We start from the raw sequence: 72,089 nt of genomic DNA on the forward strand, positions 1-72,089 counted from the left end.
TTCTTCCTGTGTTGGGAGCCTACATGAGATGTTTATGTAACAGATACTTCTCTGGCCTTCCACAGGTTGGGTTAAATTTTTAGAAAATACAGTCCATTCCAGATTTAAACCCTTGATATATTATCTCATGGTATGTCCACTGAGCTCTTCATTAAAAATCATGACATTCACTTCGATGAAACCAGAAAAACATGTTCCAGGAGCAAATGACATTTTAATTTCTAAACAAGCTGGCAAAATGTGACTCATTGAATTCTGAGTGTGTTTTTAACTGAAGTGCTTCATTTGAAGGATAACAGCATTTGATTAATTGGACATGGTAGAAGAATTGAAGTGCTCCATGGAAGAAATTTTTCGAATACTGAAACAATGCTCAAGTATCAACATTTTGTCTTTTAACTATTTAAAAAATATTTTCTTCTGAATGCATTCATACTTGTCTGCCATTTTTATAGATGAAGGACAACTTGATCCCTTCAACAGTGTCACGCCCAGTATTACAAATGTAGGACAAACTGAACATCTAGTGAAAGTATTCAGTTATCACCTTATTCTGATGACACATATATTATTGTCCCAACTTTTAAAAATATGATTTTTATTGATTTCTTTTTTAGGGAGAAAGGAAGGGAGAGGGAGAGAAAGATAGAAACATAGATGCGAGAGAAACATTGATTGGCTGCTTCTCGCACTCCCGATTGGGGATTCAGCCCACAACCTGGGCATGTGCCATGACCTGGAATCAAACTGGTGACTGCGTGGTACATGGGTTGATGCTCAACCACTGAACCACACTGTCTGGGCACTGTCCCAACTTTTAGAGGAAGATAGAAAATGGAGATTCAGGAAGATCAGCTGTACCTGATTGGCTCTAAGACCTATACTCACTCCTCTAGTCTAGACATTCTTCTTTTTAGTGCTAAGAAATAAATATGTGAAATAGGTTACAATAACTCAATCTGAGTTTTTCCTTTGTGCCTTAAGCTAAAAGCCAAATGATTTTTGCCCATTTTTTGAATAGGGTGGCTCATTAAGAACAAAGAAAATATTTATTTTCCTATCCAGGCAGGGAAAACAGAATTTATGTTTCTAAGAGTTGGGGCTCCATTGGGATAAGACATCAAATTCTTCTTGATGGTCATTAAGTATAATTTGAATGACATTATCTTGTTTAAGATCTTCTCTCTTCAAATTCCAAAGAGGGAAAGCAGGTTAGAGAGAAGGGCAGAGATTAGGGCACTACAGGGTAAAATGAACAATGGTGGTTGCTGGCTTGGGAGCTTGTGTTCATCTGCTTGGGCTCCCAAACAGAAGACCACAGACAGGGTGACTTAAACAACCGAATTTTAGCGTCTCACAGTTCTGGAGTCTGGAAGTCCTCGATCTAGGTGCCAGCAGGCTTGGTTTCTGGTGGCCATCTTCTCACCGTGTCTTCACATGGCCCTCTCTCTGCATGCAAGCACTCTTGCACTCTTGCTATTTCTTCTCTTCTTATAAGGTCATTAGTCCTTTTGGATTAGGGCCCCACCCTCATTACCTCATTTTACCGTGATTTCCTCCTTAAAACTCCTATCTCCAAATATATTCCCATTGGTGGCTAGGGCTTCAATAAGGGATTTTGTGGGGCGAGGGGGATACAATTCCATGCATAACAGAATACTTTAGGAAGTCTGGGACTCCAAGGAGGAAATGGTCTGATAGCCTTTCTCTAACAGAGAAAGTGGGGGAGGCATAGGGCCACCATGTTGGGCAAGGTTTAAATGCCCAGCAGTAGTAGTAGATGTAAAAGGCACAGTCAACAATAAAGTCCAGGCATTACTGAAATGGGCAGTTGTTAGCTGAATGAAAGGTGCAACCCGCATAGCTTTCAACAGCCTGGGCATTGCATGGGAGGGGTCAGGGAGCTTATCACCTTTTGAATCTCTATGTGCCAAACCATCCAGCCACCTTGGGCTTTCAGCACGTCAGGGGGACTATGGTAGAGATTTACTGTATCCTTGAGCCATATGACACACTATACTCCATCTTCAGCGGGGACATGGGGAGTGGCTTTCCAGAGGTTATACTACTAGTAACTTTAGCCATATATTAGTAGAAGTCAGTGAAAATCCAGTATTGCATTGGAATGTGGTGGTGCTTCTAGGGGCTATTGAAGAGTTTAGAATTGATTACCTCTGAGGTACATGTCCACAAAAGACTGTTGTTTAAAATCTGCTGGAAGCTGTTACTGCATTTTCCTACCTCTGTCATGCTGCCTTGTTCTACACAAAATTGCTTCCATTTAGTTGAGATAGTTCATGTTTTTGTGGAGTAAAGCAGGTGGATTTATATATTGAAAAATATTTTATTCAGATTTTTTTAATGTAACATTTAATGCTGAATAGCAACAGTTTTTAGACGGTCCAGTTGCTCTCTAGCAATTTAAAAGTTTGTGAGAATTTTCTTTTTGTAAGTTTTAAAGCATACGTATACATTTTAAATATAGGTTACAATAGCTGTTTGGGTTAAAAATGTATCATAGTTGCATATATATTGCTCTACTGCCAATTCAGTTCTCATGCTGGCCAATCATAAGTTTGTCTGCCAAGGTGGAAGGGAGCAGTGGAGACTGGGAGGTGGAGGTAAGTCTACACTCTGTCTTGAGGTGCCTACCACCTCTATTGAAGTGGAATGGATTCAGACTTCATTGTCTAACACTGTATCATTGATTCCAATGCCTGTTTTGTTTTCCTTTTAATGAAACCTCTGAAGCTCTTTTTATTTAAAAAATTATTTTTCTAGATCTATTTCACAGAAATTATGTAAAAGAGTGGGGTAGAGAGAATCTGGAAATGTAAAAGTGAATAAAAGTGATATACATATTTTTGCAGTGGTAGCTCTCTTAACAGATCATCACATAATTTTCTTGCCAGATTCAACATGTCTCTTTTCTCTGTAAAACCCACTGACAGTCATTGTTGGCGTGCCAATATCCACTCAATGGGAGTGAGTCTCTCTATCGTGGGCTTCACTCATCCCAGTTTATCTAGTACTGAGAATCAGTTGTCTGCCCCTCCCCCAAACTTGGTAAAGCTTGTATGTGGTATGTGGTTACATGTACTTAAACAGGACATGAAATGATGAAAAAACAAGTGCAGAAAAGAAAGGTGTTGTTATAAATACTGCACTGAATGCTTTGCAATGCCTCAGTAAAATCTCATCACTAAAAATAATTGTTGCAATGAATTGTAGGCAAGTCAACTGACAAAGAAATGTCATAAAAATCTAGAGAGACTCTGCACTCAGATGTGTTCACAGCTATGTTTGTGATCTTACTTCCCTTTAAAGAAATGGAAACCTGGAAATCACAAGTGATGTGTCAAAGAGAGTGAGAAAGATGACATTGAACTCTAACTAGAGGACCCATTTTTTTAGAGTGAGTCTTGGCACTACATTTATTCACTGGTAAAGAATATTCATTTGCATGTTTTCAGTTAAAATGTCTAGAAAAGGCATGTGTCACTTTCATCTTACTCTCCTTTAATAAACATTTTCACCAAGTATAGGTGCCAATCTTATCACCTCAAAGTGTTTTCTTCTGTATAAAGCAGACACGTGTTTTTTAATCAAGAGGTATGACGTTTGTGTTAGAGGGCAGGAGGAACATTCAAAACGATATTGCTAGTCTGCAGTTATTGGCTAAATTTTAATAAGGTTGCAAAAGACAATTGTATGCTTATAGGATGAGAAAAACTGGCCTCTGATCACTGCAAGTGCGTATTTGCCAGGGAAATGGGACACCGGGCAAAGGAGAGGTTATAAGCAAAGAGGTTGGAAGTGTATAATAGCTTTGGGGAACAAGGATGTTTAATCCACCGGGTAGATTGTATGGACTATAGGTGAGGTAATATTTAGGTTATTCTGTAGGAAATGGGAAGTCATTAAAGATGTCACTGGTGACTTAACAAAAAGGCCTACTTCAATTTAACTTAAGGGTGCTATGGCCAATCAAAGTTGTTTGAGAACGCACATAGGCTTTCTTATGAGATAGTAAGTCAAGATGAGAGTCCAGGTCAGGAGTTCTCTTAAATAATTTTGTTAAAATTGCACCCTGTTTTGGCAAACCTTTTTCAAAATAAAATTTAAAATGTAGGATTTCAAAAAAAATATTATATTTAAAATAATCTATCTATATGTAAAAAGCCAGCGACTGTAATGGTCATAATGACCATAACGACCAGTCGCTCTGATGCCCACTGTGGCCAGCGAACTGGCCAGATCAGGGGGGTGGGGCCAGACAGCCAACCTCATGGCCCCTCCCCCCTGTGGGCCTTCGGCTGATCGGACTCTCCCACCTCAATCAAGAGCGGGCCACTGGTCAAACACCCCCTCTCTTCCCCCTGGCCAGCCTGCCCCCAATCAGCCTGCCCCACCACTATAGGCCTGCCCCTGATCGCACCCCCCCACCCCAATAAGAGTCAGGGATGGCCGGCCAACCTCCTGTGGCCCCTCCCCCATCTGGCCATGCCCCCAAAGGGCCCCCACTACCCTGATCAGCCCGCAGCCCCTCTCCCAGGCTGGCCCCACTCCGGATCAACACCCCATAGGGGGTGAGGCCAGCCTGCCAACCTCCTAAAGCCCCTCCCCCAGCCCAGCCCCACCCAAGATTGGCCCCCCCACCCCATCAGGGGCAGGGCTGGCCGGCCAACCACCCATGGCCCCTCCCCCAGGCTGCTGGCCCCCAATCGGCACCCCCCACCCCATTTGGGGGTGGGGCTGCCAGCCCATCACCCACAGCCCGTCCCCATGGCTGGCCCCATCCCCAATTGGGGGCTGGGCCCACTGGCCAATCACCCATGGCCGCCTCCCCCAGCCAGCTGGCCCTGATCATCCAGATCAGGGCGGGCAGGTTGGCTAACCTCCCTCCAACTCCTCCTCCTGACAGGCCCAGCCCTGATTCACCCCGATTGGGGCTAGGCAGGCCGGGCACCACCCGTGCACAAATTCGTGCACTGGGCCTCTAGTTATAAAAATAATGATAAAAGCACCTAGTAGTCTGTGTGTTTCACTATGAATCCATGAAGTAACATGATCTAATATTGGGTCCATTTAATGAACACAGTGAATACTTAGCGACATCTGATATGAAAATATGGGTAATCTCATTAGTGACTCAGTAGCAGTGACTGCTAATGCTGTAATGGTTTGCTGCTGCATTCATTGAAGAAAATGAAAAGGAAGGTGCAATTTAATTTTTTTCCTCCCCCAAATTCATGGATTTTTCTGAATTCCATCCTTTAAATAGAAGGCATTCCATAATTCTATGAAGTATCATGAAAATTTTTGAGTGACAAAGACTAATTAGAAACATTCAAAATATTCAATGATGTACAGAGAGTGTCTAGTATACACTTTATTCTCTGAAGTTTTCAAAGCATTTCAGGAGAGACGATTTATGAGAGACTTTCTTTTCCTGAACTATACATTTCAAAATGTTAAAATTTTATAATAAGAATGTGTGCCTATTAAAAGAAGAAAAATAATGTGAAAAAGAAATTGTTTTTAAAATCCTGTTTAGTAATTGCAAGCAAGAAAGAAAAACAAAAGCAAAAAAAAAAAACCCAAAAACAAACAAACAAACAAAATACAGCCTGTCTTTCTGTCAATTGGGAAATAACTAGATTAAGGTGATTCCTACTTGTCAAATGCTAGAGGTGTTTGTTAAGATTCTGCTTTTATGAGCTTAGAAAACCAAACATTAAAGATGTATACATATTCGTTGAGTCTACATTTGAGATGTTTATACCTCATTGTATGCAGTTTATACCTCAGTAAAAAAAGTTAAAAACAAACAATCCAACTTTGAAGGAAACAATCAGAGGAGAATAACCAGGATGCCAGGAGGTCTGGGAATTGCTGCCACTAATGAAATAATAGGAAGAACTGAAGATTTAATTAGAACGGGAGAAAAATTAGGAGCTCCAAGGTAATTTACGGGAATTGTTGAAAGGTTGTTATGCAAAATTGATTGAAAAAATTAATGTCAAAGGACCAGGCAAACATATTGCCATGCAAGGATGACAATTTATGCTAAGCTGGCTTTCTCCCAAAATAACCAATTGTCTCAGTGAAAGTACTGATGGGAAAACTAGAAGCTTGGAGTTACAGGTTTTTGATGATCCCCTGAGATGACAGGAGTCACTGAGATCCTTTCCAGTTTCAGCAACCTCTGGTTCTTGGGTGATTTGGTGTGGGAGCTAAAGTATTAAGATTATTGGGAGCTCCGTTGCTTGAAAAGCACCATGGTACTCTCTGTATCTGAACCTCGGATTCATCTGTGTGAACAAATGCCATACTAACACTCTCCCTGACTCCCAGGGTTGTGAAGAAAGTCAATAATAGTTCAAACCGTCAAACCTCAGAGGGAAGGTAGGGGAGGGTGAGGGTAAGGGGGAGAGATCAACCAAAGGACTTGTATGCATGCATATAAGCCTAACCAATGGACACAGACACCAGGAGGGTGAGGGTATGAGTGGAGGGTGGGGGAGGACTGGAGGGGGGGATAAAGAACATGTATGTAATACCTCAATCGATAAAGAAAAAAAATGCAAAAAAATAAAAAAATAGTTGACTAGATGTTACAAGGCTTGTTCATAGCAACCTCTAAATAGATATGTGTTAAAGAGTGCATAAAAAAATAAGACTTTAAAATCTGAGGAAATTCAATAAACAGCTTTATAGTCATTATCTTGGGTTTAGGAATTGCCAAACATTTGTACATAATATTTTAATAATTAATAAAAATCCAGTGTTGCAGACCAGTTTATCATAAAACAAAGTGTAGTTGCAGGCTGAAAACTTTACTTGGATATTAATGTCAGCACTGCACTTGCATAATTTTAAGCTGGATATGCATAATGTGTTCATTTAATTATTGTATGCAGTATTTAGGTTGGTTAGACTGATTTAAATTATCTAGTATTGGCTGTGTTGCATGAGTAATTTATATAATAACTAGAGGCCTGGTCGGGCAGGGGGTCTCCTTAGCCCAGTCTGCACCCTCTCCAATATGGGACCCCACAGATATCCCTCTCACAATCTGGGATCGCTGGCTCTTAAGTGCTTACCTGCCTGCCTGCCTGATCACCCCCAACTGCCCCCTCCCTGCCAGCCTGATCACCCCTAACTGCCTTTGCCTGCCGGCCTGATTGACCCTAACTGCCCCCCCTTCTTCTCCACCTCCCCACCGCTGGCCCCACACAGACTGCTGTTCAGTTGTTTGGTCGTCCCTCACTAACCCCCCTGCCAGCCTTGTCTCCCCAGGCAGCCTGCTGGTGCTGGTCATTACTGTTACTGTGACGGCATCCCAGACAATTTCCATATTCCTCTATTATTAGTATAGATTACTCAGCAAACATTGAATTTATCTCCTAAGATTGAACAAGTTCAAGTTTTTGATGCTTTGAGTACAGATCTAGGCATAATTGTGTTTTAGTTTGGCTAGACACTAAGATAAAATAATGTAAAAATTTGAAATTCTACTAATGTCAGTATTATTTGCTTATCCATTCAGCTCCATAAGAATAACTTAATATTATTTCAATAGCAGTGTTTGACTATATCAAATGCAGGCTGAATAAGGTCACAATGCTGAGATTCAAATGTGTCAGATGTAAAACCATCAGGGATTTGGACAAGATGAAAAGATGAGACTTCTGAAGTGACCTGATGTAGCTGAGTAACTCTCGAAGTCACAAGTCAGTTTCTGACTATAAAAGAGACATCTGATCAGATTGTCATGCTCTATGTTTAATGGAGTGTGGCAAGAACTTTGACACAAACCATTACCCACTATTTACTTATTCAAGGCAGAAACCTACTGGAAAATTGAGTGAAATTATCCATAGTCTAACAGCTTTGAGCAGATTGCATTATGATCAAAATTTCTAAAACACACCTTTCTGAAGACATAGATATTAATACTACTGAGTTCTATTGTAGTACTTTCTTCACCATGTAGTACAAGATTGTTTCTATCCTCAGAATATGAAGTAACATTGTATAATTGTGGGAGAATTTAATACTTACAGTTGGGTCTGTGATTTGTCAGTAGCTGTGTTATTTGGAAGGATACTGTTAGCTCAGAAGGCTGGTTAATTTCCACACTATTCTTTTCTCATCAGTCCTGTTTTATTTCCAAATTTCCAGCACTTGTTCTTAACTTGGGGCCTTGGACAGAGTTACAGAGCAAACCAAACATGAGCTTTCTTGTGTTTTAGGTTAATTGAAAGAAAGCTTTTAAAATAAGACAAAACAAAATTCTGAAACTCAGTGAAAAGTTCAGGTACTATTTTTTTTAAAAAAAATTTGTTGTTAATATTATATGAGAATGTGATTTTCCAGTGGCTATTAGTGCCATTGAAAATAAAATTAGAGAAATGTTTGTTATCATAATTTCAGACCTTCCAATGTCATAATGAACAACTGTAATGAAATAAATTATCAACAAATACCAATGTGGAATTGTAAGAGGGAATTTTTTACATTAAATAAATGTTTTCCAAAGACTCTTTTAGCCAACAGAATTAAATAAACTGGTTTACTGACAAATGTCATATGTGTACTATATTATATTATCCTTTAGTTGATAAACATAAAATAAAACAACAGATTTTTGATGCTTTTCCTGTCTTTTTACTAAGTATTTTAAACTTGATGCATCTTTTTATTTGCTTTAAATTGTTTTCAAAGAAGATTTTTTCAAAAAGAAACCAATTGAACAACAAAGACTTGCCCATAGTATAAAATTTAATCACTAATATGATGATCTTTGACCTAGTATAATCCTTTGTTTCCAATTTTCTTATCAGTTGAAAGTCTGGCACACATTGTAAGATAAAATTAATTTTTTCATCATACAGTCTAATAGCACCAAGATAGGGCCTAAGGTTTATCATATCAGTCAAATACCCAACTTGAAAAAAATTTCACTGGAAAGCTCTTCAAATATCAGCAATGACATTTGAAGTAATTGCAAAGCTCAAGCACCAATTTAAATGAAAGGCTAACCCCCCCTGCTATGTTCTCTTTTCACTAGTTGAATATTATAATGTTAAAAGCATCAAAGTACCATAAGGTGAATTAATAATGTGGCATTTTATTGATTGCCTATATATTCATTGAAGAATTCTATTTTCAGCCTTAGAGACTTTATGGAAAGACCATTTTTAAAGCACACAGTGTGCAAAGTTCTGAAAGCTATTGCTTTAAAAAAATACTGTTTAAAGGGCAGTAAATTCTGAAGAGCCTCTAAGTCTTGTTTGAGGCATATATTCTGTTTCTTAAAATGCTAGTCCTAACAACATTCCTCAGACAATGCCTCCTAATGAGCCTTCAAATGGTCATTAAAGCTATATTGTGATTTCATTATCAATCCAGGAGATTAGATATAGACCCTCTTTTACTCAGTATATGATAGTACGCTGAATGGGAGTGGATGGGAAGAAACTAACTAAACTATGATTTATATTGGTAACAAGTTAAGGCTTTTCATAGTAAACAACCCTTGATAGGTGCGTAATAGATAAGCCTTTACAAAATAAACTATTTTTATCCTTTGAGTATGTTAATAGGTTTCAGTAGGGATTATATAGAATTTTGTGCATTGACCAATGAGAATAAGATGTACTAGTAGATGAAGAAAGGAAGAGTAAAACAGAGAATCCAGGATCCAGATATTTAACAACAAAAAAGGAAGGAATTAGAGTGAGAGGTATTGCTTTTAAGCTGTGGTGGGGAATGTGCTGGGTAAATATATACCTGTCACCAGTGGCTCTATCTTGCGTTCCTATGGTAACCAGAGGCTGGAAAAACATCCTCCCAAATTAAGGTTTGTTGACTGGCCCCACCTTATTTTTGGTTCTTGATTGGTTTGAAATGGCAAGTGTTAAAATGATAATGTGGGGAAAATACCTTTATTTAATAAACTAGAGGCTTGGTGCACAAATTCGTGCACCAGTGGGGTCCCTCAGCCTGGCCTGCGGGATGGGGCCGAATTGGTTCTCTGACATCCCCTGAGGGTTCCCAGATTGCGAGAGGGTGCAGGCCAGGCCGAGGGACCCCACTGAAACATGATCGGGGCTGGGAGAGACCCAAGAGGTTGGCCAGCTGGGGAGGGACCACGGAAGGGCTCTGTTTCGCTCAGTCCTGATCAGCAGGACCCCAGCAGCAAGCAAACCTACCAGCTGGAGCGTCTGCCCCATGGTGGTCAGTGCAAGTCATAGCAAGCGGTTGAGCAGCCTTAACATATCATTAGCATATCACGCTTTGATTGGTTGAACAGACGACCAGACACGTAGCATATTAGGCTTTTATTATATAGGATAATATTTGTTTTCTTTTTATTATTAAAGTAGTATACAATGAGAATACAAAAAATTAAAAAAACAGAAAGGGCAAAAAAAGTAATGAATCATAAGTCTATAACAAGGATTATGTATTGCTGCAAGTCATATATATAGTTATTTCATATAAAATAACTCTTAAGAATATATTTTGATTTTAGTTGTCTCAAAACATGTTGCTTCCATAGGACAATAATGAGGACAGTGAGGAGACTTTAGGACAGCAGTTCTCAACCTGTGGGTCGCGACCCCTTTGGGGGCCGAAGGACCCTTTCAGAGGGGTCGCCTAAATACATCCTGCATATCAGATAGTTACATTACAATTCATAACAGTAGCAAAATTACAGTTATGAAGTAGCAACGAAAATAATTTTATGGTTGGGGGTCACCACAACATGAGGAACTGTATTAAAGGGCCGCGGCATTAGGAAGGTTGAGAACCACTGCTTTAGGAGATGTCATTCTGTTTTCTCACTGTTCTCACTAAGGAGACCAGCTGCAGGATGAATCTCTTAGGAAACCCTCAGCCAGAATGCTTGTGCATCGGTGAAGATGCTTTCAGGTACCAGTGATAATACCCGATTAAGGGAAGTGTAGACAAAGAGGGTTTCCTGGAGAGGGATGGATTCAGGGTTCTGGGTTCAAGTCTCTTCGTCTTCCGCATGGTGTCAAAAAATGAGAGTTACTACCAACATCATGAACTTTTCTACAGTCTATCTAAAGGCAGGAAGACAATGCAGCTGGGAGGGAGGGATATTTCTTGGCTGAAACAGCAAGCCCCTCCCCTTACAGGTCTCTTTTTATCAAGGAGGAACATCTTCCTAGTAAGGTGCCCAGATAGCATCTCCTTAATGGGTTAGAATGGGGTCTTGTTCTGGGTTGTAAACCAATCACTGGCTGAGCATAAAGAATTACCATAAGTGGCTTAGATTACTTAGACCACTTTTCCTTTATGCCTTGGGAATGGGAGAAGATCCACTTCCATCCCTCTCAACATTTGGTATCTGTAAACTGAGAAAGGGCAAGGGGAGGTTTATAAAAAAAATGGATAGCTGCCACAGCTCACCATTTCAGCTTAGCAAATGGCCATTAAAATCATGCCATAATCTTGTTCCCATCACTTTACCTAACCATAAGGCTCACATATCTGTTTGAAGTTTGATATTTTGTTAAATAAGAAAGATCTTCTGGAACTCAAAACAATAAAAATAACTCATCTGAGTTTTTTTCATGGCTCCTCATTTTGCACTGTTCTACTATTTATTTATTTATTTTTTCAAAAAAGAATGAATGAATGAAAGACTGAATGAAACTTCTAGTTCCAGAAAGGATTTAAGGTATTTTACAAATCTATGTGTATTTCATAAAATAAGCAATATAAATGTAAGGGTTGAAAAGTAAAGTGATAAGGTCAGAACACAAAAGGCATGCCATAGACTGTTACAAAAGATGAGATACACAGTACACATATTTAAATAATTAATAGCTTGATACCAAGATTGGTAAGATTTCTCCCAGAAATCCCCACTGAGAACACACTGAATATAATAAATCTCATCCGTGGTGACATTCTTAGAATTACCATTATTGTATATCTTTTTAGAGACATTTCCTAATATTAGGACTATGATAACCTCCAAGCAGGGACCCTTTTGAAAGAGAAACAATGACACCAACATCGTAAGTTTCTATTGGGACCACCCTTGGCAACCATAATGTATGGCTGCCCTTTGAGTCAGAGGGTGTCATCACTTTAACAGAAGCGTCAGTTCTTTTTCCTAATCCACACAATAAAGATTTTAAGTCTTTAGTATTCTCTTTAAATTCCCTAGCTCCTCATCTACCTCATCCTTCCTGGCAATTAGCCTCATCTCTGACTTCAAGTGTACGAGTAAAATTGCATGGCAGTAACTTCTTGCCCATTCATCCCCCTTCCTCTCCAGCTGCTCCATCCAATCTTTCTTATGTCCTTCTCTCCGGCTCTAAAGTGAATGGTCCTTAGATCCCCCTTTACCACGGTCACTTCTTTAAAGACGTTTGGCTAGGAAGAAAAGGACAGAGTTTTGTATGCTTGTTATCTTTAATTCTTCACCTCCTGTTCTCTGCTCTGTGTATTATCTCATGGTTTTTGCCTCTAACTTCCCACTCATCACAGTTCAGTGACCTCTTCTTAGCCCTTGATATTCAATATTCTTCTCTGTCATTTAGCATTCCTGGTCACTTCCTCCTAAAAAAACCCATCCCTTCTTCATCTTCTGTGACTCCATACCCTCTCCTTTCCCTCTTCCTTCCTTAATCATGTCTTCTGGTTTTTCTCCCTTGGATTTCTTATGCCTGTCCCTTATGTGTGGTATTCAACTCAGTAAGGGGCAGTACGCTTAGTGGTTAGAGTTCAGACTGAGTCCAGATCATGTGGGTTGGGTTCCTGACTATGCCATTTACTATTGGTGTTGCTTTGGGCAGAATACTTCACCTATCTGGGCCTCAGTTTCTTTAACTATAAAAAATGATAACAATGTGTTATTTCTCTCATAAGCTTATTATGAAGATTCAGCAAATTAAAATACAGATGCTCCTTGACTTACAATGGGGTTGTCTTGACAAACTCATCAAAAGTTGAAAATATCTTAAGTCAAAAATGCATTTAACACATCTAACTTACTGAATAGCATAGCTTAGCTTAGTCTACCTTAAACGTGCTCAAAACACAATACCCCCAAACCACTGGCAACACAGTACCCTGCAGAGTATCAGTTGTTTGCTCTCATGATTGCGTGGCTGACTGTTGCTGCCTAGCATCACTAGAGTATTGCACCACATGTCGCTAGCCCGGGAAAAGATCACAATTCTAAATTCTAAATACAGTTTCTACTAAATTTCTTATAGCTTTGCAATAGTGTGAAAAAATTATAAGTTGAATCATCATAAGTTGGGGAATATCTATACATAATGCACACAGGGCTCCACAACCTATTAGTTTAAGAACAAAACATATAAACCCAGGTTTCCTCTCTTAATTCTATTTTCTTTCTAGATGAACTAATTTCTTCCAATGGCTTCTTCTATCAACTATAAGCTGATATATTGGACCAGCTCACTCAAGCCTACATATCTCTCTTGAGCATAGAATCAAGCTGATGAATGGACATTTCCACTCACCTCAGACTCAATCACCCAAAATGAACTCATTACCTCCTTCACCAGAACATCACTCTTCCTTTATTTTCTTTCCTGGAAAAAAATGTCCAAGTTCACAAGCTGGTATCCTGGGAGTAATTTTTTATTTTCCCTCTTTCCCTTCATCCAATTAGTTATTGACTCCGGTCAAACTCACTGACATAATATCTCTTGACTCTTGCCTTTCCTCCATTCCCTGGGCCCCTCCCTAGATGGGGACACTCACTGAGTCATGCCTGGATTACTGGATCAGTTCCTCATTAGTCTTCTGGCTTCCCAACTTATTCCTCTGCAGTTCACTCTCCACGGGGCTACTGGAGGGATTTGACTTGACTGAGAGCTGATCAGGTTACTTCTCTGTTTAAAATGATTCATAGATTCCTGATAGTCTTCAGGATAGAGTCCAAAGCCCTTAGCATCACAGCCCTGATCCTTCATAATCTGTATCCTCCTACTCCTACAGCTTCATTTTTGACACCTTTTCCCTTGAAATGTATGTACACTTCAATCAAATGGATGTACATATGGAATCATTAGGATCTAATCCTACTGAATTAACTTCAGGGTGGATTTATTGATAGAATGGTTTCTCTAGCTGATACAGTAGACCAAATTATTGCTTGTCTAAATGTTTATGTAGCACAATTGAATTTAATACCATTTATTTTGCTTTTCTTTATTTAATTAAAATAATCTCATTGGGAAAATTATGTTGTGTGTTAGTTTTATGCATGACATTTGATTTATTAATCAAGCATCTCTGTATCAGAGTACTTACACTATTTGACAAAATTAAAATTTCTACTTCAGTTTTCTTCTACTGTAAGATTTACATTGTACCTGTCACTTCTACCAAGTCTATTGTGGGTTTTTTTTGGAAATGAAAATTTTACCATGTCTAGATTTAGTTCTTATTACAGTTTTTATTTTTATCATGATTTTTAATATTATTTATTATAAATTGGATGAAAAATTTATTCCATGCATATTTATGTAGTTTAGGAGACTATAATAAACCATTCTCTCAGGTATTTCAAGACTGCTCAGATGATCTATTATGTTGATAATCTATTTCTTTTATACGTCTCCTACCATTTTGTCCACTACATGCTTGTAATCTATGTTTTGGCAGGATACAGAGCAAACAACAGGGTTAAAATGGCATCAAAATATCAAAATAATATGGTCAGAATGGTGGGTTGAAATGGTTGGGTACAAATGTCTTTTTTCCTGTATTTGCTGTGTCATGGACGTGCCATGCTCTTGCCATCACAAGTTGTTCTAGTCCTACTGCCTCTGTACTAGTCAGGACTCATTCATTTGTGAATGAACAAAACCCAATTCAAATAAACTTAAATAAAAATGTACATTTGTTTGCTAACATAGAACTTTCCTCTCCGAGTATCTGTTGAGAAAATCTCAAGAAATGTTTCTATTTTCTCACCTTGGATCATGTGCTAACCCTGGACTAATCACTGTGACCAGGAAGATGGAACATTGTGCTGGGCCTTTCCTTCATTACATGCTCACCTCTGTGGGGGAGAGGGCCGGATGTGGGAGGGATGGCTGCAGGGGATGATAGAGCAGCTCAAGGAAAGGTGTTGATTCCAGAAAAAGAGGAATGGATGCTAGAGATATAGCAAGAATTTGCTGCACCTTCTGCTTGACTCTAATATTGGACCCCCAAACCATTATATGTCTTCTTGTAGCTACTATAAAACATATTGTAATTCTTTGAAATTTGATTGTCTCTTCCACTGGATGGGAACATCTTTAAGGTGGGAAAATTCCTTGTTCACTTTTCTGCATCCCATTTTTTTTTATGCAAAGTGATAAATAACAAATAAATAGTAAAGTGATAAAGAGCAAGTAATACATAATATCTGTGGAGAGAGTGAATAACACAGCGATAGTTTGGGAATTGGCCATTTCAGAATAAATTATATCTAACCCACAAAACACTGCTTTTAACCAACCAACTCCACTTTGGAGATTTTTTTCAACTCAAACTCACCTGGCCTATTTGCATTTAATTTTAAAGATGAGGATCACAATCATGAAGTGACTTAAGATAATAGAGAGAGTAATTAAAAATTAAAGAAAAGCATCTTTGTTATTTTTGATCCTTAGAGAGAAGCAACAACAGCAACGACAAAAAGATGCTGCAAAGTAGAGAACAGAATAGAAATTATTTTTCTTTGAAATATTATGTACCATGGAGACACAATCTTTTTGAAAGATAGTCTGGTAAAATGTTAAATTTGGGGAATGAATGGGGATAAGTTATCACTAGGGTTGATAAAATGCAATAACTATCAGCCATTTTAGACAGAGATAACATTTCTGCAACCGTTTTAAGTCATCGCCACACATAAGGTGAAGCTGCCTATGGAAATCACGAACAAAGGAATAAATCTGCCACCGCACAAGATTTACAACACTGCCAGGCAATGAACTCAAAGGTCACTCCTGAATTAAGTTACCTTTGTATGACTTTCTGTTCTGGGTGTGAAAATACACAGGATGGTAAAATCCATTAAACCACAGCTGACAGCAAGAGGGGTTCATTAATTCAGTAGTGGGAGTAGGTTTGCCTTTCTGCAAAAACCCCATGGGAATTCAATGGGCAGAGTTTGGTTCTAGGAGCCAAATGGAGCATTAAAATAGAATACAGCTGTGGGAATAAAACCAGGGACGAGACCCTCTGCCTAAAAATAGTCATTGCCTGAACAGGCGATGTGGTAGCCAGGGAGAAATCACATTTGTCACAGCGCATGAAGGCTTTGTGATAATTACATGGCGACGGGAATTGGCAGACCACTCCCAGTGTACATTGGAGAGAGACCCAGAGTAAATACAATGTACTGGCAGCTGGTGCCATTGCCTCAGGCAGCAAATGAGCAACCAGTAGAAGCTGGCATGGCCTTGCTGTGAGGCTGCAGGCTGATAGGGCAGAGGTCAGGGTTCCTTAGACCAAGGAGAAATTTATTACTCCTTGAAGCCAGAGCTTGATCACAGTGGAAATACTCCAATTTCTCCCCAGAGTAGGCCTAGATGATGCTGCCTCCATGGTGTAATGCTTTAAGAGATGTGTTTAATAGATTACTGAATTAGGGACGCAAGGGGCTCCAAGCTGTCACTGGTGAGACAAACCCTCCAGAATGGTAGCACCCAATCCTCCCCGGCTCACGGGCAGACCTCAGTCTGCACAGGATGCCACTGACACTGCTCGGTGAGAGACTTCATTTAAGTCATTTCCATCAATTTTGCCTCCCTTGGCATCTCTCTCTGTGTTCTTCAGCTCAACATTCAGACTGTTTAATGGTCTCTCACTTGCAAAATTCTCTCCTTGATTCTACAGTAGGGCCTTGACTTACGAGTTTAATTCGTTCCGTGACCGAGCTCGTAACTCAAATTACTCGTATGTCAAATCAATTTTCACCATTGCAATGAATTGAATGCTGGGCTGATGTTGTGGCGCTCACTGTGACGTTCACTGAGCCAACAAGCGGTGGGGTATCTGAAGCTGGCTCATAACCCGAATTTTAGCTCGCAACTCAAAGCAAAAAATTGGCCGAGAGACGGCTCGTATCTCTAAAAACTCGTTAGTTGGGACACTCGTAAGTCAAGGTCCCACTGTATTTTCCCTTTAAACTACTGCTTATATGTTGTAGACACTTCTCCTGACAATCGGCCTTTGTGTGTGTGTTTTGGTGGCGGTATTGGGACATTTTAATATCTCAGTGATGACCCTCAATTATCTGCTCATTGTAAAGATACTCACCATGTAGGAGCATATGCACTCTACATCTTCCATGATATTCTATATCCATTACTGGCAATATTTTGTATTATTAATCAGTCATTTGACTGATTGATTTTAGATTTATCAGCCATTTTAATTTTTGCCAATTACTTGGAAGAAAACAGATGTCTCATTGTTGTTTTTTAATTTGTGTTTCTCTGATAGCTGTGAACATCTTTTTATGGGTTGATTATTTCTTGTACTTTTCTGTAAATTGGCTCTTTATATTCCTTGCCCATTATTTATATTGAGTTCATTTTTTACAAGTTGACTTACAGCAGCTCTCTACATATTACAGATGTGAATTCTTTGTGTTTTCATATACATGCATTTCCACCTATCTTTTGCTGGGTAACAAACTACCTTCAACATTAGAGGCTTAAATCAACAACATATTATTACCTCATATAGTTCTGTGAGTTGACTGGGCACAACTCGGAGGTTTTCTTGCTTAGTGTCTTTCATGTCGTTACATAAAATTAGCAGCTAGGACTAGAGTCAACTAGGTTTGACTTGGTTGATCGTCCAGGAGGGCTCCCACATGTGGTAGCAGTTGGTGTTATCTGTCTTTGAAAGCTCTGCTGGGGGCACAATTGTGGCTGTTGGCTGGAGTGTCTATGTGTGGCCTTTCCATGTGTTTGTGCTCTCACAGAGTGGTAGCATATTTCTAAATGCATGTGTTCTAAGAGAGAGAATGCAGAATTGCCACTCTCTTAAATCCTTTATGTAGAAAGTGGTACAGCATTTCTTCTGCTATGATCTCTTGTTGAAGGTAGTCAGAGGACCCTCCAGATTCAAGGGAGGAGACAGAAAAAGTATTTTAAAGATTGTGATGCTCTTTAACCCATCACAGTCCGTTCTCTTACTACAAATTACTTACATATTTACATATTTCTCTCATGCAAATTTACACTGGTTCCCTTCCTTCAAACCTCAACACCCCTTCTGCACCGAAAATATCACTTATACTGTGACAGGTTCAAGTTCAAGGTTCAGGATTTTATCATCTGAATTAGGTCCAGATGTGGATAAGACTCCTTGGGTGTGAGTCTTCTTTATTTAAAAATCTGTGAATCCAAAAGACAAGTTATCTACACACACACACACACACACACACACACTAGTCAGACATAGAAAAAACACAAATGCTATTTTAATTTAAAAAATAAGAAAAATGGGAGACACGTGGCAGTCATTGGTCCATAGCAATTATGAAATCCAACTGATCACAAATTCCCAATTCTCTGGGGATTATTCTCCATGGTTCTTGGCTTTGGGCCTTGGTTTCTTGTTTCTTCCTTCAAGTAATCTTTCTTTTTCCATAAAATATAGACTGCTCACATCAGAATGTTTCCTCTGCCTTTTTTTCCCTGCTCATTGCAATTTGGGGAGAGAGTATTCAAAGGCCCTTTCTATTTTGCACAGTCTCTCACTCTTTCAGTCCAAGTTGATATATTGTTTTAAAAAGTTCATGGAGTCTTATATATCACATTATAATATACTTCATTAGGCAAAAGCCATACTCACATTTTTCTAATACAGGCTCCTTTTTTGAGCCAAAGGTATTGTTCCAGGATGCTCTGAGATAATATAGAAGCTTTTTTTCTTTCTTCTTAGTTGGAAGGGTCTTTGGGGCATGCAGTTAAGATTCTTAGAGTACCTACTGTCTAATTGAGAAGATCTAAAAGTAAAGACCTTAAGATTATTTGAGGCCCTGCTATGCACACACATAAAACATTCTGAGAGCTTATCAAAATGTTGTATAGCCACATTATTAAAGTCATTACCCTAAGGCCATGCTTTATGGATAGTGCTCTGGATTTAATATTTTTTTTTCTGAAACTATTTCTTCTTTTTTTGTGTGTCTTTTGACATCTGGAGCAACTCAGGCTGAGAAATAGTTTACTTTTCTATCTCAGAAGTATTGCCTTTAATTTATTTTTTTGAAATTCAACTTGAAAACTGAAGAGTTTTCTAAATATCTTAGCTATCTATCATTTTCATACATGATTAATACAAAAGTTGGCACAGTCACCCTTCTGAGAAGAAATATCCTTAGACAAATCTATCAGTGCATTAGATATATATTTCTATTTTCCGCAATACCACTGGTGACAGTGTTATTAAAATTTCTTGTTTCTTACCTTTTCCCCCGACTCCAATAGAATTTTTCTCACTTTCATTCAAGCCCTCACTAACAATCTTCAACAGGATTTTATACCTTTCTGTAAAGTCTCCTCAAAACTCTTTCATCTTCTGTCCACTGTTGGGTCCCAGAACCAGTGTCACGTGTTTTAGAATTTGTTATGGAAATACCCCATATGTAGTACCAGGTTATGTTCCAGTTGTCTACTCCTGCTAACAAACAAACAAAAAAACCCTGCTAGCATTTAGTGGCTTAAGACCAAAAATTATTTTTTCTCACAATTCTGTGGGTTTCATTGGCTCAGATGGGCAGTTCTGACTTGGGATTATTGTGGTCACTGGCTGGAATTGGAGTTGTCTGAAGACTTCACTAGGCTGGATATCCAGGATGGCATAATGCTTGACTGACTGTTGATATTGGCTGTTGGCTGTGAACTCTTTTCAGGCTGTTGGCTAAGGTATAAATAAGTGGCTTCTCTATGTGACTTAGATTTTCATATAATACTCACTTGGCATCTGTCCTAAAATATAGAAATTGGAAGCTACCATTTTCTGAGGCCCTACTACAAAACCTGGCTTCGAATCACTTCCAGAATATTCATTATTTTTTAAAGTAGTAACAGAGCCCAACTAGGTTCAAAAGGTAAAAAATTATAGAACTTGTCTTTCAATGGGAGAAGTGCATGAATTATGGTCCTCTTCAATCTGCCACATATATAAGTATAATATTTAATCTCAGAGAACACATTCTATTCTTTGTTTTAATGGTTTCAAGATTTTGTGTTTTGCAAGGGACACCATACATACTCTGAGATTCAAAAGAAAAAGACTCCTCTATCTTTTATTACCACATCAAATCTATATTTTACTCCTTACTTCTATAATCTATTTGAAATTTATTCTTATGTATGGTCTGAGGTGGACATCTAACTTTAATTTTTCCAAATAACTAATAAAATATATATACTTTTTAAATCCTACCAGTACACTAGAGGCCCGATGCATGAACATTCGTGCAAGAGTAGGCCTTCCTTTCCCCGGCTGCCAGCACCGGCTTCCCTCTGGCACCCAGGACGGGGGCTTCTCTCCTCTGGCTGCCGGCAGGCACCTGGGGCCCAGGCTGGCTTCCCTCTGGCCCTGGCTTTGTCAGGAAGGACATCTGGAATGATGTCCAGAAAATGTCTGGTCTAATTAGCATATTACCCTTTTATTATTATAGATCAGCGGTTCTCAACCTGTCTCTTTGCTCTGTGTTTTTCCTCCTTCCTCTAGAGCAGCGGTTCTCAACCTGTGGTTCGCGAATCCTTTGGGGGTTGAATGACCCTTTCACAGGGGTTGCCTAAGACCATCGGAAAACACACATATAATTACATATTGTTTTTGTGATTAATCACTATGCTTTAATTATGTTTAATTTGTAACAATGAAATTGGGGGTCACCACAACATGAGGAACTATATTAAAGGGTCATGGCATTAGGAAAGTTGAGAACCACTGTATAATTGATCAATGTTTCTCTCTCTTTCACCCTCTCCCTTCCTCTCTAAAATCAATTAATGCACCCTGACTGTGAATTGAACCTGCAACCTGGGTATGTGCCCTGATCAGGAATCCAACACATGACTTTTAGTGTATGGGATGATGCTCTAACCAACTGGGCCACACTGGCCAGGACAGTTGTGAAATTTTTAGACTACTTATAAGCAATCAGTTTTAAAATGTAAAATGTTCTGATTTTCACATTATAAAATCCTTTGCATCTATAAGTCAGTTTTTCATTCATCTATTATATTATGTTGATTTTTTATTCCTACACAACTAATACATTGTTTTAACTTATGTTAATGAATATTTTATTTAATTTTAAATTAATTATTTTTTCCCATAGTTTTAACCAAAAGGTATTTGTCTAGAGTAATAAAAACAAAATGATAAAAGTTTTAAAAATTGTGATTATTAGATTTATAATAACTTTTATAAATTAATTTATGGAGACAATTTCTTTTGCTTGCCTTTGTAATATTTTATTCAGAAATTTCTTCCTCTCTGATTATAAGTTCAGAGAATTTTTTTCAATTTTTTCTTTTCTTTTTTACTGAATTTATTGTGGTGACTGGTTAATAAAATTATATAGGTTGCAGGTGTGCAATTCTATAATACATCTTGTATTGTGTATTTACCACCCCAAGTCAAGTCTCCTTCCATCACCATTTACCTTCCCCCCATACCTTCTTCTACCTCCCCCTAATCCCCTTTCCCTCTGGTAATCACCATACAGTTATTTGTGTCTATGGATTTTTCCCCCTTAATCCCTTATTCTTTTTAACCCATCTCCACAACCCTACTTTCCTCTCACAGCTATCAGTCTGTTCTCTATCTATGAGTCTGTTTTAATTTTGTTTGTTAGTTTATTTTGTTCATCAGATTCCACATATGAGTGAAATCACATGGCACTTTATTTTTCCCCCTGCTGACTGGCTTCTTTCACTTATCATAATGCTCTCCAGGTCCACCCTTGCTGTCACAAAGGGCAAAATTTCATTGTTTTTTTTATGGCTGAGCAGTATTCCACTGTGTAAATGTACCACAGGTTTTCTAATCACTCATTCACTGACAGACACTTGGGCTGCTTCCAAATCTTAGCTGCAACCAACATAGGGGTGCATATATTCTTTTGTATTCCAAAAAGTGGAATCACTGGGTCATAAGACAGCTCCATTGAGGATACTCCATACTGCTTTCTACACTAGCTGCACCAATCTGTATTTCCACCAACAATGTGCAAGGGTTTTCCTTTCTCCACACTTTCACCAACACTTGTTGTTTATTGATTGATTGATTTTTATTTTTTTTGTTAATCCTCACCGGAGGACATTTTTCCATTGATTTTTTAAAAAATTCTTTATTGATTTCAGAGAGGAAGGGAGAGGGAGAGAGAGATAGAAACATCAATGATAACAGCGAATCATCGATCGGCTACCTCCTGCACGCCCCCCACTGGGGATCGAGCCCACAACCCGGGCATGTGCCCTTGGCTGGAATCTAACCTGGGACCCCTCAGTCTGCAGGACAACGCTCTATCCACTGAGCCAAACCAGCCAGGGCTCCATTGATTTTTAGAGAGATTAGAAAGGAGAAAGGGAAGAGAGATGAAAGAGAGAGAGAAAGAGAGAGAGAGAGATCCCTGTGAGAGAGACACATCGATTGATTGCCTCCCAAATGCACTCTGACTGGGGCCAGGGATGGAACCTGCAATCCAGGCATATGCCCTTGACCAGGAATCAAACCTGTGGCCCTTTGGTGCTCAGGCAGATGTTCTATCCACCATGCCACACTGGTCAGGGCATGATTTATTGATGATAGACATTCTGACAGGTATGAGGTGACATCTCATTGTGGTTTTATTTTGTATTTTTTGATGATTAGTAACATTATGCATCTTTTCATGTCTATTAGCCATCTGTAAGTCCTTTTTGGAGAAGTGTTCACTCAGGCTAAATGTATTTTAGTCTATTCATTTTAAAAAAGACAAAATAAAGCAACATATTTTGACCTGGAAAGGTGTGTATGATATTTTGTCACAATGCTGGTGATAATTTCCTTTAAAAAATATATTTCTACATGAATAAAAATGTGGATTGCTTTAAAGCATATTGATTATGGTGGTAATTTCTGAGAGTTAAGATTAAGGAGACTTTTTTTATTCTCTATTTTAACCACTTCTGTTTAATCCTATTTGAATTATTTGCCAATAGACTTTTATTTTATAAGCCACAAAATAATCTATTTCCATTATAAAGTCAACACATGCTTACTGCAAACATATTCAGAAAATACATGAAAGTATAAAAAGAAGTAGAAAAAACTGTAGAAAAATGACCTACAGTTCTATGCACTGACATATTCTGTCCTTCCAACCTCACACTTGCCTCATTTATTATGATGCATATACACACGCACACATGCACACATTTACTAGAAAAGACACACATCAACACGACCCTCTTACATTTTTTTAACCTGTGTTTTACTTAGCAATATTGGCTATACATATTCTCACGTCAATAAAGGTATATTTTTTTTATCTATAAACATAAACACATTCTTTCATCATCATCCTGATATCTTATTGTGTATCAAACAATGTCTACTAGGTTGTGTGAGCACTTCTCATCTTCTTTTCATATTATATTGTGTTTGCCTCTGCTAGTCTCCTTGCCTCAGTGAGAGTGGTTGCTTCATTTATCCCTGTCTCCTCCTCATGTCCTGCGTTCAGTGCCTGACATAATGGATTCTCCACATTTCCTGTTGTGTGAATGAGTGAATAAGCAAATGAATGAGTGACTACTCCATCAATCAAAGCCCATTTTACTGAGCACACTGAGACTCAGTCGTCATGTGCCTTTGGGAAGATCATGCATTTCTCTGCGGTTAGTTGTCCATCTGGAAGCTGAGAGTAATAAATGCCACATCACAGGAAGTTTAAAAGGATGAAAGAGATAATATTTATAAAATACTTAACTTCTTTAGAAGGAAAATCTCCGCCAAGCCCAATGTGTATACTATTATCATTGATTCTTCCCAAACCCATCAATCACACAGAGGATTCTCTGGCTCACATTTTCTCTCAGCAGCTGTGTTTCTAACAGTTCTTTCCATTAAAGTATTCCAGGAAGTTAAGACGGATACTATTCTGTGTGAACGTCACACCTTCTTTAAAATCGCAGAGTGTTCTGCACTAATTAAAAAGGTGATATTTTTTAATCCTCCCAACATCTCGCTGAGATAAGGGAGGGAAGCTATTATTATCCTAATTCTGCAGCTAGGGAAGCCGGCAGAGACACTCACTCACTCAGCATTAGATGGAAGGTGATAATAGAGGCAGAACTTGAATTGAAATTAATTGTTTTATCCCTTTAAGCGGATGAGCTCAAAATAAAATCACAACTTAGAGTGTAATGAACTTTTTCGAGTATGTGGAAGAAGAAAACTTTTTTCTTTAAAATGATAATGGTTTAGAGATAAAATATTGAGTATGAAGCTGTTCTGACAGTAATTTGCATCAATTAAATGGCCAGATTATATGCCTTGTAGAGAGCATGCGGAGGAAGGTGAAGGGGGCTGGCAATCCCCTTACGTTTGGGGTTTTAAGTTTGCAGCGAAATCTCAAAACGAGCATGGTGTTTGTGACCCGTATGGAAGACTACAATCACATGCGTTTGAAATGCTGAAATCAAAGCACTCTTCTATTACATGAACAAATAATTTTGCCTTATTTTTCCTCAGTGATGAAAACAAATTGCCTGTTAAAACAGACTAATAAAGTATGGCCTGTTTCTCTATTAGTTATATAAATATTTATTAAGTACTGACAATGGACCAGACACTCTGGATGTTGGAGATACTGAGGTGAATCAGAAGAGTACAATTCCTGCGCTCATGGAAATACATTGCAGTAGGGGTAACAATGTACCAACAAATAGGATAATTAAAAGTCATCTAACATTCCTACAGTGATGCGTCCATCAAGAAAATAAGCAGGGTGAAGTTTAGAGAGTGATGGGAGAAGGGCTGGTTCTCTGAGCAAAGACCTGAATCCTAAGGACTAGAAGCTACTATCCAAGATCTGGGAAGAATATTCCAAGCCGAGGGGACAAAAATATAAGGGCCCTGTTGAACCTGCCTGGAGGGCTTTCCTTTCCTTTTTCTCATGCATCTTTCAACATCTTTCATCTTTCAACCCCACATGGAATTGTTAATCTTCTCCCCCTTCTTGGTGCTCCTTAGGCACATCTGTTTTTTCCTTCATTTCTGCTATTCTTAGGTTACTCAATGTGCTAACAGGGTCTGCACTGCTCTGCGCTGGGAGCTCCTCCAGCACTGGGCCTCCGAGCATGTCCCTTGTGTCCACGACACCTAGCAGAGAGCCTGACACAGGAGCCTGGCACAGTATTTGATGCTCAGTAAAGCCTGCATCAGACGCTCAGAACACAGACTTAGATTTGGGCCCAAGCCTTCTACATCCTTGCTGATTCTGAAAGCATTATGTGCTGCATAAAAGGCTTGGTAAGCAATTAGCCGTCTGGCTGCTGGAGTCAAGCATTCCGGTGCTTCAATCGTTCTTCTTATCTTGTTTGATTTGCCCAGTTTCTATTTGGCACTAACTTGAGGACGGGACACAGGCAACACCTTACCAAAACAATGATTTCTTCCTGAAACGTCACTGATTTCTGGAACACGCTCTTGGCACCATGTGGAGACATTCAACCCGGGAGGTAGATAAATTATGTTTTATGCTCTCAGGACACATCCCTCCCCTTCTGGGTCCCAGACACCTAAAGAATACGGGAACTAAACCACAGTTTTCTCTTTATGTGCCAAACACCAGTTGTTGAACCACAAAGTCAGCCAATTCTCTTGTAAGGCTGTTTCCAATTTCTGCATCTCTCTTTACCATTCTGGTTTTGTTTGGAGAGTAAAGAACATTTCTAAATATTTTGAACCCCAGGGTCCTTTGTGGCATTCTTGGGTCTTCTCTCCTTTCACTGAAACATAAAACAACCCACAATTGTTTGCTTGTATAACCCTTTCTCTTTTATATACAAGCGGTAGGATGGGGTATAACTCAACAAATCAGTCCTTCCCCAGCTTCTGTCACATTCTTTCTGATGTGAAAGGTTTCGAATCGCCGGAAGAAACATGTCTTTAGAAAACGAAGTCAATGCAGATGCGTTATCTCAAAGACAGAGCATGTGAGAAAAGGGGCTGGCCTCATGTTCAAGTTAGACAAGGTGCAATTAGGAGCGCACCCATTTGCCTCCTACGTCCCTAATCAGGTATTTCTGGGACATGATAATTAAGGCATGGCTCTGAGGCACTACGGTGTGACTCTCACAAATGGGCCCACTCGTTTGGCCTACATCATATCCAAACGGCTCTTTGATCCCACCTGCAGCCTACACCTGTTTTTGCTCTGGCCTGGCAGCCTGCTGGGTGGCGTGGAGCCTTTTCTCCCCGCCCCGCCCCCTCCTTGTGCCCGGGGAACACACACACCTGCTGCCCTAGCCCATGTCCCCGGCTTTGATCTCCAGGCATCGTGGAAACCATCGGCTGTGACAGAGTTCTTGTTAGGCCTCATTGCCTTGGAATGCAAGTCTCAAGGGTTCTGCCCCTGGAAATTTGATAAGGAGGCCGTGCACGTTCCAGGAGGGTAGGCTGGCATGTCGAGATGTTCCAAAGATGCCATTCCAAAACACAGTGAGCTTTCTCTGCTCCCCGCTCCCCCCATCAAAACATTTCATAGATCAGGGCTGTACTTAGGGGGTGGGGGTGGGCACGGTGGTAACATAAAAGCCCTTGTGCAATTCATTCTCTAGGAGATTAGCCAGTAGTGATAGGTAGCCCATAACTCTAGGGGTGGAAGAATTTTCCAGAAGAGTGTGAAGTCATTCTCACTCCCCCATTCATCGCTACCCGGATGCCATGGCACTTTGCAAAGACAGGCCCTGTGCGAGTCCCCTCAGGGTTCTGAATCAGTAGCTTACTTTTCTCTCTACAAGCAGGTGGGGAATCTATATAAAAGTGTGGCTTCAGGTGCTGCAAGAGTCTAGGAACATTTTCACAGGAAGAAAGACAACACAGCCGACCCTTATTTAAACTGAGTCTCTCACAGCCTAGAAGGCAAAGGCTTAAAAAAAAATTTTTTTTCAAACGGGCCACCTAAACTGTAAGAGCCGTTTGCCAAAAGCCACATCTGACTCGAATAAGCAAATCTGTTGTATATAGCCTGTGCATGTAAAACAAAATCCAAATGCAAGTATGCATGCTTTCATGTTATTCAACTGTAGCAATCCGTATCTTATGTGTGTGTGTGTGTGTGTTTTATGTCTATTATGTTATGTCGTCTGAAATGATTACATTGCTTTTATTTAATAAAGTGTTTTAAAGTTGTTTTAAGTCTCTGAATGGAGAAGGGGGGAAAAAGGCTAAATTCTTATTTGCTGCATCTCAACTTTTATGTTGGGAGCAGTGCATGTTGAAGTTCTTAGCCTAAACAATTTATAGTTTTCCGGATTAAGATCATGTGGGAGAAAGATGAAAATCTTAAAAGCAACATTACATAAACGCTCCTGCTACTCACAAGTAAATTAGACATTTGTGGACTCTAACTGCTGGGTACAATGGGAATTTTCTGAAGTGGGAAGAAGGTGAGAATCTTCTGGAGAGTTACTGGAGGCAGGAAGATTAAATCTGCTCCCTAAACCTGAACGCCCATGAAGGCAAATGTGCCCTGAACTGAAGCAAGAAGTGAGCACAGCACTTTTAAGTTGTTGGAGGGAAAAACAAACTCATTTACTGTCCATCTGCTGATAGGAATGGTAGGAAGAGAATGGGTTGCTGACAGAGCAGTTCCCCATGAATTTGACTATTATTTCAGGTTTCTATCTTTTCCTCTTTGGTAGGAAGATATTAAAAATAAGTCTCTGGCAAAAAGTACAGAAAAACACAGAGTCTCTGAAATTGCAACGAGTACAAATTCCTGGCCAACAATCTTCATTTCTGGTGTGTGTCATCAATGAAAGGTTTGCAGAATTTGCTCCCTTCAAGCATCAGAAAACACCGGGCTGTTGTAAAAGCTTTGGGGGAGTATCTTAGAACCCTAGTAACCTACAAACCCTTAAGAGGTGTATTGTGTGTTCTATGCTGTAAGAACTCCACATAAATCTTGAATACTGGGGATTTTTCACACATAGGAAGCTACCCCTTTGCATGTGCAGAAGCTGCTTAAGTGAATATATATAGTAGTTTTCACATTTATTTCTGATTACAGGATTTACAGGTTATAATATACCAGCGCCTTAGCTCAAAAAGCTAACTGTTTATTTCCCATCTCCTACATGTCACATCTGGCCAGCAAGTGTTCACTTCCACACAGATAAGTTAATGACTAAGAACAAAAAGGTAGATATCATTAATTTTGAGTATAACAAAACAAAGAAAAAACCCACAATGAACTCCCCCCCCCCCCCATAAAAACTCCCCCCCCCCCCCATCAAAACATTTCATAGTACAGTGATTTATTTGAGGAGCTGGGGGGATGGTAACATAAAAACACTTGGAATTCAAATACTTTAATTTACTAAGGGTTAACCACAGCATAGTAGTTCTTACTTAATGTAGGGCATAGAAGAAATATTTGCTATTTTCTGTTGTGTAACTTGCCTCAGGACTCAGCCCAGGTATCCTCATCACCCTCCTTCTACCCTGACCCTCCCCTTCCTCCTCAAAACACCTTTCCTAATCCTCCCCCCTGGCCTGGGAGCCACTCTGTGCTTGCCTGACGCGTTGGCCTTGACACTCAGCACACACTATTGAGTTGTAATTGCCAGTTTACATTTTCGAGTCCTGTGCTGTATTAAAAACCCTGTGGGCAAGCAATAGGGATTTGATTCTTTGTATCACCAACATTTAGCACTGGCCTGAGACATAGTAGGTGCTCAGGAAACACTTGCTGAATAAATACAGAACATTTACATAGAAATAGTTACATAGAGATATGTATTTCATCTTTTCCTCATTCCAAAATTAGTGCTTTTGATAGTTGAGCATATATAACTTTATCATACAATGACTTTTTCTCTCCCTTTTAAGGCAAGAAATAGGGTTTTTAGGAAAAGCAAAGTCAATTTTGAACTTGCTTACATGCCTGGTTTACCTGGGAGAGAATAGAATGTCCTCAAAGCATCACATACTTCATTCGACCTGAGCAGGCTCTCCACAGTTGGCACGGGAGTAGAAAGTAAGATTCCATACTCGGTGCCTGTTAGGAGCTTCGGCTGTGGACCCTGATTGTTTGAGTTGAAACCCTGCTTCTGTTCTTTTCTAAAGACAGTGCCTAAGTCTCTAATTTTTCCAATGGGACTAATAATGCTACCTAACTCATAGGGTTGGTGTGAAACCTAAGTGTGTTAGTCCACATGAAGCACTGGGGTGCGTGATGCATAGTGATCACTCGGCAAATGTTAGAGGTCATCATCCTCGCCACCATCACTTTGTCAAATAGTAAGCCACTAATCATGATGTCCTTTCATCATGCTCGTCTGTGAGGGTGCGACGTGGCTTGGTGCTGGAGTGACTTCTCCCTGTCCTAGCACAGTCCACTGTGGACGGTATGCAGTCACTCTGACTGCCTGCCTGCTCCCAGCCTTCACTGTCACTTTTCTAGCATGACATTGAGTGTGTAAACTTTCTGAGTGGTGCTGGGGAAAGGTAGATGGAAAGAGGCTGATATTAAGTAAGGCGTCTCTCTCTCTCTCACTTTTTTTTTGTGTGTGTTCAGATTTTCTATTCTTTTTTTAATCCTCGCCTAAGGATTTTTTTCCCCATTGATTTTTTAGAGAGAGTGGAAGGGAGGGAGGAGGGGGGACGAGAGAGAGAGAGAAACATCAATGTCAAAGAGACACATAGCTTGGTTGCTTCCCACATGCACCCTGACCAGGGTCGGGATCAAACCTGCAACCGAAGTATGTGCCCTTGACAAGGAATCGAACCCGTGACTCTTTGGTCCAAGAGCTGATGCTCTAAATACTGAGACAAGCCAGCTAAAACTGTTCAGATTTTCCCTGGGGTGTCTCTTTTTGGCTTCATAGCTAAACAGAAATTCTTACTTTGCCCAGGAGCAAATATAGAGCTCATCAACCTAAAGGGAGGGAAAAAGCTAGGTTTGTGTCATTGAGTTTTTCATCCACAAACACGTAAACAGCCTGGAGAACTTCTTGCAAAATTTGCAGAATGAAATTGACACTGATTTCTTGTAACATTTTCTCAAGGGTCTATTAATGGGACTAAGTCCTTCTTATAAAGGAAATTCCACAAGGGATTTTAGATGACTCTAATGAACCACATATATTTTCTTTTTTTACACAGAAGGCTAACCCTCTAACACGCTCCCCACAGGGATCTCTGTGTATTGTAGAATTATTAGTTGCTGCACCCATGCGTAGGCAAAGAGCAAAATAGGACCAAGATTTATTTGAAGACGCTTATTTTTTAACAAATTTCCATAATAACGTAAGTTTAGAAAAAAATGGTGTTTTAAACTTGATCGTGAAAAACAACTTTGGCTTAAAATTTAGAGAAGAAAAATATCTAATTCCAATAAAATAATGCTCTGGAGATTATTATTTTAAAGAGATTTAAAAATGCCCCACTACTAAAACATCTTTATAAAGGGTATCTTATTCGTCTCATAAAACCACAATCTCTGCTCTGTGGCATAGTCTAACAATAGAGATAGCACTTTTTAAACATTTTTTTTATTGATTTCAGAAAGGAAGGGAGAGGGAGAGAGAGAGAGAGATAGAAACATCAATGATGAGAGAGAATCATCGATCGGCTTCCTCCTGCACGCCCCCCCCCCCACTAGGGATTGTGCCTGCAACCTGGGCATGTGCCCTTGACTGGAATCAAACCCGGAACCCTTCGGTCTGCAGGTCGACGCTCTATCCACTGAGCCAAACCGGCTAGTGTGAGATAGCACTTAAAAAAAATTTTTTTTCCCCTTAGAGCCAAGAAGAAAGCAAGCAAAGTTGTTGAAATTAACTTTGCTCGGAAACTTTCTTTTGGAAATTAAGTAGTGAACAAGAATGTCACAAACTCTCCAAGTCCATCCTATCTTAACCATAAGCTAAAGCTGGGATGTTAGTGGTAAGACTGCTGAGTGGGAAGGCAGGTAGTTTGGAAGGGATAGGCTGGGGATCCAAGAGCTAATCTAGCTATAGGTTGTCCCTGAGAAGAGCCAATGTGGACTCCATCTACATTAAGTCTGATGATCAAGAAAATCCAGCAATGTGTGAGGGGAAAAGCAGCTGGATTTTTGGTTAGGCATAGCAGGGTGCTGGGTCCAAGAGCCTGCTGGGTTTGAAGCCAGACTCTAGCCAGCAGCATATGGTCCAGAGAACTAGGGGCTGAGGGATACAGGGGACGCAGCATTTACCACTGAGTGATTGGAGACTGATTGGAAACTTGCAATACACTCAGCAGACCGATGTGGCCTGGACAAATTGCTTAGTGTCAGAGAAGGGGGTAGGATTTGAAAAGAAGCCCTAAGCTCATGCTACTTTCCTTTTCAAGTATTAAGTTCATCTTTCAGCACATTTATTGGGTGCCTGCCATATACCAGGCACTGTACTAGGCACTGAGAGTATGAAAATGATCACTATAGTCACCGAATTCATAGTCTTGTGGAGTAACACGCGACATACTCCATTAATGTGTAGTTACAAATTCTGACAAGTGCTCTAAAAGTAAATTATAGGGAAGACGAAGAGAGTATAACAGGACAATCTAGACCAGGGAAGTTTCTTAGAAGGTAATGAGGTTTGAGGTGAAGGATTCCAAGGAAAAAGGTTGGCATGGAGGTGGGATGAGGGTCCAAATCATGTGGGGGTGTGTAGGCAAACTTGGGTTTTTATCCTAAATCAGTGGAAACCATGCAAGTGTTTTAAGGAAGATACTGATATGAACAGGTTACGTAGCAACATGGGGAATGGACTACAGAGCATCCAAAGTACAATTGTCTAGAAAAAGCTCAGAGCCACTTGATCAAGTGTAGGCAGTGGAGATGGCATACCATGGACAGAAATGGCGATCTCTTTGAGGGGTAAAAGTTTTAGTACCTGTACATCACATGTTTTTTACGAGCGATTGTAAGGCAAAGGGAGATACTGAGAAGGATGTAGGTTTGGGGGTCTGCATACCTGGATGGATGGCCATGTCAGTAGATGAGGACTTTTGGAGAAGGACCAGGTCTGTGGGAAAGGTTTGGGACCTGGGGGGTTGAAGTGTCTTCCAGACATGTGAGTAGTGAGTGGTCTAGTAAGACTCTGAGGTAAGAGTGGGTCGGAGATAAAAATCTGGGACTTGTTGGTGTCTAGAAGGAAAGGGAATTCACAGATGAAGATGACCTTCCATTGGGAGAGCATACAATGAGAAGACCAGGAGACTGGGACCAAGTATTCAACTGTGTTGAAGACAATAAACTGGCAAAGGAAATTAAGAAAGAATTGTCAGAGAAGAAAGAAATGATCCAGGAGAAGGTTATAGGTAGACAAACTGAAACCTCAAAAGGGCCAATTCAATTTAGTAACAGGGAGATGATTGGTCAATTCAGTGAAAACATAGCAGATTCTAGGACTTAAAGAAACAACCTAAATCACTATTACGTTGGGGTTTTTCATCAATCGAGTGAGCAGGTAGAAAACCAGTGTAGTGATCCTGAGTGGCACTGGAGATGATAGAGTATAGTGAAATGTAGAGTCACAAGGAAATGGGGAGAGATTAACTGGGGAATGTATAGGCATACCAGAGGCCTGATTCATGAAATTCGTGCAAGAGTAGGCCTTTGCAGCCATGGTGGCTGCCTGGATCCCGTGGCTGCAGCCCCAGCTTCATCCGGAAGGTCATCTGGAAAGATGTCCAGATGGTCGTTTGGTCAATTTCTATATTACGCTTTTATTATTATAGATATACACTAGAGGCCCAGTGCGTGAAATCACACAAGACCCCAGACCCTGCCGCGCTAGCAGGACCCATGAATGCACCTCCTGGTGACCGGTCGTTTGGTAATTACGGAGTTACGACCACTGGACTTTTATAATATAGATAACCCATGGTCACAGACAATAGTCTGGTGAAGGCTTGGGGTGGGGGTGGTGAGTGCGGGTTGGAGGGGGACTGTGGTGGGGGGAAAAGGGGACATCTGTAACACTTTCAACACTAAACTTAAATTTTTAAAAATAAAAGATAAAAAAGAAAAGGAAATGGTGATTTTGCTAATGGAGCTTCAAACATAATGGTGCATCACAAACAGGTGGTGTTTTAAAAGTATCATAGTACTCATGCAATTGTTTTAATGAATCCATTGCTTCTGATGCCTTTAATTATGAAGCTAATAGTAACATACTTATTATTTTCTTGGGAATAAAGAGAAATGCATTATTGCAGGCAGATAGTTTGAATCACCACCACATCATGATTTATAGCTAAAGTATAATGCCATCTATGGATAATAGCTATTTAGACATGTGTGAAAATAGCATAAAAATAGTGAGTAGGAGGTAACAGTAGATTTGACCAAGTAATAAAAATTTAAGTAGGCTAATTATAATCATTTAGAAGTTATAAAGCCTGTTAATTCACACAATATTGCATTATTAACTATGTAACTAGTGGGTAAATACAGACCTGAGGTAAACTTTGAATTCTGGCTCTTTCACTTATTAACCATGTGACTTTGTGCAAACTGCTTCCCTTTTCTGTGCCTCAGTTTCCTTCTCTATAAAATGGAGGTAATATTGGAAGCTATGTTTCAGGATCATTGTTAGTTTTAAACGAGATGATCTATGTATATCACTTAGAACACCTGACATATAGGAAGCATATCATAAATTTAGTTATTGTCATTATATCACTATTATTCTGTGATCAAAAAATTTCCATAAACTTTTGTACACTTTACTTCATCAGATACACAGCATTGGAATTACTAGGCCAAAGGGTAAAAATCATCATTTTGTATTTTTCAGTTTATGCAATTCATCTCTTTAAATAAAATGATACTTGCACTAATCAGCCATAACATTGGTATAGACATACCCATAAAAATACCAACATACTTGTATATGGGTTAGTAAATAACTTCTGGATGAGCCCCTCCTCCGGCCCCCTCCCCCCTTTAATCCTGCCCCTTCCTGGGAACCCTCAGACGTCCCCGGGGTGCAAAAGCATCTCCAGGATCTTGTGCACCTTTGTGGACTCAGTTTATTATTATTGGTCAGGATCATACCAAGTCAGCTATTAATTAACTTGGACTTTGCTATGACTTCTGACTAAAAATGTCATGACTCATATTTTTCAGTAAATGTTCACCGGTGTTGCTTCCTGTTGTTATCCAAACTCTCTACTTATTTGCTAGATATAAAAAAAAGCATTGCGATTTAATTCCCATTTTTCTGATTATTAGTGAGTTGAACATTTATTTACAAATGCTTACCAGCCATTTGCAACTCCTGCTATGTAAATTTCATGCTAGTCATTTTGCCTATTTTTCCATTGGAGGCCTTCATCTTCTCCTCAATAATTTACAGGTATTCTTAAAAAATTCAAGAGATTAACCCATTTTATCTATACATTTACTATCAATGTAGTTCGTAGTTTTCTTGCCTTTTAATTTCCCCCCCTGAAGTTTACTTTCAAATATCAAAAGGATTAAATTTCTACCATTGCTTTTATGCTTAGAAAGTTACCCTCTACACTAGAGGTAAAAAAAAACCAACACATTAAATTATGTCTTTTAGTTTTATGTTTTTAATCTTGTGTCATATACACTAAACTCTTCAATCCACCTGTAATCAATCTTGGTGTATGAGAGAAATAAGGTCAATGCTCTCTGTTTTGAATCAGCCTGTCTCCCCTCCTCCACTGTTTTGGCTTATATGTCTATTTTAACACTTTCTTTCGGGAAAAGAAAGGCTCTCCCATGTTAATATTTTTTCTTTTAAATATTATTCAGTGTCTTCAGTTTCTGACCAACGCGATGCCTCTAAGTTCTTTGTGAAAGTTGCTGGGTCCATGTCTTTGCTCCAACCGGAGGGCCAGAGCAGCTCTCACATGCAGTAAGAGTTGCTGGTACAGGCCGGTCCACAGCAGAGCCACTCATTTTCTCAAAAACACCAACCATTTGCCAGGACTTTGTGTGCCGGCTTTTTGAATTGGGACCAGAATACTTTCTTAGAGAAAATGAGGTGAGAAAATTCATTCATCAACTCTGACTCACAGACATGTAGATGGGGCATTGTCTAATCCGGACTATAAATTTGTGCTTTCATAAAATAACTTTACGAAAATACACAAAGAGTATGAATTTTCAAGGATTGACTTTCATTGAATTCATAGAAGAAAGGCCCTCTGAGTGAAAGGGATTCTTGGATCACAAAAGAAATTTAATTACTTCTTCAAGCTCTAATGACGGTACTTTTCTGTAATTTTAAAAATAATCCGGGTGAACTTTCCTTTTTGCTTCACTATCAAAGTGAGGCAGGCAGCAGGGAGAGTCCAGTGGGGAAACAAGCATCGCTTTGTTCTACTTTCGACCCCTCAGCAATTCCTAAGGCTATAAAATACACCTCAGGCTGTAAAATATCCTCAGTGGCATCATTGCAGGTTGCCGTTGTACCAACCCAAACTATGTACTTACAATTGCTTACTTTCTAACATACTCTACATTGAAAGGTCTGCATCATAATTTGTTTTTCTCTTCTGTCTCATAAAAGTGGCTCTCCAGCTGAGACCAACCTGATGGAGCAAATTTCAAAGAAACTTAGAGTAATAGACCTTGCAAAATGAGTGCATATAAATATTACAGAGAAGATTTTATAAGTATCATGAGAACTTTATTAATTTACTATAATACAATTTACTATTAATATAATACATAGTAATATAATTTACCACTAACATAATAGGGATTAATAATACATTATTATTAACTGATAAATAATGATTAATTTTCAAATTAATGTAATATGAGTTACTCTTACAATGGTGTGATTCTGTAGCTTATATCTTACAAGGTAGCTTACTGTATGTTAATAGAAGAAGACCTAGCATTTTAAGTACAGCAAACTTACAATGAGAAATCCATTTTGTAGTTTCTTTTGTTGGAGAAGAATTCATATCACAGCATGTATCACTGGCAACTTATTTCCTACATGCTGTACATGAAAAAGAATCAAAATTTAAATTTCAAACTTTCTTTTCGAGTTGATGCTAAATTATGTGATGCTGTCAATGTGTCAGGGATTTTGTTGTGCTGTGTTTTTTTGTTGGCCTATCATTTTTAAAGAAAACTTAAGCAAATAGCATTTAAACTAATACATAAATCTGTCAGTGTTTTCAAAAGTGCTATAGCATTTCAAAGAGAAGAGCATTGTTCTTTACGTTGCCCAATATAGCAGTGAAAGTAGGGCAGGTTGATTCAGCCTAAGACTCCGAAGTTGCACTGTCATGTCACCTAGCACAAAAGCTCTTAATTTACATTTTCTGAAAAAAATTTATAGACCTAGATATCTTTGAACCAGCAAGACTGTTCATTACAGGAAGTTATTATTTTTATCAGGCTGTTCGTTTCTGAAGTCTCTTGGCAACAATACAAAAATAGCTTTCCCTTGTTAATAAAGAACAATCTGCAAAAACAAATTAGAAATGTGTTAAGGACAAAATAAACAGACGCTTTATTTTTTAAACTTGGGGGCCTCTGAATTTCACAGACTTCTGGAATCTGGGGAGCTCCACCCAACTGCTACACGTTTTATTGCTCTGTTATAGGTTTGGCATGAGAAGAATAATTTTCCAACTGTTGGAACAATGCAGATTCACATTTTTCCAGAAGGAAAAAAAAAAAAGCTCTATCTTACATATTAAATTCCAAATAGAGAAACAGTGTCTGTATCACTCTTCCCATTTTATGATGTAATTTGAGAACTAAGGGGAAAATTACATATATGAAAATGGTATATCTAAGTGGAATTGAAACCTACATCTGGTGAAAGAATTTTCACATCGTGCAGAAAAGTCAATTCACAGAGCATAGCTCCCATGTTGTGAAATCCCACTTAAAACAGTCACTGGAGGCCAGTCACCTGGGATTTGTTGAAATAACTCCTGTCTAGTTCTCACTATTACATGTTATACACACATTGCTGGCTGCTACAGAGAGCTTGGTGTAACTCTCGCTGAGCAATAGTTCTCTGACTTTTTGCTTAGTCTAATAGTTCTTTCTAGGTGATTAGAGAGGAACTATTGACTTGATTGCCATTGCAACCAACATTGCCACTGCAACCAACACACCTGTTTGGGTGGGGTGGGGAAAGGCTAACTTGCTAACTTTTATTTGAAATACGGAATTGCAATTTTTTTATATTTACACAAAGGATGGTATAAATAATGTGAAACAGAAAGTAGTTGTTCATGTTCTCCCCTCCCCCCACCCCCATGAAATAGGCAGACTTTTATCAATAAATTTCCTCAATTGGAACTGAAGTGTGGCTTAGGCACCACGGTAAAGCCGTTCAGATTTTGTCCTCAGACTGCAGGCATGGTGCTGGAGCAAAATGACGGCAGTGGAGGCAGAGGGCTGATGACTGGGGCGGTTTACCTGGCGAGTGGGTGACATCACCGCACCAAGATGCACAAAGCACGCAGGTATTTGCATCTGTGAGAAGCAGAGCCAGTGGGAACAGTGCCTGTGCATTTCCGACGGCTCTTATCATTTTTTTTCCAGGCAGGAATAGTGTTGCTCCTCTTTGTTACAGTCGTCATGTTCACACCCAGATGACACACCTGCTGAAATGTCAGCTTAGAGAACCGTGTTTTCCTGGCTTGTCCTCTCCACTCCTTGATGTCTGCATTTCTTCATCCTCGGCTGGCTGTTCCTTTGCTCTCATCTTTCCCTCTCCCTGCTCTCCTCCCTCCCCAGTGCTGACATTCCTCTCCTCTCTCTGTCTCTCTGTCCCTCTCCACACTCCAGGGGAAGCTTTTGTAGGAGGCTCTGCAGAAGCCCGAGCCAGTGCAGTCCAGGACCGCACTTCCAGGCTCCCTGGTGCAGGTGACAGGTTGCAGGATCCAGTGTAACTAGAGGTAGGGGCGGTTCGGTGAGATTTGTGACTTCTGTGTCTGGAGAGGCAGGCAAAGCTGATATCAAGCGACCATCTGTTTCAGCCCAGGGCTTTCAGGGGGTCAGGTGTCACTACCCCCAAGAGGCAGCTGAGGTCTTGAGAGGTTAAGTGATCTGCTCCAAATCTCACAGCTAAGGAATGGTGCGAGGTGTGTGTGTGTGTGTGTGTGTGTGTGTGTGTGTGTGTGTGACAGAGAAACTAGAATGTTGGTAGCTTCCTGCTAGAACTAACTCCACCCCCCCTCATGTGGAGGAATTTTTAAATACAGAAAAGTACAAAGAATAATATAACAATAACTTGTATTCTTCTCACCCACGTTTAAAACTGTTAAAATATTTTGCAATGTTTGTGGCTTGTTTTTGTTTTTTGCTTTTTTAAAATCTACATTCTTAAAAAAATCACTTGGGAAAGATGTATTCATACTCTTGCGGGGGGAGGGTGGCAAAAGAAAACCTTACAAAAACGAAAAATGCATTAATTCTCAAGAAAGAGGCAAAAAGAATGATAGTACACCCTGTAGATAACACCTGTGCTCCCTTTGACCACCTCACTGCAGGCTCATTTCCTTCCTTTCCTCTTCGGAGACGAAACTACACAGCCAGCCTGAGCCTGGTGAGAATCCTCCCTATGGAGAGCCATATGCGGTATACGGTATTGCCTTACATGTGCCTCAGCGTCCTATTTTATGGGTCCTCCTGACACTTGAACTTTCTCCACTAAGACCCTATGCTGAGATGAAATGCGCATACCTTTAGTTCATTCATTTTTAACCAACATGATGTGCACAGACCACATTTTAGTTAAATAGTCCCCTCCATGTGTTTATTGACATTTTGGGCTATTCCATTGTTCCTTAAAACCATATCACAGTAAACATCCAGGGATGTGCCTCCTCTGCATGTATGTCTCCCTGGGGATGGAAGTTTGCATTGGTCCTTCATATTTTCACTTGTCCCAAGTGGCTGTAGCAGATATTTTCCTACCAACTTGAAAGGGGGATTCAATGTCTATAAATTCTTCTCAATACTCACTGGTTTTAGACTTTTTAGTTTCCATAGAGCTGACTGAAATATTGCTCATCATTTCACTGTGCGAGTAAAAGAAACCAGGTTAGTGTCCAGAACACTTCAACATACGAGGAAATGTAACTGTGAGAGGACCCCGCGAGAAGACAACATGACTCCACTCTGCCAAAACTCTGAGTTAATGCAGAGGGTCTGGAGAGCTATTTTACAACTTTTTGCCATCTTTGTGCATTTTTGTCACATTGGTGAGTTAGTTCTTGTATGTTGAAGATAGTGCAATAGAATGATTTGTCTTATATAGAAAAGTATTGGACAAATAAAATTGTATGTAGAACATATTTAAGTTCTTTCTCACATGTCAACTGCTTGATTATCTAGATAGAAAAAAACCCAAACCCTGAAAGTTTAAATGACTTATCCAAGGTCTCTCAGAAAGGCTTAAAAATAAATTACAGAAAAAAGAAAAATTGACCACAAAACACTGAAATAAAATTAAATGATACTTATTGGGATTCCATCTCATGAGCTTTCCTCATGATTTTATGCACAGCATATGCCATTTCTGACAGTTTTATCTGTGCTATGGTCAGAACCTAGATTATAGAAGATCTTAACTAAATATTAGTCAAATTAATAAATAAGCCAAAAGGGGAAATATATAAAAATCTCTTGGTGTGTACACGCGTTTGAAAGATGTCCCCTGAAGATAAAAATATTATCTCATAGGAAACCATATACTCAACCTCTCCCTCCAATTCCTACCCTCTTTGACTCTCAGTGCCTCTATGAGAATCTTAATTGCAGACTGAACCAAATAAGGGGTGCGGTTAGATAAAATGCTTAAAGTACTGAAAAAAAAACACAGATTTTATGGAACAATTTTATGAATAAAAACAGGGGGCATACAATATTAACATCATTAGGAATATGGGTGATAAACTATTTAAATTTTATGATGGTATCATCACTAACATGCATAATATATCACAGGACAAATTGTATTAGTTTTTATAGAAATTGCTGTGAAGATATAAGAACAATATCTTTTTTAACAACTTGCCAATGGGATGAAATCTAGAACATTAAGCAAAAATTAGTTTAAAAGTTGGCTGCATGTAATTAAATGAGGTCATTTTGAGTGAAATAAATGATTAACTTTATGGATTAAAAGAAATGTTTTTCAGACAAAAATGCCAAGACTTAAGAGTGCCATTTATGTGTGTGAGCGTGTATGACTGCTTACATTCAGAGAGGCAACAAAGAGAGTTATTTCATGAGCTTTAGTAGGATGGGTTTATAATGAAACCAAGAAGTATGTCAGTGAATGTGAAATTAACAAGAAATGAATAGACTCCAAGGAAAAGAGGCGTGGTGTGCGGTTTGAGAACCAGACAGTATTCTGGTAAATGCCTCCAGTCCTAATGCAAAGAGAGGGACAATTTACTTTGTTATCTCCTCCAGTTTCCAAGGCCATGATTCATTCAGATGGAGTCAGTGAGCTAGCTTTTGCACCATGGTCTTCAATCGAAAGTCAAGCTTTGGAAGAGGAAATGCAGACTAACTTTCCCATATTTGGAGGTAACATTTGGCAAGACGGCGTAATACCTGTCTCAGAGGAGCTGTGAGCTTTTCACTAATCATGGTTATTACTCACCTGCAGGCCAACGCCTCCATCGGCACAGGGTCCCCTTTTACCTTGCTGGAGGTTTCTTTTATTATAGAGCATTTATGTGTCACATAAAGCATTTACCAAACACTTTATAATCGTTATTTACTGCTCTTCATAGCAACCTTAAGAACACTGCAGCCCTGCCCTGCCCTTTAAACTTCAGGAAGCAGCTGCTCTTTACACCCGGGACCGACCTTCCAAAGGCTCCTCTTGAAATCTTTTGCTAGGGTACTGTTTAATCTAAATCAAAGTTAAAGTTTAGAAGTCTCCGTGGTCAGAAAGGAGAATAGATAATTTAGCTGTCTTTTGTACTTTTAGGATTATGGTGATAGCAGATTTGTAAGAAAAGAAAATGCCTTTAAAATGAAAGGCTGTGTCTTTGACTCTGCCAATATCTCTTGGTTCTAAAATAAATAAGAAGATATTAAAAGTCAAGAAAAATATACAAATACAAAAAATAAACCTCATTGAAATTTATTTTTCAAGCTCTTTGTTGAATACAATACTATCAGGAACAACGTTTTACACTAAAGGGAGTAACATTATAAACAGAAATACCTAACTTAGTTTATGCCTCTTAAAGCGAATTGTTTTTAGCATTTAAAATATATACCACATTTGTAGCATAACATTTATTAAAAATAGCATCAGGTAAATTTTTTATGTGGAATAAAGTAAATGCCTTAGTTATGTGTGAAAATTAGGTTAAGGCCAGACCATGAAGGAAATGTATTAGGTTAATTTAAAATTTTGCTGATTTTCAATTTATATGTTAAAGAAAATGATGCTTGTGCTTTCAGCAAAGATGACAGGTAGTTTTTGGAGCAGAATTCTGGGAGAACTGGTACATATATGAGTCATTTTAAGCTAGACTGGACTTTACGTTCATGAACATTCCCTGGGGAATTTCTCACAAATGACAATGAGTGAGACATCCTAGGAGAAGCCTTTTCCATTTGTGGGGCTATTTCTCAGGCTTCCTGTCCTAATTTTCCAGCCCTCTGATTACAAAAGAAACCTCAATGTGTACTTGCTTTGTCGCTTCATATTTTATGAAATGTGTACATTACACAACAACATAGTATTTGTTTTTAAGAAAGCAGAAAAGAGTATGAGGTTGATACACAAAAACAGATATTAAAAAAACATACCAATTGTCAATTGATTTGAATAATTTTATTGAGGAAATTCCACTTCATTTGAATAAGGAGGCAGTCTGAAATTTGCCGGCACTCCTCTTTTCCAGAATCTCAAGTGAAAGAAGTGCACATAAAATATTAAAAGCCCCATATAAATGACTTAATACATGTAGAGGAAAAATTCAATTTTTCACGTAGTCATTTTTACTTCATAAAATAATAACTATTGGTAAAACAGAAATTTTTGCTCATTTTTTTCCCTAATGATATACTATGAACTTTTTGAAATGTAAAGTACCTACCAAGTCATTTATTAGTGGTGGACCTGATTATATATTTTCCAAACAATTGTTCCCAGGGTAAACACAAGTTCTGCCATTCAGGGCATGTTCCTCCCAACTATTATATATATATATATATAAATTTTAGAAACTACAACCGACTTATACACTGTTAGGATGGTAATATTATTCTGCCAAGAGATAGCAGCATTCCTATAGAGTATAAGTAGAGTTGACACATTTATGGCATATATTTATAGGCTCCCAGACAGAGTGCTTTGCCATCACAACAGTCAGAACTAGGAACAGAGCCCAAGAATTTAGCTTCTAGTCTCTTATTCTAACAACATCCTACCCCCCTACACAGAAAGCCATCTTACCTTGTCAGGAAGAAAGGGGCTTCGGCTCCAGGAAATTGCAAGGCTGTAATTTAACAAGAAAAAAACATAAAAGAAAGAAAGAAGAAAATAAAAGTAGTAACTTTCATTCAAAATGCTTAGGATTCTGGTAGACACATTGCTTTTTCTACTGAAGATTTCTGCTGAAGTACTATGCAATTTTCCCTAAGTGCATGGAGAGAATCACACCCACAGTTTTCTCTCCCTCTTTCCCCTCCCCGTGCAGCCCAACACTTACCCCCCTGATCCTGCACTGTTTGGTAATGGAAGGGGCAGTGTTTTTTCCAGAGGAGCAGGAAGTTGATCTTGGAAAGGGTGAGCGTTGGGGGCCACACGCAGCCAGTGCTGTCTGCTGCCCTGGGATTATGCACCCTCTTGATCATGGTTAAAATACTCACATTTTGGCAGTGGGTCATGCGGCCTTATTTGAGCATGAGAAATGTTTCCCCAAAATAGCTCAAAAAATCATGTAAAAACTTGTTTTTCCTGATGATACAAACATTCGGATTCCTGCATGATCTGCTTCTGTATTGAGATTGTAATTGAAGAAAGGAAGGTGTTACTCTGCTGGGAGAAGGAACTTTGATCTCTTGTTGCTCTTCAGCTTTTGGAGTTCATCAAAATCAAATCAATTTCAGATTTGTCTTTGCACAGGTATGCATAGCTGTAACTACTGTTCCCACGGCTGTGAAATCCTCCTGGAGCGGGCAGATGACACATTAGCCCCACTGTTTCCTCCCAGACGCAGTCAGCTTTTGTTTTTGTCCCTGAGGATCTTGATCCTGTTTCTTACCTAGGCTATAAGAGTTGGAGTTACCAAAAAGACTTTTCTGCACTGTTTTCCTTTTGAAATGTGTGTGTGTGTGTGTGTGTGTGTGTGTGTGTGTGTGTGTGTGTGTGTGTTAGGATAAATAACCAGATTTACACTCCTTTAGGCCCCAGTCACTGTGACTTTGTCAGTAGCCAAAAGAGGCACACGGGTCTTCTGGAAGCAATGATGGAGGGTCTAGATCAGTGGTTCTCAACCTTCCTAATACTGAGACCCTTTAATACATGATTTTTATTCTGTTTGTGTCATTGATGAAAGATAGGATGTTTTTGTCAGTATAGGATGCCCCAAACCATATTCTCAATAATATGTGATATCACTTGTTGTAATATAAAAGAGATTAGGACCTATATTTCTAATACATTACTTGGACAATTGTGTTATTTTTTACCCGAGTCAGCCAGTGAATCAGTTAGTTCGGCACCAATGACAATAAATCACCCTGATGTCAGGGGCCTTGGGACTCAGTCCTGGGGCCTCTTCTCTTCTCAGTCTCCATTTATCCCTTCCGTGACTTCGCTCAGTCTCCTGTCCTACTGGCCGTTTATATGCCAAAGATGCCCAAATTTATAGCCAGAGTTCAGAACGCTCTGGAATTATAGGCTCATATATTCAATGACTTATGATATTTTGACTTAAAAGTCTGAGAGAGGTTTAATTCTCAGCAAATCCTACTTCTGATATGATCCCCAAATGTGCTCCATGGCAGACAGACTTCCTCTTTTTAGTCAACCAACAGCAACTCCAATTCTCCAGGTGCTCTGGCTAACATCCTTGTCTATTCTCTTTTCCTTGAACCCCACATTCAGACAGTGAGGGGAGACTGTTCACTTCATCCCAACAGCTTTCCAGAATCCCACTGCCCCTCATGTCTCACCTGGATTACTACAATGGGCTCCTCACCACCCTCCCTGCTCTTGTTCCTGCCCCTGCCAGCTCCTCTTAATCCTACAGCCAAAATTGTCCTTGTAAAGTGTGGATCAGATTATGTCATGCATGACTCTGCTCACACACTTGCATTGTTCTCCATTTGAGTCAGAAATAAAATCCACATGGTTAGAGGGTCCAATAAGACCCTCCATGATCAGACTCCCCACAGCTTGTCCTGGGTTTTTTCTCTTAACTCATCTCCTGCAACTTCTTTCTTCATTATTTTGCCACTAGGTCCTTCCTGCAGTTCTTGCATGGTACCAGTTCTTTCTTGATGTAGTTTTCACTGGTTGTTCTTTTTTCCTGAAAATATCTCCATGGCCAATTTCCTCCTTTCCATCATCTTTGCTCAAAGTCTCCACGATAATGAGTTCTATCCTGAAACTCCTCTTTAAAATGCACCTTCAACCCCACAGTCTCCATTACCTGCTGAACATGTTTTTCTTTTAAAACTATTATATAATTTACTCATTCATTATTTTTGTGTATATCATCACCTTTTCTTGCATCCCACACCCCCATGTAAGATTCACAAGTAGAGATCTTTATCAGTTTTATTCTGAAGTATCCCAGGCACCTAGAACAGTGCATGGTGCACAGAGATGCTTAATAATTTTTTCTTGAATGAATGGCATCTTACATGTGTGTGGAGTTAAAGAAATGCAGCAGAAAATAACATCTATGCCCTCATAATGCTAAAAAACTAAGGGATGGAGAAGGGAAAACCAAATGAAGAATCCTAAGAGCAAAATGCACAGAACTTGTCATTAGACAGAGGACTAAGAGCCATGAGGCGTTTAGAATGAATATATTCAAGGAGGACCCCAGATAGTATTAACTCACGGCTCTGTGTGCAGGTGAGGAGGCCTTGCTAGGGTCAGGCAGCAGCTAGATCCCTGAGAATCCCTTGTAAACCTAATGCTAATGTTAATAGAGTGGGGATGGCTGAGAAACCTGCTGTGCGGTTCTCCTACCCCTGAGCCTTTATGAGGCTGCTCCTTGTACTTAGATGCCCTTCCTCTCTCTCTTCACCGAGACAACTTGGACTTCTCCTTCAGGTTTTCGTGCGCATATCACTTTCTGGGGCTCCTTCCCCAACCTCCCCCTTGCCCCTGGGACTGGCTTCCTCAGCTGGGTGTTCCGTGGTACTTTACTTTCTCATTAGATTAGCTTTTGAAGTCTTTCTTCCTGACCAGTCTGAAAATTCCTCAGGGCAAGGAGTATCTTTGTCCTGTTCCCAGCCTGAATCCTAACACCCAGCAGCCAAGGAATGTTTGTGGGATGAATGACTGTCAACCACACCCTAATCCAGGCTATGTTAGCAATTATCATTGACAGAGAACCTGGGATTTGACACTGACAGGGCTCTGACTTCCCAGTCAGACTGTCTCCCAGTCCCACTGCACCTAATACCCTTGTTCACAGAGCGATGCCTGACTCATCAGAAATATTTTGGAGAAGAGAAAGGAGTCTGAAAACTCCAGTCCCCTCACTTGATGTCATTTGGCACATGTTGAGAACTTGGTGGGATACAAAATTTCATAACCCTTTCCTGCTTATAAAGAGCTCAAAGCCTGGTTGGGGAAAAACATAGTAAAATTTACTTAAAATATTGAAACAAGCAGTATCAGAGAAATGTATTAATGAGACCATGGCAGCCCTGCACTTGGGTGGAAGGTTCAAGGACTGTCTTAAAGAGTGCATTTGGCAGATAAGTAAGCTAAGCCATACATCTGGAGCAGGGCTCTGCACACTAGGGCCCTTGGGTCAAATCTGGCCCTCTGCCTATTTGTGTGTGGCCTGGGAAATAAACATTGTTTTTGTATATTTAAATGGGAGGATAATATTTTATGACACATAAATTATATGAAATTCAAATTTCAGAATCCACAAATAAATTTTACTGGAACACAGCCATGCTCATTCATTTAGGTGCAACTATATGGTTATAGATCTAAAGCTGAAAATATTCACTATTTGCCTCTTTACAGAAAAAAATTTTTTGAGCACCGAGTTAGAGAAAACAGCATGTACAAAGCTCTATCTGCAAGCTATTCAGCTTGATTAGACTGTAAAAGGTTTGTGTGTGTGTGTGTGTGTGTGTGTGTGTGTGTGTGTGGTAGAGGGGTGTGCATGTGTGAAAGGGGGCGGGATATGTCAGGAAATGAGGTTGAAGAGAGAGAGACAGGGTGCAATCTTGAATATATTTTGCACAGCATGCGATAGTTCTATGCCTCCTCTGCAGACAGTGGATGCTAATATAGGGAGTTAAGCAGGAGAGTGACCCACTCAGACTCCTGTACCAGTGAATCAACTGCTTGGTCACTTGCATCTGTGTGGGCGGCCTAGTGGGCAGAGATTGTGAGACTTCAGTGAACTTGATAATTAATCCTGTCATTGTTATTAAATTATCCCATTTTTTATGTCTGTACCAAAACTGTAGTCAACCTATAGTACTTTCCCCCCCTCTATCCTTTCAAGAAATTCTTTAGAAACTGGTATCTTAATCATGAAGATTACTCGACTCATGTCAGGAGGACCTATGTGGAGTCTTCATGGGAAAAATGCTACATTTAAGTTACAACACAGTTGTAATGCACAATCTTTTTCTTTTTGTTTGTTTGTTTCTAGAGCTATTTGCTGAGAATTCCCAGCCCATTATCATGGAACAATATTTCTCCATCTTTCCTCAAGGATTCCTTACACTTCAAAGAAGACTTGTAGACAGCTGGCAGGAGGACTAGGTTCCAGATGGGGATGTTATCTGCATTCACTGTGCTCACCTCCGGAAATGCTCACATTTTAAAATTTCAGCTTCATGCTCCCTTTGAGGTGTGTCTTATATACTTCAGAGAGTGCACCTCATAAATGCGGCCACAGACTAGTACCCCCAGCATTGTGGGCTCCTTCAATTCTGTCCTTAAAATAACAAAAAATCACAAACAAACCTTATGGTTATGAATAGCTAGGGCAGTAACGTTTCTAGAACAGAAGGTGTATTTCTTCTAAGAACAGCCTTTTCTTGCTTTTAAATAATTTTTTAAGGTTTGACTACTGTCATTTCAAGGAAGTGTCCATGTTGATGGTCACTTCAGTGAAATATAGTTTCTCCTTCATATATGAGTTCCACTGGGTCAGAGGAAATGAAAGGTCAAGTTTTAAAATATCATTTGTGTTGTTTTTTATAATAATTTTTTCTTCATTTATCTTTTACTTGTTTCAAAAATGACAGTTATTGCCGTAACTGGTTTGGCTCAGTGGATAGAGCGTGGGCCTGAGGACTGAAGGGTCCCAGGTTTGATTCCGCTCAAGGGCATGTACCTTGGTTGCGGGCACATCCCCAGTGGGGGATGTGCAGGAGGCGGCTGGTCGATGTTTCTCTTTCATCGATATTTCTGACTCTCTGTCCCTCTCCCTTCCTCTCTGTAAAAAATCAATAAAATATATTTTAAAAAATGACAGTTATTAATGACAAAGCACTAATTAAAAAACATTAAAACATGTTTTAAAATGTTTATTGTTAAAGTTATATGAAAATATTATGTAAGTTACAAAAGTAATGACACTCTTGTTTTCTAACATCAAATAAATTATAGATACTATTCACATTGATTCATTGATATTTTTTAGAACATGCCTCTAAGGGTTCAAAGACCTTCTATACCTTGTCACCATTATCTGAAAAATATCATGCTTCTAATATGTGGCCTCCTCTTGTCAATTATATAGTTGTACATATAATGTCAGTTACTTTTTGCTTGGGTATGAAGGAGCAATACGGTCACCTGGTCTTAAATAATAACAAAGCAGTTAGAAGATATAGGAGGAGTAATGGTAAAAGTACATGGCACTTTAACACTGTCTAAATTTTATATTTATAGAATTATTACTTAGACATAAAAATGAAATGATGAACTGCACAACGTTAGTATTGGTAAATTGAATAGGTAAGACTCTATCGATTGGAAATTATAGAAAACCTAATTCAAATTGGCCTAAGCAAAAGAGGAATGGAACCATTGGCTCATTTAACTCAGCCTTTCAGTACTGGTTAGATGCAGGGGCTCAAAAGACATAAACAGTTTCACCCTTTTTTCTGCTTCTATCCCTTGATTTCACTTCTGGGGTCATGAGATGGCAACCAGCAGATTCTACATTATGTCACATCATTCTTTCTTAGGGGAAAGAACAAGAGTCTCCTCAGTATTTCCACTCACAACTCTCACTAATAGTCACTACCTCTGGTGAGGGGATGGCAATGTGCTGATGGCTTGGGGTTGGCCATGTCAAGTGGACTAAGGGCAATGAAGCGGGTAGATTTCTAGAGAAAAATCCAGTGCTATCAGTGGAAGATGTATGATGTTCAGGAGAGTATGTACTTAGGAAGGAGATTTTTTTTTGGCACCTTCTAGTTCAGGGACCACATTAAGGTTAGCAAAGAATGTGGCTGATAGAATCAAGAACTTTTCCTTAGAGAAAGTTAGTATTTGGTGTTTGCCTCCTCTGTACAAAGAGTGGTTTGTACAGAGGAAGGTTACCCCTGGCTGTCTGCTTACTGAGCAGCAGTCCAAGGGAAACACCTGGGAAATCTAGACTGTGAGAGGCTGTGGCTACTAACCTGGAGGAGAGTCTAGCCTGGGAAAAAGATCAGATTGGATAAGGGACACAGATCCCAGAAGATCTAGAAAATAGAATGGTTAGGGGGGTGAACTCATTAGAAGCCCAGGAAAACTTGGGAAGTTGATTGGTTAGTTTGAAAGGGCACCTGATCCGTTCCAAGCCAGAGATAATATAATCAATCTAACAAAGAAGCTCTCTTTCTCTCTTGCTCAGTTACACACTAACAGGCCCTGGCCCCATTGGCTCACGCATTCTCTCTTCATAGCAACCATGCTGCCCTAGCAGCCACCTCTGGCCCAGCAGATGCGAGGACCAAATGTGAGCACAACGCCAGCCAGGAATAAGCTACATTGGTAGGATGGGGACATACATTTGGGCTTGATGAAGGCAAGACTGGACTTTTTACATAGCGGGACAGATGAAGATGAGGCATCAGGAATTGGGGGCTGGCCTTCTATTTCTACCCAAAATAAATCTTACCATGCCACAATCTCCCATACATGGGTCCCTGGAATGTTTTCTTTGTGATCCCATGAAAGAACACAATTTCCACTGGCAAGATCACCATCATGAAATTCTTAATTTTTAACAAGAAAGCCTGCATTTTCATTTTGTACTGAGCCCTGTGTTGTCAGTACTACTGACTAAAAGATTAGAGTTAAGCCACAAGGAAGGAACTAGCTTGAGGGTCATTGTCACAGGGATTCCTTCGGGAAGCACTTACTGCTCCCTGAAAGGGCTTAGAGGAGTATTACTGATGCACAAACTCAAGGGTGTCTTAGGTAACAGCCAGAGAACAAATTTTGACTCCATTAAAGGAACTATAAAGAAAACAAGATCTTCATGTGGGAAGGTGTCTCAGAAGGACTCACACTGCATTCAAGACAAAGGGATCTTAGAAGATGCCCAAAGCCCAGAGAACACTGGTGACTGATTGGAACCTTTTCTGTCCACTGACCTCTCCTCCCACCCCAGCACACTCCAACCCAGGAAGAACCAAAGACAGTGCAGTGGGGATGAAGGTAGGACAGTAAAAAAAAAAAAGAAGAAGAAGAAGGAGAAAAATAGATTCCTATAAATCATAGCAATAATTTTACACAGAAAATAGTTTTATTGGTCTTGTTTTTGAACAGTAAAACAAGAAGTTAAAAAAAAAGCCTTCACACCTTAGCCGGTTTGGCTAAGTGGATAGAGCGTTGGACTACGGACTGAAGGGTCCAGGATTTGATTCTGGTCAAGGGACATGTTGAGGTTGTTGGCTTGATCCCCAGTGTGGGGCTTGCAGGAGACAGCTGATCAATGACTCTCTCTCATCATTGATGTTTCTATCTCTCTCTCTCCCTTCCTCTCTGAAATCAATAAGTATATATATTTTTAAAAAGGCTTCACAAGTAAGTTTTTTTTTTGAAAAAAAAATTATTGATTTCATAGAAGAATGGAGAGGGAGAGAGAGATAGAAACATCAATGATGAGAAAGATTCATTGATTGGCTGCCTCCTGGACACCTCTTACTGGGGGTTGAGCCTGAACCCCAGACATGTGCCTTGTTTGGGAATTGAACCCTGATTTCCTGGTTCATAGGTCATTGCTCAACCACTGAGCCATGCCAGCTGGGCACTTCATGAGTAAGTTTTTATGAACACCATAAAATAAATTATATGTAAATATTAGGAAAAAACATTATGAAGATGTGGCCTCCAAAAAAGTCCTTTCATGGTGATCATGGGGATTTGGTAGCAAAGGAAAACCCACCATGCTTGCAATTTGGTGATAATTGGATCTCAGTTGTGGTAGTATATCCTATCAGGGTCATAGCTGTGTTGTGAAAGAGAGGAAATTAAAAGTACTAACCAGAAAGTCACTCAAAGTACATTAAGGTCATGACAGAAACTAATAACAAGGAAATTCACAGCTTAAGCCAACCTTCCCTCCATGGACTCAAAGGAACATCTAAAGGAGGCTGTTAGGAAGACACCCTGGTGGGCCCAGGTACTGGAAGTCAGCCTTAACTATACATGTCCTTGTTTTCATTAGCTTGGGTTACAAACTGGGCATTTTTTGAATGCCCTTTTGATAAATGAACTTCCAAAGTGAACTTCTGTTTTTCTTAGGAGTTCCATGGTAAGAGAACTTCTGTAATCAGTAATCACCCATTTTATTTCTTTTTCTGTGTGTGTGTGTGTGTGTCTAATTTCACAATGAAAGACAAACTTATCCATTATCTCATAATTACCTATCTTGTCCTGTAGAACAATACTTTCTTTGTGGAACAAAACATTCTTCTAAGGATTTAGTGAAACTGGTTGAGCAGGTTCCCCTCAATAGCAGAAACCAACTCCAACAGTAGCTCTCAGATGGAATCTCAAGCATTCGTGTTCACATAGGAGTAAGCAAACATTGAATATGTGACCAGCAAGCTTTTTATTGTGAACATTCAAAGGTAGCATGAAATTGTTGTCTGAGAATAAAACAGAAATACCTCAGGTACTTAGTGATCAGCGGAGACAGAGAAACCCAGTGCTGGAAATTTTAGGAAAGAATCCAACTGCTGGAGTCTGCAGCCCGTATAACTACATGTTCATCTCACCTGCATTTTCACAGCAACCTGGAGGTTTGCCTGTGACCAACTGGGCTTGAGATTTTGGCTCTATTTTACTAAAAAGTAAGTCAATAAATAAATAAATAAATAAATAACAAAATGACTGAAAAATTACATTTTTTAAAATATATATTCTTATTGATTTCAGGAAGGAAGGGAGAGGGAGAGAGAGAGATAGAAACATCAATGATGAGAGAGAATCATTGATTGGCTGCCTCCTGCACACCCCCACTGGAGATGGAGCCCACAACTTGGACATATGCCTTGACCATGGAATCAAACAGTGACCTCCTGGTTCAGAGGTCAGAGGTCAATGCTCAACCACTGAACCATGCTAGCCGGGCTTTTTTTTTTTTTTTTTTTTTTTTCCAATGACCCATATTGTCTTCACTGACATCAATGAAATTGAGGAAGAATTGTGCCCCTTGTTATAATACTCTACCTTTAAAATTATATTTTTTTACTATTAAATGAAAGTAAAAGCACAACTAGATAAAAGGTAAAAGTTTAAGGAAAAATTCCTCACTTTTTTTTTAACGTAAAAATAACATTTGATCAATATCATTAAATGCTGGTAACTCTTATCCTTGAAGCCTCTTCCAAGTAAACAGTCCTCCCAGGATATCACTTTTCTGTAGCAACATGCTTAGAAAAAACTTAGCTTCTAAGCCAAGTATGAAATTCTAGCGCCCAAATATTTGCATAGGTAAACATTTTCAAACTCATATTCTTCATACATGCTAAAGCCCTTGGTGTTTATGTTTTTGTGATAAGTTTTCAAGTTTGTGTTGGACAGATGTTGTGAAACCCTTAATTAGAAATGGGGTGTTAGGAGATAAAAAATAGCAATAAGGAGAATATTCTTCAGGTAGCACTTAAAATGATGCTTAGCTCTTAAAATGAAATTATATAAAAACAAAGACCTAGACAACAGAATTTATAATTTTAATGTTACCTCTCCTCAGATTAACACCCCAAATTTGTCAGGATCACTTGATTTGGCAGCTGGGGAGTCACTGGCTAAGTCACAAGGTAAAAGGTGCACCATCCTGGGGGGATAGAATGATTTCTTTTTTCTCTCCAGTTTAGGCAGCCTCATCCAGACTCATCTATGTGACATCAAGTCTAAGCCATCCTAGTAAATGCACATGCAGCCAATTAACACAACAGTATACAGACACATCTAATTATGTCCAACTCACCCTAAAAAATTCCAAGTTCTAAATATTGGGAGAATATAAGGACTTTCTAACAAGGTGTAATTTGGCTATTTCAAATTAAAGGATTGTGTCTAAATTCCATATTACTTTGGTGCACATTAATTTCAATGCACAAATAATTTATAGATTTTACCTGAATAACTTCTTGAAAAGAAGTCACAAATATCAGTCATTTCAAAGATTAAATAAATTATCTTTCATGGTCCCAAGGAGAACAACTATTATTTTACATTTCCTGCTCCTTTCTCAAATGTGTTTTTTTTCCTCTGTACGTAAAGCCCCTTAATTTAGTGAGCCATGATGCAGATCAGCTTTAGTGTTTTTATCTGACTCATGGGGGTTCTTCCGAGAAATTGTACCGGTGTTGCTATAGGCAGTTAGACAGACATGAGCAGAGCAATGATGATGAGCCCGGTACAGAAACTCACCAGGGCAGAAAGCCCCAAAAGCCTAGGGGCAAAGCTAGGAAAACAAGAACCTCCCATCAGGGTAACCTATCCACCACTAACATATCACTGGTCATGCGGTTTGGACCCCTGATCTTTCATATCACTGGTCATGCCGTTTAGACCCACTGACCTTTTCCTCCCTAAAGATAACATCTAGGTCTCAGTTGTATTTCAGCTCCAGGCCAGAAAGGCAGCAAAACCAGACAAGTGGCACCATGGCTGACTCAGAACCAGCTACATTGACTAATGACCCTCTGCCCTGGCACCAATCAATCAGTAGAGACCACAACTCTGAAAGAGCAGCCCTGGGAAGCTAATGAATATTCTATTGGGACCCTCCCTGAGACCTCCCCTAAGATTTCCACCAGTAAGAGAGAGAGAAATAAGCTCAGGATGAAGGATCCAGCGAGAGCTCTCCCCCAGGGGAGCATGCCTGTGCCATTCACCCCTTCTTTCCTCTAAAGGTTCCCAGCCAAGGGAGCAATGGGCAATGACAGCTCTTCCTGGGCTAACCCCCTAGACCTGTCTCCAAGGACCCCTTTTCTCTGACGTCCTAGTGAGCCAAAGCAGCCCAGCCTAGGCTTTCTGGTTACTTCTTCTATGCCCTTCCTTGTTTCACTGTCCTAAATATGTTTTTGCTGCAGCCAATAAATTCTTACTTTGCTACACTTTATCTCTTGCTTGAAATTTTTCCTTCAAGAAGACAAGAACTGAGGTCTTGTCTTCTTGCTGCTAACAGTACGAGAGAGGAATCAAGAAACTCGGTATTCATGTTGTTGCTAATTCTTCCATTTCACATTTTAAAAAAAGTTTTCGTCTGACAGAAAAAATATGTTATTTCTCTCTGTAATTCTGCAGCATATTGTGTGAGACCTGGCTTATTCATTCTTTCATCAAGTATTTATTGAGCAGTTACTTACTCTGTGCCAGTTAGTTTGCTAGTGTAAGAAACCCAAAGAAAGCAAATACGTTCACCCTGAAAGAGCTTATAGTATACTTACATGTGCTAATATGTGTCGCATTCATGCACAGTCATGCATACTTTTAGGTTTAGAAACCTTTGTGAGATAGTTTACTATCTTTACAAAGAAGACTTTTGATAAGACAATTTGCCCTTCCACCTAATACAGTGGATATTGCCAGATAAGTCATCATTATTGATGATGGAGATTCCAGGGGTGCTAATGATAGGGTGGTGGTTCCAAAAATAGGTTTTCAGTGTGAGTGAAAAATATATACCTGTTATTGATTGGTGAGTAACAATGTATTAGATAGAGAAAAAGAGCTGTGGAAAAAGAAAGATGTACAGAAACCCTGAACCATCTAAGTGGTGTGTGGAAGGGGTGCAATTGCATTGTAAGGCAACTGAAACCATTATCTGTCATCAGCAGAGAAAATAAATTGGCACCCTTGTTTTTTTAATATACCTCTTAAAACTCAATCAAATTTTCTTATGTTAGAAATAAGTTCAGTTGCAAGCTTAGGGGGCCTCCATTGATTTAGTGTCTCTGAAAATGGAAGTTTAGAGAGGTGTGTTGGGGGATCAGCATTGAGAGCCATATGAGACAGTTGGCTTTGTATTAAAAAAAAAGCCCTGCATTCATCTCCTTCAGGAGGGAAGACTGTAACTTGACACAACTCCACAAAATCTTGGCTTGATATTCCAACTACTTTAACAGGAACCTATTAGATAGAGTCAGTTAGGTCTAGGACCTTGGTTTTAGGGGATATGGTAATTGTCTCAGGAATCAATTACTAGTCCACCAAATTTAGCTTTTTAGGAATAATAACAATAATATTCTTCATTTTTATTGTGATCTTACAATAGCGGGTATTAAAAGTAGAGACTTCACAAACATGATTTGAACCTTAACAGTCATACATGGTGTCATTGTTCCTATTTTGCAAATTAATTATCTGAGTTTTAGGTGTAGGAACCTAAACCTACAGTTCGTCTAAGATCCCACAGATCCAAAGTATCAGAATTGGTGTTACTACAAACTGTATTTTCACTATCATTCCATAAAGCCAATGGTAAGATGGACTTTATGCCATAAACTATATGGCTAGTCATTTTTAGATATAAAGCTCTCCATTTCTGATATTTTCTTATGTTCTGATGAAAACTCAATGGTAACAATAAAATTAGCTTCAGATGGGCTCAGTGTATTGGTAGCAGAAGGACCCGAGGTGTCTTGATTCATAGGGGTGATCATTATTCATGGTAGTACTTAGAGATTATGTTTGTTGATGTGTATCTAGGAAATATGGTAGCAAACCAAGGGTAGACCAATTTGTTTGTCGTGGAATTGTTGGTGTAGAACGGGAGATGAGACCGGAGGTGAAACTTCTGAGCAAAGGCTTTTAGCTGTTTATTTGCTGCTCTAATATATTTGTAAAATCTTTGTCCTAAGTGTGTGATTTCTTGATAACTCATGAACTGCTGTAAAATGCTTTCTGAGTCATAGATCAAAGGAACTGTGTCAGAACTGATAATGCTGTTGCCGCATTTGAAGTTATAAATGCTTATTTTTGATATTGTTGTCTTTGCCTGATATTGTAGGGACTTCATTTTATTATAGTTACCTTTGGATGATGTTTACTATGAATTGATATATTAGTTATTAAGTTTTTACTGTCACATAAAAATCCCCATTTATTCAAGAGAGGAACTGTATATAAATCAGAAGTGAATAAAATAATGGCTTTAGTGGATGTAATTTATTAGCATCATGACTTTAATTAACTTGTTCATAATAATGAATATGTGAATTACCCATGGTTCTGTCTGACAGATATATTAGTCAGTGTTTGCTCACCTTGAACATTTTCTTTTTTATTGAATTTATTGGGGTGACACTGGTTAACAAAATTATACAGGTTTCAAGTGTACAATTCTACAATACTTCATCTGTACACTGTGTTATTTGTTCACCACCCCAAGTCAAGACTCTGTCCATCACCATTTATCCGCCTATACCCTTCTCCACTGCCCTCCAATGCCCCTGACAATGCCCCTGAATCAAACCATGACCTGTTGTCTGTGTCCATGATATTTTCCTCTTTTTTTCTTTTTTGCTCAATTCCTCTCCCACCTCTACCCAGCCCACCTTCCTCTGCTACCTGACAGCTGTCAGCCTGCTCTCTATCTGAGTCGTCTCTATTTTGCTTGTTAGTTCATTTTGTTTATTAGATTTCACATATGAGTGAAATAATATGGTACTTGTCTTTCTCTGACTGGCTTCTTTCACTTCTTTTTTATGGGCAAGTAGTGTTTTATTGTATAAATGTACCACAGCTATTTTATCTACTCATCTACTGGTAACACTTGAGCTGCTTCTAAATCTTGGATATTGTAAATAACACTGCTATGAACATAGGCATGCGTAAACTCTTTCAAATTAGTGTTTCTGGTTTCTTCAGATAAATTCACAGAGGTCAAATTGCTGAGTCATAAGGCAGTTCTATTTTTATTGATTTGAGAGAGAGAGAGAGACAGAGAGAGAGAGAGAGAGAAACATCAATGATGAGAATCATTGATCAGCTGTCTCCTGCTCACCTCTTACTGGAGATTAAGTCTGCAACCCAGGCATGTGCCCTGACTGAGAATCAAACCATGACCTTCTGGTTCATAGGTTGATGCTCAACCAGTGAGCCACACAGGTGGGGCTACCTAGATTTATTTTAAGGAATTCAAAGAACTATTGCTCATTTGATTATGGGAGTGGGCAAGTCTGAAATTTGCAAGATAGGTTGGCAGGCAGGAAGTTCTGGCAAGAGTTAAGAGTTGATGTTGCAGTATTGAGTCCAAAGGCAGACTGGGATGCAGAATTCTTTATTAGGGGACTAAGTCTTTTCACTTAAGGCCTTCAAATGTTTGGATGAGCCCCACCGCATTATGGAGGTTAATCTGTTTTATTCAAATACTACTGATTTAAATGTTAGTCACATCTAAAAAATACATTCATTGCAATATCTAGATTGAGGTGTTTGACCAAAAAATTGGGCATCAAAGCCTAGCCAAGTTGACACATGAAATTCATTAACACACAGCCTTTTGTGTTTTATTCATTCAAGCATGATGCTTAAGAGATTTATCCATGCTATTACAGGTATTATTAACACTTATTCTCTATATTTTAAAGAATGACTATGCCACAATTATGTATACATTTACCCATTGATGAACATTTGGGTTCTTTCCAGTTTTTGACTAATAAGAAAAATGCTGCCATAAAATATGACAGTTAGATAGTTCTTAATATGAAGAGCTATCTTAAAGTCACATTAAAATGTAATCAATTTTATTTCATAAATTGCTATATAAGTGTCTAATATTTATTGTTTTTTTAGCATTTACAGTGTTTGCATTTCTTGCCTCATTTAATTTCTACCATAATAATAAACATACAAAATAGTGCCTTTTGTACATATTTAATTTATCTCACTTAATATTACCAATTCCATTATTTAAATATTTTTAGTCCCATTTTACAGAAAAAAAAAGAATATATAAGGACTTGCCTAATATGACTATAGTAGGAAGTTGCAGAGCTGGAATTTGTACCAAGATACGTCTACTCCAAATTCAGTTAACCTTTCCCCCTGGCTGTCCCCCACATGATAACATTGTGACAAAGCATTGCAAAGAGGCATGATCAAAGCTCAATCAAACTGAAGAATTAATTTCTCTGATTTAAAAAGAACACAAACCCTTGACCAATCGTGCCAAACTTTAGGATTGGAAAAATTCAGTCTTCTCTAAAGTAGGTGCTGAAATTTCCATTTTACAAATAAGGAAAAGTGAGGATCACTGAGATTAACTATTTTGCTTCAAAGGACATAGCTCATAAGTAGTTGAGTTGCAATTAGAATTTATGTATGTGTGACTCCAAAGGGAATAATCTAATCCTGGGCATCAAACAACTCTTTCTGTAAAGAGCCAGGTTATAATATTTTAGATTTTGTAAAATGTTAGGTTGTGAGACAAAATTGAGAATGTTATATAGGTACTTGTGTGTTCTGTCTCTGTCAACACTACTCAACATTATGGTTGTAGCATGCAAATAGCAACATGTGATACATAAACAAATGGTGTGGCAGAATTCTAATCAAACTTCCTTTACAAAAACAAGTGGACTTGGCCCATACTTGATAGTTTGCCAACATCTACTCTAAACTATGCTCTATTGTTCCATTTATTTGGAAGGGGGTGGGAAGGAGTTCTCTTTTTTAAGTTTATTTTAAGTTAATGGATAGGTGAAGAGTTTCAACTTAATGGTTTATTTAGAAAGTTTGATTAAGTGCCATTGAATGAAAATCCATTTTAGCCTGTTGATGAAAAATTGAGAAAATGGGAAAAATTTTGTGTTAGATAATGCTGGTGGACTAAGACCTGATAACATTGAATTGACTGAACAGAGTGAATGATGGTTAAAACATGAAAAGAAAAGCCAGACCATGTGATAACCTTTAATCATTTTCTTTTTTTTAAAAAAGGAAACATGTCAGTCTCTGTCATATTGAAATCTCTGGCTCATTTTATTCTGTGAACAGTTCATTATGCCAATTGTATGAGTTTCCTATAACAAATTACCACAAACTTAGTGACTTGAAAAGAAAATTGCTGCCTTATAGTTCTACAGGTCAAAAATCTCACTGGGCTAAAGTCAAGGTATTTGCAGGACGATGTTGCTTTTGGAGGCTCAAGAGGAGAAACTACTTCCTCGTCTTTCCCAGCTTCACAGGCTGCCCACATCCCTTGGCTCATGTACCCTTCTTCTCCTTAGTCTTACCCCTGCTTCGGTTGTCACACTTCCTCTGACTTTAATCGTCTGCCTCTCTCTTATAAGGACCTTTGTGATTACATTGGCCCAGGATCACCTTCCCATATCAAGATTCTTAACTACGTCTGTAAAGTCCCTTTTGCCATGTAAGATATCATATTCACAGGTTCTGTGAATTAGGGCATCTTTGGTGGAGCCTTAACCTGTCTATCACACCAGAGATAATAAGCAATGGGGCAGGAAGAAGACCATTTTAACAAGACTATGCTCCTACAGAGCATATAGTACCCTTCAGTTTGGGGAAGTCTACATAGTAAGTAGTCCTGTAATTTTTTCGTAAGAAAAAAAATGTATTTCTGAGGCCTCTCCACCATCCTCCTGCTGAGCTTATATGAAGTGACAGCCACACTGACTTCATTTGCACTTGAGAGTTTATCAGTATGCTGGCATTCTCCTTGTCTCTTTTAGCCAAGTAATTTGTACCATTCAAAACGTAGCTATTGTTAAGGAAATGATTTAGAGATGATTCAAATGTTGGTGGTATTTAGCACCTACTGAAAGGATTTGTTAAATTTTCTTTTTTGCAGTATTCCATGGGAATATCTAAAGGCTCCCTTTCAAAAGAATTTATACAAAAACACACTATATTATTAAGGCTGTAGAACCAAACTTTGAGGGCATTATTTATTCACTCTTATAACTGTTGAGTAACACTGCATTGTTGGTTTATTGATCTTAGATCATTCAGAATTTTGTGGATAACACCAGGTAAGAATTTTTCTCACCATAAAAAAACAACCATTGGATGATACTAGCCTGGTCTACACAGGGGAATTTAAAGCAAACCAAATGATACTCTTTGTGCAGGCTCATTTAGATAAAGAAAAAGCAAAGTGATGAGCTGAACTCTGATTCTCAAGGCTTCCCAGGAGAAATTCTGGCGACTTTGTGGGAAATAATCATCTATACTAGCATTCTGTTGAGTTCTAAAAAGATGTGTAAACATCTTGCGACCACACTGAGGGAATCAAAGAGGAGAGCAACAAACCCAGTGTTCTGTATTATGTAGAAATTGCCTCTCTGAATAATGCTGGCTGAAATATTAGTGTGGAGGTTGGAGCTTGGTCTCATGGTTGGATTAGAAAGCCAGATTGGTTTCCCAAATAGGTTACAATAATATCTTGTGGCTCTGTCTTTGGCTGCAGAAAGTGTGAATACTAGTAATGGGATCCTATTTTTGAAAGCATCAGCCTTCAGATATTTCCATGTGTAGTTAATCACTGGCAGTAATACTAAGGCTGATGAGTAATTTTCCAACTTTAAAATTCCTTCAGAGAAGGATATCCCTCAACTTAAACACCAGGAAGCAGGATTTAAGTTAGATTTAAGAGCTCGCTGATGGTAAGGGTTATTAAATACTGAAACCAGTTATTGAAGGAGATGGTGAAGTCTTCTCTGGAAGTCTTTAATAATGGTTTAGGTGTTGTCTTGCCTGAAGGCAAAGGATATTTTTCTTGTGTTGACTTTGCATATTATGGATTTCAGGAGATCTTTGAGAAAGTCCTTAAGATACTTGCTGGGGCAAAGTAGACATATATGGACATCTTTTATGTACTGTAGCTCTATGTGCCTTCTCTTTGACAGATGGTCATAGTTTAAAGATGAGCTACCCCACAGCTATCTTTTTAGTTTAGAGGAGTTCCAAGGGGAAAAAAGTCAACTTTAGACCTTTCCAAGAACTTTTGAGGTACCAGGTGTCAAATCTACAGCTGAAAAACAAGGACATTCAGAAATTCCTCAATGACTAGACTCTATAGTAAGTCTCAGTTCTGGGGTCAATCTTATCAGTGTTAAACTGAGGAATCTTCTGTCATTAATAAAGACAGAAGCTTTGTTAATTATGCTGAGATAGGAGCTCCCTTGCTTATAGAAAAGATATGATTTACTGAAGAAGAACACAATCTCAAGTTTTTCAATCCACATTGAAATGGATGTGCATGACTATATAGGAATGTCAGGCCAGCAGCGAGGAACATGTTGTTTTTGAATCTTAAACATGTTGGTATTCTATATAATAAAAGCCTAATATGCTAAGTGTCTGGTCATCCATTCAACCAATCAAAGCATAATATGCTCATGATATGCTAAGGCCACTCAACTGCTCACTATGACGTGCACTGACCACCAGGGTGCAGCCTGGAGTACGGTCGTCCCTTCGGTCATTTTGGACATTACGGACCCTGGCTCTTTATATATATATATTACTCATGATTTTCTACAGTATAAACTTCACTTTAAACAGCTGACACTAATAATTGCATTTAATTCCTGAATTGTACTACAATATTTTACATTTGTCAACATGTACCTTTAAAATGACCTTATATTAAATGCTTGATTCTGTGAGGAATATAATACAAAATAGTTATAATTTAAGGAACATAAAATTAACATAATTAATGTTAATTACTTATATTTCTCAAATTTTGTTTTTATACGTTATTTAAAAATTGGGTAGGAAAGAGAAAAAATGATTCCAAATGGAATCATATGTTTAATGAAATAGGAACTTGATATAATGTGATCTTTTTCTAGAAAATTAGACTTAAATGTTAGCCATCTTTGGTAAGTGACAAAACGTGCCACAAATGTGATCATTATAAAGGCACGTGTTGGTTTGCACAAGTAATATGTTGTAATCATTGTAACTCTTTGTAGACTGTTACTAGTGTGCTTATAAATAAACAAAGCATGTTATACAAGAGCTCTGGCTTATAGGCTTACAATCTATCACTGAGTCCAAAAAATTTGGACATAAATATTGACAACATGAAGGGATTGTCTTGTTCCTTTCTAGGTTATTGCTACAAAAGATATGTGAAGTTAGGTTCCTTTTTCAATAGATCATTTGAAATATGAAGAAGGGAATCATTACTGTATACACATATGCTTATGTAAAAAGCAGAGAAGGAAATGGAGAAAAATGAGAAGTGGTTTAGGAATATATAAAACAAAAATAACACACACACAAACCTTTGATTGATTACGGCAGACCTGAGTCCAGTTTAATCCATGGTTTAACTACTCCAGCCTGGACCGGATCAGGATGGCTAGGTCTGTGCCAAAGCTTCGAGGACTTACTGAGATTGAGGATTTGTGCTAGTCGCTCTGCATGTAGAGACAAATGAGACAACGTTCCTCACAGAGCATACAATAAGCAAGGGAGTATTGAGCAGCCATTACAGGTGATATGAGATGCATGAGCACAGAGGACTCACTAAAACCCAGAGATGGGACTACCCATTTCTACCCCAAGAGCTCCTAGGAGGCTTGCCAGAGAAGTGGTGAGGCATGTGTTAGTTGAATTCTAAAGAGCCTTAAGAGTGAAGAGGGGTTATAGTATATGAGAGATAGGTGCCCAAGGCTAGGGAACAGCCTGCAAAATTAAAAAAAAAAAAGGCATGAATATTCATGGGACTGCAAGTTAGATATGAATTGTGTGATCAAAAGAATAATGATCACACAAAAAAACCTGGGAATATGTCAGATGACGTGGCAAAGAGAGTGAAAGTTATAGGTGGAATTAAGGTTGCTAATTAGCTGACCTTCACTGAGGAAGATTCTGGGTTATCCAGGTGGGTTCAATGTAATCACAAGCATCCTTAAAGGTGGAAGCAGGAGGCAGAAGAGGAGGTCAGAGCAACGAGAAGAGAGAAGGCTCATTCTGCTGTTGGCTTTGAAGGTGGGGGAAGTGGCCCTGTGCCATGGAATGTGGGGAGCCTCTGGAAGCTAGAAAAGGCAAGGAAGCAGATTCTCTTCTGGGGGGGTGTCCAGATGGGAATGCAGTCTTGTCTACTCCTTGCCTTTAGACCACTGAGACTTTTGTTGGACTTGCGGCCTACAGAGCTGAAAAGTTGTAAACTTATGTTGTTGTTTTAAGTCACTCAGTTAGGTTTATGATAATAATTGCTGCAAAAATAGAAAACTAATACAAATGACAACCATGTTGAAAATTCAGTGCTAGGAGCAGTGGGGCATGAAAGGCAGCCAAGGGTCAAGCCTGGGAGGACACTGTATGCACCACTCTGCGGTTTGGGTTTGACCCTGACAGTAACCGGGACCTCCTGTGGAGGGGGGGCGGGGGGGCGAGGGGACTGCTAGAGACCTAGGTATTGCAAGTCTTAAAGGGACTGCACACAGACTCACCTGCTCACAAACTCACTCACTCTGGGCTCCAGTGCACAGAGCAACAGCTCAAAAAGCACCAGGGACATTTGGGGAGAAAGTAAATTGATGAGTTTCAGAGCAAGGGCTGGAAAGGCAGAAGTCAGTGCAGCTCTCTCCAGAGATAGATAATGTTGGCAAACACCGTTCTTTTTGTGTTGAGCCCTCACCCAAACTCAGCTGGCAGGTACAGGTGGGTGCCAAATCTGACCTCCCCACTAACTTGGCTAACATCATTCTCGCTTCCCTGGTGATTCCCTAAGACACCACCCCACCAACTCACATATCTGGTAGAACCTCTTCTAGCAGCTTCTCCACATAAGTAGCCTGCAGATTTTTCTAAAATATCTCAAAGGTCCACAAATCCTGAACAAGCAGTGGCTTGGTGTGCCTTGTACCTCTTGCTGAGCTACCCCAAGTCTGACACAAGTGGAAACTGGCCTCAATTTTCAGGTAGCTCTACACTTGGCATAAGCAGTGTCCAGTCTTGGCTTGGAACATAGCCTCAACTAAGCCACCACAAATATGGCACAAGTGGCAGTTGTCCTCAGTTCACATCTTGGTGCCCACCAAAAGGTCTTAAACTTGAAACTAGTGGCAGCTAGCCTTGCTTCACAGAATAGTCTCTCCCAAGTGCCTCCAAGCCCAGCACAAGAGACAACCAACTGCAGATCACTTTGTAGCTCCTAACAGATGGCCTCAAGCAGGGCACAAGTGGCAGCTGAACTTGATCCACACTTGAACCCCTCCAAAGTGTTTCCAGAACCAACACACCAGAGCACCACCCAACCAGCTCCACAAACAACACCTGAAGGGCAGACTCAGCTGGCACTAGAGCCCCAGCATGGATGGACCTAGAAGATATTATGCTCAGTGACATAAGTCAGGTAGAGAAAGACAAATACCATATAATTTTACTTATAGGTAGACTCTAAAAACAAAATAACAAACAATACAGAGAACTAAATGATGGTTGCCAGTTGGGAGGGGTGTTGGGAGGAATGGGTGGTAAAGGTGAAGGAATTAAGAAGAACAAATTGGCAGTTATAAAAATAATCATAGGGATGTAAAGTACAGCACTGGAAATACATAATATAATAATAATTTATAGTGTAAGATGGGTACTAGACTTATCCAGGTGGTCACTTCATAAGTTATATAAATGTGTAATCGTTATGTTATACACCTGAAGCTGATATAATATTGTATTCAACTATAATTTAAAATTTAAGAAAACCATTATAATTTAAGTGAAAAAAAATAGTTAATACGGATTGTGAGTGAATGAGCACCCCCTCTCCAGAAGGAGTCTACTAAGGACCAAGTAAACTGGAACTGCTAGGGACTGCTTTTCTATGGCTGGGGAAAGCCTGCCTGAAAAGAAAGCAAAGAGGAAGTAAGTGGATAAAGAGTCCTGAAGTCATTATTTACACCCCCAGGTACTAGTTTACCCTTTGAACTTGCTGGTATGTGCGATAATCAATTACCTTTATTCACTTTGTTCAGTTTGAGTTTGGTTTTAGACACTTGCAAGTAAAAGATTTTTCACTAATGCAGTTTTCACCTATTGTTTTCATGTAATGCCCCCTCACAGCACCTGACATGCTTTATCACTATTTGCCCAATTGCTCGTTGTATTCATTCTCTAGACTGCCTTAAAGTACCAAAACACGAGATGCCTTAAAACAACATAAACTTACTGTCATGATTAGAGTCTAGAAGTTTCAAATCAAGATGATGGCAGTGCCATGCTGTCTCTGAAAGCTCTTGGGGAGAATCTGTTCCATGCCTTTCCCTTAGCTTCTGGTGTTGCCAGCAATCCTTAATTTGTAGTTGTATCACTGCAACCTCTGCCTCTGTCTTCACATAACATTTACTCTGTGTGTCTTTATATCTTCCTCCTCTTGTGTCTGTGTTTCCACATGGCATTTTCCTCTTTGTGTCCAATATAAGCCAATGTCTAACTCAGCTTATAAGGACACCAGTTATGGGATCATACTACTACAGTACGACCTCATTGTAATTTGCATCTTTTAAAAATATATATATTTGTATTGATTTCAGAAAGGAAGGGAGAGGGGAGAGAGATAGAAACATCAATGTTGAAAGATAATTATTGATTGGCTGCCTCCTGCACGCCCCCTACTAGGGGTCAAGCCTGCCATCCAGGCATGTGCCCTGACTGAGAATCGCACTGTGACCTCCTGGTTCATAGGTTGCCGCTCAACCACTGAGCCATGCCAGCCAGGCTATAACTTGCATCTTAATTACATCTGTGAAGACACTATTTCCAAATAAGTTCATACTCACAGGTCCCAGGGGTTAGAACTGGAACACATTTTTTGGGGGAGACAATTCAATCCCTAAAGCTTGTGCACATCATCTACTAAGTTGTGAACTCTGACCACAGAAACCACATGTGTCATCTTCAGAGTTGTCTTCAAGTGCCAGCTCGGTGCCTAACACAATTAGAGCTCAAAAGTAATGAATTCTCACTGAAGTGAAAGGGAAGAGAGCATTGCCAAAGAGGCAGAGGCCAGTATCAAGTGCCCTCAGAATTTCAAATAAAGATAGCAAACATTAAGCATCCACAGGATTAAACACCAGAGGCTTGGCTAGTGGTGTGGTTCAGGCTAAAGTCACATCAATAACATAAACAGAGCATGAAAGATGATAAATTCGAGACAAGTCATTCAAGAATTTTCCCTGTGAAAGGCAAGAGAGTGATAACACTGTTGGGAAGAGTGTATGGTTGAAGGAAGATCATTTAATGTTTAAAAGTGAAAGTAAGTTTTATGAAGAGAAGATATATTGCAAGAGACAGAAAAATAGACAACTGGCAAGCAGATCTTACTTTATTATTGAATTTATTGGGATGACATCTATACATATAAAAGCCTAAGGGACCATTATGACCAGTTGCTATGATGGGCATTGACCACCATGAGGCAAATTCTCAATGCAGGAGCTGCCCCGTGGTGGTCAGTGTGCTCCCAAAGCCAACCTCTGGCTGCCAGCCAACTTCCGTGGCCAGCCAACCACCCACAGTCCCTCCCCCTCTCCCCCCCCCCCCCCCCCCCCCCCCCCCCACCTTGTTAATGAAATTGTATAGGTTTTAGGTATACAATTCTATAATACATCATCTGTATATTGTATTGTGTGTTCACCACCCCAAGTGAAGTCTCCTTCCATCACCATTTATTCCCCTTTACCCTATTCTACCTCCTTCTACTGTCCTTCCCTCTCAAAATCACCATACTGTTTTCTGTATCCATGAGTCTGCCTTTTTTCCCCTTTGCTTAATCCCTTCACCCTTCTCACCACCCCTAAACCCCTCCCCTTTGACAGCTGTTAGTCTGTTTTCTGTATCCATGAGTCTGTCTCCACTTTCTTAGTTTAATTTGTTCATTAGATTCAACATATAAATGAAATCGTATAATACTTGTTTTTCTCTGACTGGTTTATTTCACTTAGTATAATATTCTCCAGGTCCATTCATGCTGTTGCAACAGGTAAAATTTCCTTCTTTTTTTACAGTGGAGTAATATTCCATTGTATAAGTGTACCACAGCTTTTTTATCCACTCATGTATTGATGGGTACTTGAGCTGTTTCCAAATCTTGGCAATTATAAATAACACTGCAATGAACATAGGAGTGCATATATTCTTCGGAATTAGTATTTTGGTTTTCTTTGGATATATTTCCAGAAGTGGAATTGCTGAGTCATAAGGCAGTTCTATTTTTAACTTTTTGAGGACCCTCCATATTGCTTTTCACAATGGTTGCACCATTGTGCATTCCCAACAGTGCACAAGGGTTCCTTTTTCTTCACATCCTCGCCAACACTTGTTGGTTGATTTACTGATGATGGCCATTCTTACAGGTGTGAGGTAGTATCTTATTGTGGTTTTAATTTGTATTTCTCTGATTAGTGATGTCGCAATCATAGATTCATCGCAATTTCAATCAATATACCAATGGTGTATTTCACAGAACTAGAACAAATATTCCAAAAATTTATATGAAATTACAAAGGACTGCAAGTGACCACAGTAATCTTGAGAAAGAAGAATATAATTGGAGGAATCTCACTACCTGATATCAAACTATACTACATGGCCATAGTAATCAAAACAGCATGGTAATGGCATAAAAAACATCTTAGTTTTAAGATGGGACCAGGTTCCGGGAGAACCTTGATTGTGAATACCTGAAAAACCAAGGATGTGGTTCTGGTGGCTTGGTTGCTTTACTTGGTCTTTCCTGTTTTGAAGCTTCAGCAGGAAACTATCATAAGGTGTTTTTTGTTTTTCCTGAGAATTTCTCTTTTTGTTGGTTGTCAGATGGTGTTGGAATGTAGATAGCATTCATCTATCTCTCTTTTACATTTTTTTGTCTATGCATATAATTAACATTTGAAAGACTTTTATAAAAACTTTGTCCTGTAGCTTTTAATTGATTATCCTCATTTTTCCTAAGATCCCCCCCCTCCCATATTTTCTCCTTTGCTTTGTCTTAACTTCAAAATGACCCATTGAAACAATTTCCTCTGGGGATGTTGTCTACTGGGCTAGTTTGGAGCTTTGCTTCACGACCCCAACAACCTTCAGTTCAGCTTCTGGATACACTTCCCCTTATAGCTTTTTATAGAATTTTATACAATCTCAGATTTGTAAGGAACCTTAGTTTTCTGGGTGAAGATCTTGACCTCATACCCAAATTCCTCAAAGCTTTTCCTGATAAGTGATCAAACACTCCTGGTGCTGGGAATTGCATGTCTTCAGATGGCAGCACATCCTGTTTTCAGATGGCTCTAATCCCTAGAAAGTTCTTCCTTAAAGTGAACTAAAACCAACCTCTCTGTAATTTTTACAAGGTGGTTTGATTTTGGGGGCAGCATAGAGAATTTAATCCTTCTTACATCTGACAACTCTAAGTATTTGAAGACAGCTAGCATGTATCTCTAAATCTTTTTCCCCCCTAGGCTAAGCAGTCTCAATTTTTCAACATCACCAGTTTTTTTCAACTGTTCTTCAAATGTCAAGTTTCTTTCCTTTCACTATCTTTACTGTATTTTTCTTAAAGCACCACACATTGATATAACTTTCTGAAAGTATGGGCACCAGAGTTGGAACAAAGCCCTCCAGGTACTGTTTGACCAGCGAAACATAGAGCAGAATATCATCTACATTTTCTATAATCAAGGAAAATTGCTAGCAATTACACTCCTAGGATACCCTTTTCCTATAAGCTTCTCGCACCAATCTCAGCTTGACCTTTGCTATTCTTACCTCAATCTTGTTGTCTTGATCGATTCCTTCATTCAATACAAATTTATTGAGTGTGTTCTTCTAAGTATTTTGATGCACATTGAGTTTAAAGAATGGAATAAACTCATCTCTGCCATAAAGGAGAGCAAGGTCTAGTTGGAGTAAAATACAAGGAAACAATATGAAGGAGACAGATTGGAAGACGTAATTGCATGGGAAGAAAGAAATATGTCTAAGTTAGTAGAAATAAAAAATATTACATCAATTAATGCATTCATTTATCCAACAAATATTGATGTTTGTGTCAGTTGCTCTTCTGAGCACTGAAGATACAGTAGTGAGCAAAAGAACGTGTCTTCTTTCATGGAGATTGCATTTCTATAATGGGATATAGAAAAGAACAGCAACCAGGTAACAAGTAAATATGTAATATCTTTCATGTATAATAGGGGTCCGCAATCTGTGGCATATTGTTTAAATCTGGCCTGCCACCTGTTTATGTAAACAGATTTACTGAAACAGAGTTATACTCATTTGTTTATGTATTGTGTATGGCTGCTTCCATGCTACAGTGACAGAGTTGAATACTTTTTTTAATCCTTATCCAAGGATATGTTTTTATTGAATATATATATATAATTGATTTCAGAGAGAAAGGGAGAGAGAGAGATAGAAACATCAATGATGAGAGAGAATCATCAATCAGCTGCCACCTACACATCCCCCTCTGGGGGGGATCGAGCCCACAACCCAGGCATGTGCCCTTGGCTGAAATCAAACCTGGGACCCTTTAGTCTGCAGGCTGATGCTCTATTCACTGAGAAAACCCGGCTAGGCCTGTTTTTATTGATTTAGAAATAGGGAGGAATAGAGAAGGTGAGAGAGAAAGAAAAAGAGAGAGAGAGAGAGAGAGAGAGAGAGAGAGAGAGAGAGAGAGAGATGCTTTGTCCTGTAGCTTTTAACTGATTTCCAGCCAGGGCACATAACCAGGTTGCCGGTTCAGTCCCCGGTCAGGGTACATATTGGTTGCCTACCATAAGTACCCTGACCGGGAATTGAATCTGCAGCCTGGTTATGTGCCCTGGCTGGAAATCAAACAAGTGGCCATGGGATGACACTCCAATCAACTGAGCCACACTGCCCAGGGCCAGAGTTGAATGATTTTATGCAGAGAACATATGGCTTAAAATATTTTGTTCCCTGGCCCTTTAAGGAAACATTTGCTCACCCCTGATTTAGAAAAATAAAAAAGATAAGAGAGGAGTAGTGAGACCTGGGGAGGAGTGAGGAGGAGAGAATTCCTCTTTAGAGAGGTTGGTCAGAGGAAGCCAGACTGATGAGGTGACATTTGAGCATGAACCTGAAGAATTGCTGGAGTAACCATATAGACACCTGGGGAAAGAATATTCCAGGCAAAAAGAAAAGTTACTGACAATTTAAATACCAGAAAGAAAAGGAAAACAACCAAAGGACACTAAGACAAAGATTGCTATGAAAACAAGTAGAGAAATATTTCATTAGTGGAAAGAAGTTGTGAGAATACAGTACTGGAGTTTATTTTAGATTGGAATGATCCTGGTATGTTCTTCTGCTGATGAAAACCAATCTAGTAGAGAAGGGGAGATGATAATGCAGGAGAAAGCAAAAAATTCCTACAGTAACACCCTTGAGTAGGTGAGCTCTCGTACCAGTGTGGAAGCCCTGGTCTTCTGTAACACCAGGAAGTTCTTGTTACAGGCAGGAAGGCAAGGATGTGAGTCCAGATAAAGTTGGATTGTGAATTTGTTTGAAAGTGAGTGGAATTTTTCTCACAGAAATCAAAGACTCACTGTAAGTGGAGAAGGTGAAGATAAAATGTTACATACTTGAGGATAGAAAGGTGAGAAATAATCTTTCAGGAAGTAGGAAAAGAGATGAAAAGGAAATATAGGGGATTACTGACAGTGCTGAGGGCCCCCAGATATCGAGTGACCATTAATGCAAACTGATACCGGTCACCATGCTTGTGTGTCTTCTCCACTGGCCTTCAGCCATCTGTTAAAGAACATCAATTTGGATTGAACCAGGGTTGGGGTTTTGCCAACATGTATGAGGGAGGATAGAGCATTGAGGATTTATGCAGAGTGACTGTAATGAAGGAGTTGGAATCCAAGCTGAGGAAGGAGAAAAGTAAGGACCTATAGGGGCGCAGGGAGAGTGAAAAGGTGGAGAAATTAGGGGACTATGGACCCTTGTAGGGTGATGAAATTTCCAAGACTGGCCATCTGGGGAGATAGAAAGGTAAGAGGTGTTATTTAGAGACTGGGCTCCTGTAATTGAGTTTGCGCCGGAGGAAAATGTTCAGGTCACAAGCACAGGCCACAATGTTTTAAATGCTGCAGTGTGAGGAATGGTATCCTAGAGGCAAGAGATGTTATGGGCACTCGTGGGAGCAGAACATTATCCAGCTATGATGGGGATGGGAGCCATCTGGTCTTGATGATATCCTTGTACGCATCTGATCTTGAAGTTTTCATGGATCTAAATGCTACCTCTGAAAGACAGAGTTTTTCATTTTTTAATCTTATAAAACAGGTGATTTTATTTTAATTTTATTAAATAGTTCATTTTGAGTATTATGTTTTCTTCAGATCCTTTATTCAGTTTTCTACGTGTCCTAACTTTCAGATTGATCTGTTTTGTAATATGGCATTTGATAATACATAAATTTCTATCTCCAGTGTATTACTATTTTAGTCTCGTGCTCTCACTGTGGAGAAATTACGCAATCTAAGGGATCTTTCAGTCTTCTTTGATAACATTCCTTCTTTCTTGAATAAAACATATCACTTAAAGCACTTTTGAAGGAGACATTAAGATCACAAATGCTAAAATGAACTTATTTAATAAAAATGTATAATTTTTTTTTAAAGCAGAGAAGTAGATATGCCTCAAACTTGAAACAATTAATGATGTTTGACAGCTAGGCACGCTCTCAGTGTCAAAGCCTCAGTGACTGCTTTGGTCTTCTCTAAGTAGAACTGAACTAATTTCATAATTAGAGAACTCCATATTATTGTGTTCCACCAGACCACATAGAACTTTATTTCATAAAACTTTCCTGTTGAGCAACTGGAAAAAAAAGGAGGTAGGCTTGGTTTTCTTGGTTAATCCATTTCAGAGAACATAAAAGAATGTTACCATTGATTATAGAGAATAAAGACAAGGGGAAAAATTCAATAAATATACATTTACAACCAATTACTTTTAGGTTTTAATTTAATTTGGTTCTTTGCTTGAAGCCAAACTTTGTCCTAAACTAATGGATAGATTCTTCACTTGTGAAACTTTTAATTACTTAGTAGTTCTCTCAGAAGAGAATCAAGCTCATGTTTTTTGCCTCTCATCATAATCCTTGGATAAAGG

This window comes from Myotis brandtii, unplaced genomic scaffold (genome assembly GCF_000412655.1).
Source record: "Myotis brandtii unplaced genomic scaffold, ASM41265v1 scaffold83, whole genome shotgun sequence".
Taxonomy (NCBI): Eukaryota; Metazoa; Chordata; class Mammalia; order Chiroptera; family Vespertilionidae; genus Myotis; species Myotis brandtii.